Source organism: Carcharodon carcharias, chromosome 25 (assembly GCF_017639515.1).
Source record: "Carcharodon carcharias isolate sCarCar2 chromosome 25, sCarCar2.pri, whole genome shotgun sequence".
In the NCBI taxonomy this organism is placed as follows: Eukaryota; Metazoa; Chordata; class Chondrichthyes; order Lamniformes; family Lamnidae; genus Carcharodon; species Carcharodon carcharias.
In genome coordinates, this window is record NC_054491.1 from 43,180,399 (window position 1) to 43,252,487 (window position 72,089).

The following is a 72,089-nucleotide window of genomic DNA, read 5'->3' on the forward strand; positions in this document are numbered from 1 at the left end:
ATAGATTAATTTATGAAAACACTGCATCCATACTACTATTTTGGATTTACATTAAAACATGGATCAAGATGAAATACAATGAAGTTTTATGTTATTCCAGATCTATTTATTTTTAGGCAGCATAATGCAGGGCCATTGTTTGGTGAATAAAAGAAAAATACTGCAGATGCTGGAAATCTTAAAATAAAAACAAAAAATACTGGATATACTCAGAACTGTTTTGATGTGGGATCATTGACCTGAAATGATGGTCTGGTTTTAATGTGCAATGGAAATCATACCCATAGGTTGGAGAACCATTGGGAGACCCGTGTCGTTTCTGTGGGGAGGTCAGACCAAATGAAGTGCCGGTGAGGCCCTTACCTGGCCACATTGGGCCACCCCCAGGATTTAGGGCCCCAGAAGCAGAAATTCCGCCCCTTGATAACTGCTGACCGATCAGGAGCCAGCAGTTCTCCATTGCCGGCACAGTACCAGGAGCAGTGCTCCAGGGCTTCATCAGGAATCATTGCTGGATCCTTGGACTCAGGTGGATGCATGTCATGGAGGTTGGGCCATAGCAAGGGGATCAGAGGCAAGGGCAGTGGGAGGGTGGCTTTCAGCAGCTGCACTCCCCCCGCCACCCTGATGCCAGGTCCCTCAATCAGACCCACAGGGCCTGACAATGAGAAGCCACTGATAGGCTGCCAGCAAGCTCAACAAGGTTTGTTGGACGGCTTTCCGAATGTACGGGAAAGCTGTACAACTCTCATGTAACCCCTGAGCCACACTAAATTCCAGTGGGCTCAGCGATTATTGCTGTCACTTGGCTCATTAATAAGCCTTATTTCCATCCTGCCATGAGCAGATAAGTTTGTTGCATCGGCCTCCTTCCCACCTCCAACTTGAATGCGGGCGATTTTCCTGCTGCCAGCAGATTGACATGTGACCTCTCCCGTGATTAGGTGGGCCTGGCCGCCATGTTTCCCACCGTGACGGGCTGAATTAAATTCCGTCTGTTAGCTCGGTTTCTGTCCACTGACCTGCTGAGTATTTTTAGTATTTTCTGTTTTTATTTATTATTGTTTGATTGGCATCTTTTAATATCTAGCAACCTTGCTATGAGCAATGTACATAATTCTTTTTTCTTACGATCTGGATTTCATGGTCATCAGTGAAGCTATGTCCCTTACTGTTTACTCTGCTGGCTTTTCACAGGCTCGAGGACACAGACGTGCTGAGACTCTTCAACAAATTAAATTGAAGAAGCATCACTGAGGTTTGCAGGATTCAAACCAGGAAAAATGAATTATATTTAAATCATGTACAGAAAGAGAAATAAAGAATGGGAAAGAAAGGTGGGATTGAGAGAGCTAAAAGAGAAAGAAACGTGAAACAAATTACGTTTTTAAAATCACCAACATGAATTAAATTATGAAGGAATGAGACATCTAACTTGTAGAATTATTTTTCTTAGGAATCTGCCAACCCTAACTTTTCCTGCTGTGTTTGGGTAACTATGGGTCACAATAACTTTGCACCCCTTCCTTGATTTCAATGTCAAGTCTATACATTCTGTTATAGCACAGCCTGTGGAGGAGCAGGAGAATGGAGATTGCAACTTCTGGGTTTCCATGTTTAATTTTATACATGTTTAATACACTGAGGTTTTTGACATTTGGTGGTTTGTCCGCATCCCACATTTAAAACTTCAGTCATTGACAGGATGACAGCATGGATTGTGAATCAGCAAATATGAAACAAGGGAGTCAATAATGGAACCAATTAAGGCATTATAAATGTTGCACACAGAACAATACATTTTATATTACTCTGGCAAAGATTCTTTGCTTGAGCTCAGCTTTTCATTCTTTACTTCCTTGGGTGAACCTCCAGAGTAAAGACTTAGTGGGAATGTAGCACAAAATAGATCACTATAAAGAAAGTGAATGTAACATATATGCACTTCATTCTTACAATAGAATTAATCTACAATGGTAACCATTTAAGGCTATCAACATAATACACCCTTCAAAAGTAAAATGGAAATTATAAATGGTAGGTTTACATTACATGCTGCTGCTGGTAACTGCACATATGCAGGGTCTGCAAGTTGCTGCTCAATTTACTACATAATAACTATGAGCAGAGTTCTTGTGGCAGAGTGGGTAGTGACCTGCCTCCGAGCCAGAAGCTCTGGGTTCAAGTTCCACTCTGGAACTTGATGGCCAAGGAAGGCATATTCGTAACCCAGCCAAACAGGTTGACTATCAACTTGTAAATCCTTTCAATACACACCAATGGCAGGTGGTAAGAGCAGGAGAGACTCCTGGTCAGAAAGAAAATTGAAGCCTCTACGATCACTATTCATAGCTCAGGACTACAACATACATAGAAAGGTGCATGTTGCCACAGCAACTCAGACTTTTTATGGGGGGCAGTGGTTGTAGTTGGTTGGACAGCTGGTGAGATGGTGTGGATCAAACTGGTGCCCATAGCATGGGGTTCAATACTTGTTCTGGGATTTGGGACCTGCCTCATTGCCCTACCTGAGGTGGAAGTTGTGGTGCTGTGGGTCAGACTTGCCTTTAGGCAGAGAACTGAAGAAAAACTGTGAGGATTGATAGCCTCACCATTATTCTCAATGCAAGATCCAGGACTCTGTTTTTACTATCTTGGAATGTTAGGAATTTGGTGGGGGGGATGGAGAGGGTAAGAGGATGTGGAGGGGGGAGGGGGGGTGGAAGAGGATGTTGGGGGGGGAAGAAGATGTTGGGGTGCAGTGGGCAGGTTGTCTATAGGGATGGGGGCCAGAGTATCCTTGTCCAGGGCTTCAAGGGCCCTGAAAGGGACTCTGTGCCAACCTCCATTATAAGATATGAAAGAGCGCTCCATATGAAGAAAAGCATGGAATAAAGATTGAGCTAATTTTATGAAGCTTCACTTCCAGTTGCAGTCTTATTAGTAGAGAGAGAGAGAGAGAGCGAGAGAGAGTTGAGGGAGGTTTCTACCTCTTTTCAGCTCTGAAGAAGAGTCATACAGACTCAAAACATTAACACTGTTTCTCTCTCCACAGGTACTGCCAGACCTGCTGAGCTTTTCCAGCATTTTCTATTATTATTTCTGCAGAAGATGAACACATATAGGGATAGATTTGAAGCTGTCCAACTTTACAGGGTGTAGGTTAGGTAGGTAAGTAGATAGATAGCTGGATATGTAGGTAGATGGATAGGTGGGTAGGTAGATAGATAAAAGCAAAATACTGCAGATGCTGGAAATCTGAAATAAAAACAAAAATTGCTGGAAAAACTCAGCAGGTCTGGCATCATCTGTGGAGAGAAAGACAGAATTAACGTTTCGAGTCTGTATGACTCTTCTTCAGAACTAAAGAGCAGTAAAAATGTGGTGAAATATATACTCTTTAAGGGGGGTGGGACAGATGAAGCTGGATAGAAGGCCAGTGATAGGTGGACGCAAAGGAGAGATTGCAAAAGATGTCATAAACAAAAGATGGAAGGGGTGTTGATGGTGGTGATACTGGAGGTGCTAATGGTGACATTAAGAAGCAGGATGAGCAAGTGACAGATGGCCCTAGAGAAGGTGGGGTGGGGGAAGGGGACTGTGTGAGAGAAAAGATCGAAATAGGCTAAAAGATGGGGATAAAACACTTAATGGAAATAAATTTTTAAAATAATAATAGAAATAGGTGGGGAACTATATATATAAACATTTAAAAATAAATATTTGAAAAAAGGGGATCAAAAAGGTGTGAGGATGGAGGAGAGAGTTCATGATCTGAAGTTATTGAACTCAATGTTAAGTCCGGAAGACTGTAAAGTGCCTAGTTGGAAGATGAGGTGCTGTTCCTTCAGTTTGTGTTGAGCTTCACTGGAAAATTGTAACAGGCCAAGGATTAACATGTGGGCATGAGAGCAGGGTGGAGTGTTGAACTGGCAAGCGACAGGGAGGTCTGGGTCATGCTTGCGGACAGACCGAAGGTGTTCCATAAAGTGGTCACCCAGTCTGCATTTGGTCTCTCCAATGTAGAGGAAACTGCATTGGGAGCAGCGAATGCAGTAGACTAAATTGAGGGGAGGAGTGTTTGGGTCCTTGGACATTGAGGAGGGGTGGAGTAAAGGGGCAGGTGTTGCACCTTCTGCGGTTGCATGGGAAGGTGTCGTGGGAGGGGGTTGAGGTGTTGGGGGTGATGGAGGAGTGGACCAGATTGTCCCGGAGGGAACGAACCCTGCGGAATACCAACGGGGGGCTGAAAGGAAGATGTGTTTGGTGGTGGCATCATGCTGGAGTTGGTGGAAATTGTGGAGGATGATCCTTTGAATGTGGAGGCTGATGGGGTGAAAAGTGAGGACAAGGGGGACTGTAGTCGAGTCCGTGGGCTTGTAATGAATATTGGTGGACAGTCTATCACCAGAAATTGAGACAGAGAGGTCAAGGAAGGGAAAGGAAGTGTCAGTGATGGACTATTTGAAAGTGATGGAGGGGTGGAAATTGGAAGCAAAATTAATAAATTTTTCCAGGTCCAGATGAAGCAGCACCGAAACAGTCATCGCTATAGGTAGATAGATAGTTGGAAAGGTAGATAGATGGATAGGTAGGTAGATAGATAACTGGATATGTAGGTAGATGGATAGATAGTTGGATAGGTAGATAGATGGATAGGTAGGTAGATAGATAACTGGATATGTAGGTAGATAGACAGGTAGCTGGATAGATAGGTAGATGGATAGGTAGGTAGATAGATAACTGGATACATAGGTAGATGGATATATGGGTAGATAGATAACTGGATTTGTAGGTAGCTGGATATGTAGATAGATGGATATATGGGTAGATAGATAACTGGATATGTAGGTAGATGGATAGGTAGGTAGATAGATATATGGGTAGGTAGATAACTGGATATGTAGGTAGATGGATAGATAATTGGATATGTAGGTAGGTAGGATTTGAACAGGAATAAAGGACAAACACTGAAAACCCCTGTTACAACTCATCATTGTTAATTGCTGAAGGGTGACGGTGGCTGATGCTGTGATCACATGGCTCTCTCTCGCTTTCTCATTTATAACTCGCTCGGTACTGAGCAGAACCTGAAGCTGCTGCGACAGACGGAGTGGAGTGAGCGGCTCAGATGGAGCGGGTACCGAGACGTTAAGCCGGCGCTGCGCTGTAAGTCCACACTGATGGATTCCCCGCAGTTTTACAGATAATTAACCGGGGAGCGGGATTGCAGCTAGGGGTTTGGGGTGAAGTTTAGGAGCGAAAAAGCTCCAGGAGGGAGGGAGGGAGGGGGGTTGGTGTGGTGAGAGGGGAAGCAGGTGGGGAGGGTTAGACGGGGGCAGAGTGAATGGGTATCAGGGAGCCTGTGCTCCCTCCCACCAGAGCCTGAGATGGACAGGGACGGCTGGAGCTTTCAATAAACAACCTTTAAAGTTGGCTGAGATGGTGTCGGGTTAACTCTCTTGAGTTAAGAGTAGAGGTTGTGCTTTGATCGGGCAGTGAGCTCTGGACTGCGCCAGGAGCAGCTCCGCTCGCCCTGGGCTGCTGGATAAAACTCACAGGCAAGCGCTTCCTCCGCTAAACACTGCAATATGCTGGCTTCAACAAAGAGACGGTGTGTGTAGGGGGCGGGGGGGGGACACCGAGTTTGCAAAGTGCTGCGGTTTGGGGAACATTTCCTGACTGTGATACTGACCTGACCAGGCTGAAACTGAGCAGTGAAAATGACCCTGAATCCGGATTTATTTATTTATTTATTTTAAAAAAGACACATCCAATCCTCTGGCTTCAGAGCAGCCGGACTCCAGTTATACTGCACCTTGGTGCAAAGTGGAATCGGTGTTCCCCCTGGATCGGAAGCCAATCCGCCGAGCGACACACCTTTCCCTGAGTGTTACACACTGCAGGGACTCCCGGATCAGATCCAGACCACTGCTGCTGCCCAAGGTGGGAGAGACAGGGGTAACATTGATAATCTTTAGTTAGTGGTTTTCGATTTGAGAGTAGGGTCTCCTGCTGCACAGATGAGGATGGGCATTTCGGGTGCCTTTGTTACAGGTTTTCAGATGGTGGGTCAGTGTTGGACAGTGGGACTGAGTTGCCACAGAGGTCGCTGTCTGTCCACGAGCTGAACTGGTGCAGTGTGTCCATAGATAGAGTAACCCAGAGAGTGAGCTCACTCAGCAACGCGCAATTAACACGCAAACATCCATCCGGTTTTTTTCACATTTGTTCCTTTTTTTTGTCAGTTACTCGTTTATTTTACCTCAGTCAATGAATGGGAGCTCACTTTTCAATTGTGATTGAGAATGGATGGGGAGAAACTGCCGTGTGAGGAAGGATGGTAACCGGAGGATAGAGATTTAAGATCATTGGTTCAAGAAAAGCGCACACTGAAAGGCTGCACGAGGTTTCCACTGTAATTTTGACAAGAAAACTGGGTGAATATTTGAAAAGGAAGTTTGCAGAAGTGAGATTAATCTCTTTCAAAGGGATATCACAGGCATAATGAGCTGAAGAGCCTCTTTCTAGGCTGTATAGTCCTATTAATACGAAAGTATGTATTCATGATCTGGAATAACATTGTTTAATATTATGCTGCATGTTTTAATAATTTAATTGTCACTCCTAGTATAACTCAGTTCAGATCATAATTTGTGGTTGATTTGATGATTACAGTTCTGTTCTGAAGGTACTGATTCTCACTGGGGTATGGGTTCCACACACACACACACTGACTCTCACTGGGGTACGGGTTCCACACACACACACTGACTCTCACTGGGGTAAGGGTTCCACACACACTGACACTCACTGGGGTACAGGTCCTACACACACTGACTCTCACTGGGGTAAGGGTTCCACACACACTGACTCTCACTGGGGTACGGGTCTCACACACACACACACTGACTTTCACTGGGGTAAGGGTTACACACACACACACACACACACACACAGACTCTCACTGGGGTAAGGGTTCCTCATACACACACACACACACACAGACTCTCACTGGGGTACGGGTCTCACACACACACACACACACACTGACTCTCACTGGGGTACGGGTTACACACACACACCCACACTGACTCTCACTGGGATACGGGTTACACACACACACACACACACTGACTCTCACTGGAGTATGGGTTCCACACACACACACACACACACTGACTCTCACTGGGGTACGGGTTCCACACACACACACACACATACTGACTCTCACTGGGGTATGGGTTCCGCACACACACACACATACACACACACTGACTCTCACTGGTGTACGGGTTACACACACACACACACACACACACACTCTGACTCTCACTGGAGTATGGGTTCCACACACACACACACTGACTCTCACTGGGGTACGGGTCTCACACACACACACGCACTGACTCTCACTGGTGTACGGGTTACACACACACTGACTCTCACTGGGGTAAGGGTTCCATACACACTGACCCTCACTGGTGTATGGGTCTCTCACACACACACACACACTGACGCTCACTGGGGTACAGGTCCCACACACACTGACACTCACTGGGGTACGGGTCCCACACACACTGACTCTCACTGGGGTAAGGGTTCCACACACACTGACTCTCACTGGGGTACGGGTCTCACACACACACACACACTGACGCTCACTGTGGTACGGGTCCCACACACACTGATGCTCACTGGGATACGGGTCCCACACACACTGACGCTCACTGGGGTACGGGTCCCACACACACTGACACTCACTGGGGTACGGGTCCCACACACACTGACGCTCACTGGGGTACGGGTCCCACACACACTGACACTCACTGGGGTACGGGTCCCACACACACTGACGCTCACTGGGGTACGGGTCCCACACACACTGACGCTCACTGGGGTACGGGTCCCACACACACTGACTGTCACTGGGATACGGTTCCCACACACACTGACTGTCACTGGGGTACGGGTCCCACACACACTGACTCTCACTGGGGTACGGGTCTCACACACACACACTGACGCTCACTGGGGTATGGGTCCCACACACACTGACGCTCACTGGGGTATGGGTCCCACACACACTGACGCTCACTGGGGTACGGGTCCCACACACACTGACGCTCACTGGGGTACGGGTCCCACACACACTGACTGTCACTGGGGTACGGGTCCCACACACACTGACTCTCACTGGGGTAAGGGTTCCACACACACTGACTCTCATGGGGTATGGGTCTCACACACACACACACTGACGCTCACTGGGGTAAGGGTTCCACACACACTGACTCTCACTGGGGTATGGGTCTCACACACACACACACACACTGACGCTCACTGGGGTATGGGTTCTACACACACACGACTGTCACTGGGGTACGGGTTCCACACACACACACACTGACACTCACGGGGCTACGGGTTCCACACACACACACTGACACTCACTGGGGTACGGGTTCCACACACACACTGACTCTCACTGGGGTACTGGTTCCACAGACACACACACACACACACACACACACACACACTGACTCTCACTAGGGTACGGGTTACACACACACATACACACACACACACACTGACTCTCACTGGGATACGGGTTACACACACACACAGACACACACACACACACACACACACACACACACACAGACACACACACACACACGCACACTGACTCTCACTGGGGTACGGGTTCCACACACACACACGACTCTCACTGGGGTACGGGTTCCACAGACACACACACACACTCACTGACTCTCACTGGGGTAAGGGTTCCTCACACACACACACACACACACACACACACACACACACACACACTGACTCTCACTGGGGTACGGGTTCCATAGACACACACACACACTCACTGACTCTCACTGGGGTAAGGGTTCCTCACACACACACTGACTCTCACTGGGGTACGGGTTCCACACGCACACACGCTGACTCTCACTGGGGTATGGGTTCCACACACACACACACACACACTGACTCTCACTGGGGTACGGGTTCCACACACACACACACACACACACACACCCACTGACTCTCACTGGGGTACGGGTTCCACACACACACTGACTCTCACTGGGGTACGGGTTCCACACACACACACACTCACACACACACTGACTTTCACTGGGGTATGGGTTCCACCCACACATGCTGACTGTAACTGGTGTAGGGGTCCCACACGCACATTGACTATTACTAGGGTGCAGGTTTCACACACGCACTGCTTCTCACTGGGGTACGTGTGCCACACACACTAACTCTTGCTGGGGTACAGGTGGTGCTGCCGCTAAGCTGCTGGCCCTCTGATTGGCCTGGTGGGTTTTGGACATTGGTTGCCTCCTAAATTTTTTGGCATCCCGGCGGCTACCTGTTAATGGACCACTGCTGGTAAAATTCTGCCTCAGGATCCCACCATCTGCCAAAATGGTGTCTGTTCCTACTTTTGGCATCAGACTTCAGGCTTCACTGTAAGATTCAGTCCTGTCTGTTAAAACACTCACTGTCTATAGTTGCACATAAAGAATGAGGCCCAGATGTTTATTTATGTTGAGGCCAGAAGTGGCTGACAGGAGTCAGTGTGAACAGGGCTGTGAAGGCCCAGCCGTTTTTACCGGCTTGACCTCTTTACCATTTCTCCCTGGTTTTCTGCCTGGTAGTGGGATTGCCAGGGTGATAGCCAGAAGGGAACATCAGTGCCAATCGACTGGTAAGTGAGGAGTTCAGTGTGTGGGATCAGTCATGATCAGAAGTGACTAGAAAGAGACTGTGATTTTGGCTGGAGGAGAATACCATGGTCAGCAGGGACACTACAGTAGCCCTTGTCGTGTGACACTCCCCAACTGATTTTTGAGGCTAAATTTGATGTATAATGAGGTTGTGAAGCTGAATCATGCAAAGATCGACTGCCCTTTACAAATATCATTGAAGTCGGTGGGATGGAAAATTAGAGACTGATTCAACAACTCCAGTAACACATGGGCAAAATCCTGCAGATGGTGGAGATCTGAAATGAAAACAAGTTGCTGGAAATGCTCAGCAGGTCTGTCAGCATCTGTGGAGAGAGAAGCAGGGTTAATTTTTCAGATTGATGATGACAATCAATCACAACTCTTAAATGTTTCTCTCCACAGATGCTGCCAAACCTGCTGAGTATTCCAGCATTTTCTGTTTTTATTTATGGCTAATTCACCTCTGTTTGATTTATATCCAATGATGCTGAATTTCATCCATTTCATCTTTTGAGGAAGGGGCCTGTAAAGTTTCTTTCTGCACATTTTACTTCCAACCCCCCACAAATTCACCCATCACAACATTGAAACCACAGACTCAAGGATTCTGTGATATCTTAGATTATTCACCCCCTTTGTGGTAGGGCAGAAAGGAATTGCTAAACAGAAATAGACCAAGGTCAGTCTAGTTTGCCTTCTACCAACCTGGTAGCTCCATTATACAATATTAGGTTGTTGACTAATCATAGCAATCAATATCAATTAGTCTACAATAGACCCAGGCATGAGGCACGAGGCAAAGTAAAACCCCTGGGCTTGGAGAGCTTTAGAAAACTGCTTCTCTGCAACGTGCTACACTTCTCACACATCCCATCAAATCTCATCTATCCCTGTCCTGGTAAAATGCCCATGGCTGAAACTAGCTGATGAATTACCTTCTGCCCTAACCCCATCACTCCCAGGGTACCTGTAAACTGCTGCAACCCCTGGATTCTGTAACTCACTCCTGCATATTAATTATTGAAAATATTATAGGTGATTTCTCTCAGCTTGAGTTTCCAATCACACTGTCTCTCACACTCTCACTGTGTTGAAATTGAGCTCCCTGTCTCCATCTCATTGCCAGTTATTGAAAATCGTTCCCTCTCTCACTCTTGGTGGTCTCCTGGACTGTGGTCTTAGTTGTCACTGCTGGGTCTTAATTTGTTCACCGATGGAATTTGTTGAGTTTTGACAGGCAGCAGGAGGCATCACTGTCCTAAAAGTCAGGAAGTGTTGTTTTTAATTCTTTCATGGAATGTGGGCATCACTACATTTGTTGCCCATCCATAATTGCCCTTGAACGGAGTGGCTTGCGAGGCCATTTCAGAGGACAGTTAAGAGTCAACCACATTGCTGTGGGTCTGGAGTCACATGTAGGCTAGGCCAGACCAGGTTAGGATGGCAGATTTCCTTCCCTAAAGGACATTAGTGAACCAGATGGGATTTTTACAACAATCAGTGATTATCGTTACAGGGACTAGCTTTAAAATTCTAGATTTATTAATTGAATTTAAATTCCACTAGCTGCTGTGGTGGGATTTGTATCCATGTCCCCCGCACATTAGCCTGCGGATTACTAGTGCAGTGACATTATCACTAGGCCCCTCTCTCACCTATGACTGATGAATGCTCTTGTGATCTTCCCTTTGTACTGCCAGTGGGTATGTGTCCCATGGACTGGAAAACTCATCCCAGATCTGAAATGAACCGAATTTCACACCACCTCCCCATCCACCACACCCCAACAAGCTAAATAACAGCCTGTAGTCAGGACGGCCATTAAACCCTATGATCATCTTGTTATTTATGGTGTTTAGATAAAACAGGGCTAATTCAAAATGATTAGTATCATTAAATTGAATTTTTGTGTATTCTTTCGCGTGAAATAGGCGGCACTTCACTCCTCTCATATATGAGGAGCTCTGTTGATCTTCAATGATAGAAACAGAAAATGCTAGAAATGCTCTGGCAGAGCATCTGTGAAGAGAGAAACCGAGTTAACGTCTCAGGTTGATTAACTCTACACAGATGCTGCCAGACCTGCTGAGCATTTCCAGCATTTTCTGTTTTTATTTCAGTTGGTTTTTTACTGTGTGGAAGCATCAAAGATATATTTTTGAGTGTGATTAAAGTTGCTATAAGAGCTGGACTGCTGCAGATTTTGTTTAAAGCCCCAGAATCCTGGAACGTCTAAAATTAGATCCGTTTGCTTTGTCAAAAGGCAGTAATGTTCATTATTAATGAGTGGCTTCTCCAGGACACCGATGTGGAACTGCTGTGTTGCTCAGGGAATTTACACTGCATTGTTGCACACTCTGATATTCTGCAGGATCAATGACTGAATAATCAGCTATTGAATCACACTGTGTGCCTTATTGGAAACTGACCTGCTGAGCCATGCTAGAATGAATATCGTACAGAGAAGGTGAGCTTGCAGGTGAACTTTTGAATTTTTGTGTGCAAGCGTCAATGATGGGGACAAGCTGAGACAATCCTGAACACTGACAGCTCAAAGGTCAGTCAGACTCGCAGTGAAGTGAATCAGAACATAACCACACTCTCATTGCAGGAAGAAAAACCTGTCTACATCAGTGATGAATATAGAAATTATTGAAGGTAGATGATGAGTGCTGGAAGCATGGGAATTAATTTCTAATGAAGCCATGGAATATCAGAACATCCCATAATAGGAACAAGGAGACCATTCAACACCTTGAACTCTACTATTCAATTAAACCATGGCTGATCTGTACCTTAAACTCATTTACCTGTTTTAGCTCCATATCCCTTAATACTCTTACCCAACAAAAACCTAGTGATTTTAGTCTTAGGGGCTCCAACTGTCTCCCAATATCCACAGCATATTGTGGAAGTCAATTCCATGGGCAGGATTTTGCCCTTGGTGTGGGGAGTTGTGGGGGGGGTGGTGGGGGGGGTGGGGGTGGTGTGCAATTAAGGCCCACCCAGTGTGGAATGTGAGCAGCAGCGCTCAGCACTGCCTGTGCGGGTGGGGGGAGGAAGGGGAGCGGCACTAGTGCAACATTCACGCACGCACACAAAAGAGCGCTTCAGTTTCTCTGCGGCAGCTCCGTGCCTCAGGAAGATGAAGCACTATTTAAAAAAAAATAAAGGAAAGAAAATTGTCATAAAATATGCCCTGTCATGTTGCGCTGTCACATGAGCTGGGACACGTTTTTAACTCAAAAATAACATTTTTATTTGATGTTCATTTGCTTTAAGAAACCTCATCCTGCCCTTGGATGAGGTCTCCTAAAAAATGTAAAGGCCGCTTGACCTTTTCGCTTGCCAGCCAGCCGTTAGGTAGGACGGGCAGCGTAAATTTGAATTTAATTAGATGTTTATGGCCTTAACGGGCCTTCTAATTATCAGCGAGCACGCAGCTGATTCCACCTCGCAGATACCAAACAAAATATCACAACCCTGCGCGATGATGTTGGGATGCTCGCCCCATGTCATCGCGCATCATTTAACGCTTGGGCATGTCTGGCACATGCTCTGCCAAGCATAATATTCTGCCCCAAATTGCTACAACACCTTATGTGAGAAATTGGTTCTTAATTTCACTCCAGAGCCACCCTGTTCAAATTTTAAGATTATGTCCCTCGTCCTTCATCCCCTGACCAGAGGTAATCGTTTCCCTACATCTACTCTGAATTTACCCTACCAAATTTTTTACTTTTAAAATTTTAAACAATTGAATTAACTCCCCTCTTAAATCATCTATAATTCAGGAAATGCAAACTAGAACTGAATGGAGTTTTTGCAAAGGTTTTTAACCAGAGCTCTGTACAGCTGTAGCATAACTTCCATCCCTTTGTATTCCAGCCCTTGTCATAATGGCCAACATTCCATTAGCCTTTTAACTATTTTTTGCACCCATTAACTTTAAGTGATTTCTATACTTGGACTTCTAAATATTTCTATTCCTTCTCAGTTGCCAGTTGTCACCATTTGGAAAATGCTCTCATTTATCTTTCTTCGGTCCAAATTGGATGAGGCCACACTTTCCTAAAATTGTGTTTCGATGGCTGTAGTTTGTCCCACTTAAACTCTCATCCTCCCTTTGTAAATGCCTGCCCACATCTATACTGCGGACTCCCACTCCTAATCTACTGTCATTCACAAGCTTGGTTATAGGACACTCGACGTGCTGTTAATTTTGCTAATAATGATTTGCGTAGAACTTTATTGAAAGCCTTTTTGAAGTCCATGTAGATAATATCCATAAGCACCTGTTCACCTTGTTAGACCTTCTGAAGAAAATAATTCATCTGCATTATTTATACCTGACTCACCTACCATATAAAACCATTCTGACTATCTCTAAACAAATATCATTACAAATTCTGATTATTTTTCATGCATTTACTAAGGAGCCTGTTGGAACCAAAAAATGATGAGGGTACAATGCAGCCTCATTGCAACATCTGTGTGTTTGTCTCTCTCACACTCAATCACAATGGGCAGAATCATCTCAGATTAGCATCAGTCTGGTAGTGGGCAGAAAGAAAGTCGTTCTAGTGGCCAGCCGCAATGGTGGATTTTCATGCCAGATTGTCCCATTCCTGCTTCATTAGTTATGCAGTTGCAGGAAACACTCCATCTCGCTGGTGGGCGGCCTCCGATTTGCCACCACACCATTACCTCGCTGCTTCCTCACGCAGGGCACCACATTTAAACTGCAGCCGCGTGCACACTTCTCAATGCTTGCAGTCCCGGGCTGCTCCAGTGAAGACATGGCCCCAAAGCCAAGAAGAGTGCAGCACCCTGAATCCTTCTGGATGCCACTGAGGCCCATCGCGGTGTCCTCTACCCCCCACCTCAGGCCACAGGAGGCCCATCAGTCTCACCTGGCTTGGGAGGCGGTAGCAGAGGTGGTCAGTGCCAACGGTGCACAAGAGGCCGGCCCATCCAGTGCAGAAAACAGGTGAATGATCTCATCCTTGCTGCCACCCCATCACTCTCTAAACTCACACACTCAAGTCCATCACACGTTCACTGGCACCTCACTCACTGCCAGCTCAAGAAAAGTGTTTCAAGGCTCTGCCCCTTTATTTTTGAAAATGTAATTTTTCAACTTTCAACTGACTGGAAATTTCGCAATTTGAACTGAGACAGCAAACTGATTAAAAATTCAAGGCCATGTTCCAAGATGAAGGCGAGAAAACAATAAATCACCCTCGGGGAATGTGAACACAGAGACATTTGTTATAATCCAAACATCCATTTTAACTTGTAATTGTTTAAGGAAGAAAAATGCAAACAATTGATATTAAAACAATGGCTGCCACAGACAGACCCACCCAAAACCTCTTGGAAATACACAATGGGTGATGTATTTCAAGGCAAGGCTGCCAGCCTCTAGAGAGGGATTGCAAGTGACAAAGTCAGTGTCCAGAAGGACTTCAGCAGACAAAACGAGCTGATGGCTGCGCTCTCTCTCTTTCTCTTTCTTTTAGAATAAGTTTGAGAAGCCAAGTCTACCAGAAACCTACCAGTGAATCGCGATCTCGTAATAATTGCAATATCTTACATCTGACTGCATCCAAGAAACCAGCTAACCTAAATCAACCACAACATTTAAAATCTACACCTCAAGGACAATCAAAGGACACTTTACCGTATATCTTTTTTAAAAATCAGGCTCCTGTGCTTGTGCGTGCGTGTGCGTGCGTGCGTGTGTGTGTGTGTGTGTGTGTGTGTGTGTGTGCGCGTGCGTGCGTGTGTGTGTGTGTGTGTGCGCGTGTGTGTGCGCGTGCGTGTGTGTGTGTGTGCGCGCGCATGTGCGTGTGCGTGTGCATGTGCGTGTGTGTGTGTCTGCTGGAATGGCTGCATGAGGGCCGAATGCTTGATTTTGCATTATTTTTATTTTTTCTCGTGTTTAGTGGTTAATAAATTTGCTCTTTCTTTGACTCAAGAAAAGCTTGTTTATTTGGTTCCTTATTGCTCACAGCTTAAATAATTAAATAAATTCTGATTTGGCTTCTCAAAGCATATCCTCCTGAAAAAGAAACTTAAACCTTTGTTGTGACCACCCAAGGAGGTTGAATAGAGGGGAGCCAGATCACCCCTTCTCACCTGGTCACAACAGAAGGTTCTATTGAATCATTGCAATTCATTCACTCTCTCCACCACCGACGCACAGTAGCAGCAGTGTGTACTATCTACAAGATGCGTTACAGCAACTCATTAAGGCTCCTTCAGCAGCACCTTCTAAACCTGTGACCTCTACAACCTAGAAGGACAAGGGCAGCAGATGGATGGGAACACCACCGCCTGCAAGTTTCCCTCCAAGTCACACACCATTCCATCTTGGAACTATATCCCCATTCCTTCACTCCCTTCCTAGCAACACTGTGAGTGTCCCTACAACATATGGACTGCAGCAGTTCAAGAAGGCAGTATACCACCATCAAGAGCAATTAGGGGTGGGCAATAAATGCTGACCTAGCCAGGGATGCCCACATCTCATGAACAATTTTTTTAAAAAGGAGTCGACAGAGGTATATAGAAAGATTAAATGAGCAAGCAAAAACTTGGAAAGATGGAATATAATGCGGGAAAATGTGAGGTTATACACTTTAGCAGGAAGAATAGAGCAGCTGAATATTACTTAAATGGAGAAAGACTGCAGAAAGCTGCAGCACAGAGGCATTTGGGGGTCCTTGTGCATGAATCACAAAAAGCTACCATACAAGTTCAACAGTTAATAGGGAAGGCAAATGGAACGTTGGCTTTTATTTCAAACGGCATGGAGTAGAAAAATAGGGAAGTTTTGCTAAAACTATACAAGGCACTAGTTAGACCATTCCTAGAATACTGTGAACAGTTTTGGTCCCCTTATCTAAAGAAAGATGTACTGGCATTGGAGGCAGTTCAGAGAAGGTTCACTAGGTTGATCCTGGGTATGGAGGGATTTTCTTATGAGGAGAGGTTGAGTAGATTGGGCCTGTACTCGGAGTTTAGAAGAATGAGAGTTGACCTTATTGAAACATGTAAGATTCTTCGCAGGCTAGACAGGGTAGATGCTGAGAGGTTGTTTCCCCTTGTGGGAGAGTCTAGGACCAGAGGGCATAAATAAGGGGGGCTCCCATTTAAAACAGATGAGGAGGAATTTCTTTTCTGAGGCTAGTGAATCTGTGGAATTCTTTACCACAGAGGGCTGTAGAGGCTGGGTCATTAAGTATATTCAAGGTTGAGATAGACATTTTTAATCAGGAAAGGAATCAAGGGTGAATGGTCACTCAACGCGGTCCCTCCCCCGGTCACTCAGCGCGGTCCCTCTCCCGGTCACTCGGCGCGGTCCCTCCCCCGGTCACTCGGCGCGGTCCCTCCCCCAGTCACTCAGTGCGGTCCCTCCCCCGGTCACTCGGCGCGGTCCCTCCCCCGGTCACTCGGCACGGTCCCTCCCCCGGTCACTCGGCGCGGTCCCTCCCCCGGTCACTCGGCGCGGTCCCTCCCCCAGTCACTCAGTGCGGTCCCTCCCCCGGTCACTCGGCGTGGTCCCTCCCCCGGTCACTCGGCACGGTCCCTCCCCCGGTCACTCGGCGCGGTCCCTCCCCCGGTCACTCGGCGCGGTCCCTCCCCCAGTCACTCGGTGCGGTCCCTCCCCCGGTCACTCGGCGCGGTCCCTCCCCCGGTCACTCGGCGCGGTCCCTCCCCCGGTCACTCGGCGCGGTCCCTCCCCCGGTCACTCGGCGCGGTCCCTCCCCCGGTCACTCAGCGCGGTCCCTCCCCCGGTCACTCGGCGCGGTCCCTCCCCCGGTCACTCGGCGCGGTCCCTCCCCCGGTCACTCGGCACGGTCCCTCCCCCGGTCACTCGGCGCGGTCCCTCCCCCGGTCACTCGGCGCGGTCCCTCCCCGGGTCACTCGGCGCGATCCCTCCCCCGGTCACTCAGCGCAGTCCCTCCCCCGGTCACTCGGTGTGGGTCTTCCTCCGGTCACTCAGCCCGGTCCCTCCCCCGGTCACTCAGCGCGGTCCCTCCCCCGGTCACTCGGTGTGGATCTTCCCCCAGTCACTCGGCGCGGTCCCTCCCCTGGTCACTCGGCGCGGTCCCTCCACCGGTCACAATCATTCCTTTTATATCGGGTTGCAATACTTTGTAAGTTTGTGTGTAGTGTCTGAGGGAGGGGGTGGGGAGGGGGAGGGGGAGAGAAATGTGGGGGGGGAGGGGAGAGAGGGGAGGTGGGGTGGGGGAAGGGGGGCGCGAGGGGGAGGTGGGGTGGAGGAGAAGGTGGGATGGAGGGGAGGGGGAGTTGGGGCGTAGGGTTTGGGTGGTGGGGGAGCGGGCTGTGTGGGGGGAGGGTTTGTGTGGGGGGGAGGGGAAGGTGGGTGGGGAGGGGGGAGTGGGAGAGGTAAGGTAAAATAAGACATGAATGTGTTAAATGTGGATAAACTCACTGGAACTGACAATTTTGTCAAGGCATTTAAATCCCCAAAACTCTTTAAATTAAAAAAAAAACAGCTGTTGCAACTTTTTGCAATTTCACTGGACTGATATAAGCCTAAGGGTTATCATTATAGGATTACTGCTGCATGACTGATTCTACAATGTATCATAGTTGGAGGATGTAAGTTCACCGTTTGATAGCTCAAAGTGGTTATAAAGTCTTGTTTTCATAAGGGATTAAGTACTTGAAGGAATTTAAATGTATTGATGGGATGTAATGAATGGGTTTTTATCAATAAGAGATTTTTGTAAGTAGTGAAGTCATCAATAGAACTTTTTTCATTTCACCTCAGCATGGCTCCTAAGGCCTGCCCATGGTGGATAGTGGGTGAGTTGGTAAGGAAGGTAAGGGAAAAGGGTGGGGGCATGTTTTGGCATAGGGCCTCTAAAGGGCCATGGTGTGGGTAGAGGAGCATAGGTTGGCATTGAGGCAATGAAGGGCTATGGGGTGGGGGGGGATGGTGGGTGGAAGGCATGAGGTGGCTTGAGCAGGCATGGATAAGGCATGAGAAATGTGCAAGGGGTAAGGGACTGTGAAGGGTGAGGGCTAGACAGATGTCTGTTGATTTATTGTTCTTTTTTACAGCTGGGATGAAGTCCCAGATCACCAAGGTAGGATTCTCACACAGCCCAACTCAGCACAGGGAAGCCCCTGTACCTGCCTCCAAACTCTTACCAGAGGTGATGGGCCTGTCTGACTCCAGTTCTTACCACCTATACCGCCCAACACCCCTCACCCACTTGACCCCCCCAACATCCCCACACCCCGGAATGAAAATTAAAGCATAAGGGGCAATTTCTGCCTCGTTCAGTTTAAGAAGCGAGAATTTAGCCTATAGTTTTTGCCTCAAACACTAAACCTGAAATTAAAAGTCCCACAACTCTCCATGTGAAACAGTTTCTGCTGCACACTGTTTAAAATCCCTTACATTTACTCTTGTATTTATATATCCTCATTCCAGACCACTCAATATTGAGATTCTGCTTCCAACTAGCCTGATCAAGCGTTTCATAATTTTAAAGGGTTATTATATGCCCACCAGACAGTACTTAGGTTGCATGGATTACTGAGACACTCCACCCTGCTCAAATACTTTCCTCTAGCCTCTCCAACCTGTGCCTCTGATGTCCCTTGTACTGTTCCTCTTTAACTGCATCTATTACTCCCCCACTAAGTGCAGCTACTGACAGCAAGAAAGTGTTTGTTACTGAATATAGCCCACTCCACTGTGCAGCCAGACAACACAAGGATCTCTGCTGCTGTCAAACCTGCTTTAGGCTTGGCAGACACAAATTTTGCATTGCTCAACTGGGGAATTTGACTAATGCCTTAATTGATGTTGAACAAGGAAGGAGCATGTTACAAAACACTCTCGCCCACTTTAATATCAAAGGCAGCGAGCGCCTGTATCAGAGATAGACTTTGGGTGAAGTGAAGTGAAGAGAAATGCTTTCCATCTGTCCATCTGTTTTCAAAGCGTGACCATCTGAGGAACTTTCTAGGCCATAATAATCAGCTTAATTAACCAACGCTCCAGTAAACTGACTGACATGGTTATGACATGGGATGTGTAGTTGAGGCGAAGAATTGAAGATTATCTGACTGTAGATTGTTCTGAATATCTAATTTCATGATTCATATGCATTAGAAATATAACCTTTAATTTGGGGGAAAATTAAGATAATTGAAAATACCTGCTGGTAAACAGACCTTAAATAATTGCAAATCAAATAATGTTCTGTGTTTGTTTAATAAGATAACAATGGAAAGTATTGTACACTAAATAATAGGCTACCTCTTTGAGCTTCATGGTGGAGGCAGGATGTCTACAGCCCTCTCAATAAGTAGTTTAAATTATTCTTGGGGTTTGCAGGACAAAGGGAAGGCTTGAGAATTGGAGTTGATTGGTTCAAGTCTCTATCTGGGGCATTCTAGGTGTGCCATATCACCATGGAGGTAGATTGCATGGAGGTTTTTCTTTGGTTTTGGGTTTGTATGGCTTGGTTTCTCACAGAAACAGTCACCCAGGAGCAGCTTTGAGACAGGAAGAGAAAGAGAGAATTTCGTGGAGTTGTAAAGCAGTTGGAACAAATAGCAGAGGGATATTAGAATCCAAGGGTGCTCTCTGATTTGGAGTCACTGAGCAAGAATGCAGTGATGCCCATGCTTGAGCTGGACAGTCCACAGTCATGAGGTATTGAACAGGAGTTGGAGGGTTCAGCTAGCTGGATGCCAGTGCAATGGCCCCAGGAAATCTCATTCCTCTGAGAATAGCTGGATCTCTGAGGAGAATCAAAGTGAATTCCTGAGGGCGATGGCACATGTTGGTTAGGTCCCAGGAGATGTGAAGGAACCTTCAATATCCTGTAAAGTATAGGGGAACACTTGGGTGCAAATAAAAGTAGGATAGAAAATGGTCTATAGAGATTTTTGGATTTACAAAATATAATGTTAAGTTAGTACTTGCTTTGTTTAACTCTTGTGCAGTTAAAGTTTTTGTTTAAAACTTGAAATTTTGTGATGTAATTCTTTCAGCTAAAAACCACATGTTCAAATTTCTTTTAAAAATTACTGGCCACTACTGAGATCATAACAAGATTTGGACACAAATCAGAAGTGCACAGGTGATGGGAGTGGACAATTGTCATTTTTCTTTTCCATACCAAGTGGTACACAAGCCAGCTGCTTCATCTGCTTTTACATCCAGCAGCCATGCTCTAGATTGTCTCTGTAACAGCCCCTTTTTATATAGAGTCAGGTGTCAACCTGACTCCCAGCTCCTTAACGTGGACCACTATCTAGATGCTGTGGGGTTCACACCAACTGGATGTCAACTCTACACTCAGATACCAGAACTTGCTCTGCACTCATTGTCACAGAGGCATGAATGCTACCATTCGCCCAAGGCTCATTCTCAAATGCAACACAGTGCTCAGGTGACATTTAAAGGCATGCAGGCTATTGAAGGGATATGCCAGAGCTAATGGACAAGAATTCCTACCTCCTTAGCCTCTCCCAAAGCTGTATTTGTTGATGACCTTTACTAAAGGTCAAAGTGGAGGTGTTTACGTACAATAGTGTGACAGAAGAGTCTGCGCGAGGAGATGGTACAGCTTCGCACTCGCCCTGTGTGTGGAAAGTTGCCCCCTGAGCCAGTGGACAATGCCAGCCTCCTATTGCAGCACCCAGGGGAGGAAGCTGCTCAGGGGCCATAACCAGCTGGTACTGATGGTAACCATGCCAACCCTTTGCCTGGTGACAGAGTCCCACCTGAAGATAGATTTGTTATCTGGTGAGGCATGAGGGAAACAGGTAGAAATAAAGAAAACTACATTGTACGCTGAAAGAGGCAAGAAAGGAGAGAGGAGCTGCAATCATTACTCCACAATCCCAAAAGGTTCACAGACAATGAATTGCAGTCACTGCTATGTGAACAATGCGTGCGATGGGGCAGCTGAATTGTTTTAATTCTTATGTTTTGTTATACAGCATTGTTTTAATGATTAAGTTTCCATGTGGTAGCCTGGCAGTGGAGTCCTCATTGTAAGAGGACAGAATATATTTCAAAGCGTGTATCCTGTACATGTTTTCCTCAACTTTTCATTTAATTCTGTTTAAAAAAGGAGCTGTTCTATAAAGCCACATTTATACTCTTGTGTCCCTCCACATCAGTTTGGAGTAATTTGGCTGGTTAGTTGGGAATTATGCAGCCTGCAGTCGTGGGAAAACAAAGCTGGGGAACAGCACGTTATTGCAGTATGTTGCCTTGACAGAATAATGTTGTGACTGAGGCGAAATGTGTGCTTTCTTCTTGCAGCCATTTGCTGCGATACTTGACCTTGCTTAAATCTGTGCAATTAAGCCATTCAGCAGCTAGCTGGAATTGAAAAAAGATCTTCACCCTGAAAGACAGGGAAATAAAACGGACATCCCATCCGGGGAATCCAACCGGACACTCCATCCGGGATGGAAACGTGTCAGTGCCAGTATCCGGGATGAAGAGAACAGGGCTGTGCCCACCACAGTTGAATAGTTTGCCGCATTCATCAACTCAGGTCAAAAATGAATAATGGCCAATTGGACCTTGTACCATATTAAATCCTTAGGGACTTGACAGACTAGACCTTGAAAAAATGTTTCCACTGTCTGGGAAGTCTAGAACATGGGGGTCACTATACCAAAATACAGGGTCAGTCATCTAGGACGGGGATGAGGAGAAATTTCTTCAGTTGAATGTTGGCAAATCTTTGTATTATTTATACCGGAGAGCTACAGATACTCAGTCATTGAGTGTATTTAAGACAGAGTTTGATTGATATTTAGGTGGGGTTCACAGAATCACAGATTTGTTACAGAGCACAAGGAGGCCATTTGGCCCATCGATTCTGCACTGGCTCTCCAATGAGCAATTCACCTAGTGCCATTACCCTGCCTTCTGCCTGTAATTCAAGGGTTAAGATTTACAAGAGCAATTAGGGATGGATAATGAATGCTGGCCCAGCCAGCGACGTCCACACTCTACGAAAGAGTAAATAAAACCCTGCACATTCCTCTTTTTCAGATAACAGTCTAATTCCATCTTGAAAGCCTTGATTGAACCTGCCTCAACCACACTTTCAGGAAGTGCATCCCAGACCTTAACCACTCACTGTGTGAAAAAGTATTTTCTGATATCGCTTTTGCCAATTACTTGAAATCTGTGTCCTCTTGTTCTCAATCCTTTCATGAGCAGGAACAGTTTCTCCTTATCTATTCTGTCCAGCCCACTCATGATTTTGAATACCTTTATCAAATCTCCTCTCCGCCTTCTCCAAGGAAAACAGCCCCAGCTTCTCCAATCTACCTTCATAATTGAAGTTCCTCATCCTTGGAGTCATTCTCATGAATTTTTTCTACACTCTCTCCAATGCCTTCACACCCTTCCTAAACTGCACACCCAGAACTAAAGGCAATACTCCAGCTGAGGCTGAACTAGCTTCTTATACAAATTCAACATAACCTCCTTGCTCTTGTACTCTATGGCCCTATTAATAAAGGTAAGGAAACTATATGTTTTGTTAACCACACTCTCAACCTATCCTGCCATCTTCAATGACTTATACACATATACATCCAGGTGCCTCTGCTCCTGCATCCCCTTTTGAATTGTACCCTTTATTTTTTATTGCCTCTCCATATTCTTCCTACCAAAATGAATTACTTCACACTCCTCCACATTGAACTTCATCTGCCACTTGCCTGCCCGTTCCACCAACATGTCTATGTCCTTTTGAAGTTCTACACTATTCTCCTCACAGTTCACAAAGCTTCCAAGTTGCGTATCATTCGCTAATTTTTAAATTGTGCCCTGTACACCAAGGTCTAGGTTGTTAACATAAACCAGGAAAAGCAAGGGTCCCAACACTGACCCAGGGGGAGCTCCACTACAAACCTTCCTCCAGTCGAGAAACATCCATTAACCACTACTCTCTCTTTCCTGTTGCTCAGCATTACGACCAGGATGGGAGGCGTGTGCGTATTTTCTAGCCCCACTACTCCGCAGGCCATACTATTAACTTACCATTAACTTTTCACCAAAATAGCCAATTGTCTATATCCCCTACTAGCACCTAGAATAAAAGAGTCTTCAACCAGGCTTCTCTCAAAAAACTCATAGCGATTGTTTATTATAAAACAAAACTTATTTTTAACAAGTTGCAAATACTGGTCAACACACCATTGTAATTAGGAAAAATAACTATCTATCTGTTCCTAAAGAATTCCCCCAGCACGAACACAGACAAACAAAGGACAAACAGATATAGTCTCTTTTCAGAGATGGCTTTAGAGATTGAGGATTAAAAAATAAAGGATAATGTTCACAGGGTCTTGACACTGTTGACCTGGGTTTCCCTCATGTAAAGACGGGCAACTGGTCCCAGTGGGAGTTCCCAGTGGAACTGTAAGTTCTCACCAACTGGGCCAAGTTTTGCAGACCAGTTACACTCGGATACGGGTTCTCTGGCTACAGGCTGATAGCCGCACACAATTTTAGGCAAGGTAGAGAGAGATAGCCAGTCAAGGTAGCTTTCCTTCTTCAGCTTGTTCTCCGACAAGACTGCCTTCAAAACAAGCAGGTTCACAACTCTTTCCCATGTGCCTTCCAGCAAGTTACCAACCGTTGCCTTTTCAGTTTTTCCCACATCAATTAAAGTGATTGCAGTTCAAAACAAACAACCAGATCTTCCTCAGGTGCCTTAAAGGTCAGATTATTTCTTGGAAGAGGCCTGCTTGCTGGCCTGTTATGACATTAACTTATGACGGTTTTTTTTTTAAATCCCAGGTTAGCATCCAAATGTCCACATAACGCCACCTCCTTCCGTTTTGAAAAAGAAAAATCCAGTCTTGAGAAATATGATTCTAACATCACTCAATTTTGTATCCATGGGCAGAATTTTTGCCTTGGCGAGCAGGGGCAGGCAGGGGCGGTCAGGAAACCAGCCACAGACCGTCGCCTGCGATCGGGCCTGTAAGGCAATTCCACGCTGGCGGGCCAATTAAAGCCCGCCCAACATGAAACCCGAGGCAGCATCAGCGCTGCCTGTGCGGGTGGGAGAGGAGATTGAGCCGGGCAAGCGCACACTACATAATCTCCCTGAGGCACAGAGCTGGGAGATGAAGATATATGATAAAAAATGTTTTAGATAAAAATGTAATGAAACATGTTTCCCTCATGTGAATCTCTCACACGAGCAGGGACAATGTTATTAACGAAAAACTAAAGTTTTCATTTTTTTTATTTGCTTTTGGAAACCTCGTCCCACCCGCGGATGAGGTTTCCAAAAAAGTGCAAAGGCCACTTGGCGCCCACCAACCAAAGTATCACGCGAGTGCGCGATGACATCCAGACGCTCACCCAACATCATCGCACGTCATTTTATGCTCGGTCTGCAGAGCGAAAAATTTTACCCCATGACGCTACTGTCCCTTTTATTCCATATTTGTTGAATTGAGGTTCAAGGTCAGTCAAAGGCCGAGCAGGCATGAAAGGACAAATGGTCCACTCCAGCTCCTATTTCTGATGTATAAAGGTAAACAGGTGCCTATGATGCGATACCCTAAGAAGGAATAAGCACCTCCAGGAGAAAGATTGAGAGGGGGTTATGAGTAAATATAAGGGTTATCACTGTTATTGGCAAAGGGATCCTGGTCAAAACCCCTCATCCCTTTTCCACCTGGATTAACCAGTGTTGGATTTATGTCACGGCGAGTCTTGTCGAGATTCCATACAGGCTGCAGAAAGATTGGGCCTTATACATAAGCTCTAAACCATATCCCTAGGAAGCAGTAAAGGACTAACAGAATAGAGAAGATGGGAACACATCAATACTTGCTGTAGACATCTCAACAATAGTGATCCGACTCCATAGTACCCCAAAACCAACCCATTTCCCGTAACCCTAATTCTGACGTGATTATATTGTCAGATTTATTGTGGCAATTTAAGCTATTGCATGTTCTATACAACAAAGTGTGCAACTGTATGATTTTACAGTTGAAATAATCTCTATTTCAGGTGGTAATATTGGAGTGACACCCATAATTGATCTGAAGGAACTGCAGAATGGCAGGAGATTCCAGAGTCCTCCCGAACACAGACATGGACATCAGAGCAACGACAAGAGAATCTAAGAAGTTATCTAAACAAGCACGGAACAACATCTTAACAACAGACAGGACACGACTACTTGCGGAACCAAAGAAAGTCAAGCAAAGGTATGTTGACAAGGATGGGAAGTGTAATGTCCACCATGGAAATGTCCAGGAGACCTACAGATACTTTAGTGACCTGTTTACCACCTTGGTGGACCTCAAATGGCGTTTTAACCTTTTAATCTTCACATTGGTCTTTACTGTTACTTGGCTGTTCTTTGGATTAATCTGGTGGCTTATAGCCTACATTAGAGGAGACCTGGACCATTTAGGAGATCCAACGTGGACCCCTTGTGTGGATAATTTGAATGGGTTCGTGTCTGCATTTTTATTTTCTATTGAAACTGAAACAACTATTGGTTATGGACACAGAGTTATAACAGAGAAATGCCCAGAGGGGATTATCCTGCTCTTGGTCCAGGCTATACTGGGATCCATTGTTAATGCTTTAATGGTTGGCTGTATGTTTGTGAAGATCTCCCAGCCAAAGAATCGAGCCGAGACACTCATGTTTTCAAACCGCGCGGTCATATCTCTCCGGGATGAGAAGATGTGTCTCATGTTCCGGGTTGGGGATCTTCGTAACTCACATATTGTGGAGGCTTCCATCCGAGCCAAGCTCATCAAATCCAGGCAGACCAAAGAAGGAGAATTCATACCTCTCAACCAGACTGACATCAACGTGGGCTTTGACACTGGGGATGACCGCCTCTTTCTGGTGTCACCGCTGATAATTTCACACGAAATTAATGAGAAGAGCCCTTTTTGGGAAATGAACCGAAGTCAATTGGAGAAGGAGGATTTTGAGATCGTTGTGATCCTCGAAGGCATGGTGGAAGCAACAGGTAGAGTCTGAATAATGCAAACATTTTCTCTGTAGTGTGTGGCTCACTGTGTGGGCAGTTAGCTGGGATGAAGGCCCCCATTTTAAAGAGTCGGGTTGGGCACAATGCTGCACCCCAAAGCACAAAGTGAACCCGAGGAGTCTAATGAGATGGAGGCTTAGCTGATTGTTAATGGCTAGAATCCACGTGCAGACCTTTCATCCTGATCCCCGGGTTCTCCACTTGCTGATCAGTTGGCAGGAAGTAATGAGAGGCAGGAGGGTGCAGCTAAAGTCTCCAAGGATTTGTCCCCAGCTTTCACATAAGAGGGGCAGAATCCATAGGGTGGGGAGTGGGAAGATAGCCCATTGCTTCCTTGTGAAGTCCAGAGGAGCAGTCAAGTCAACTTAAAATAATAATACAAAACTCCTTGGCCTCCTCTAGTCCATGAATCCCCTCTCCACATGTGTGGCCTGACAATGAAGCCATCACTGCTTCCCCCCACCACTCAAGCCTCAGAATGAAATATTGGACCTGGCCCTGATCTGCACAATTAAAGGCAAACCCCTCCAGTTTAGAATGGCTGTCCTGTTCACTTGCTCAATAGAACAGGCAAATATTCAGGCCAGACAGAAAGCAGCGCAATTGGAGAAGATAAATCACTTGTCTCATTTAATTACCACACTCACCCCTCCTGTTTTCCCAAAGGAAACATTAAATCAAAGCCCTGTCTACCCTTTCAGGTATGTAAAAGATCGCACTGCACCACTGAAGGAAGAGCCAGTGAGTTCTCCTTTGTCCTGGCCAATATTTATCCCTTGACCAATGTGTTTTTATAACATTGCTATTTATGGGAGCTTGCTGTGCACAAATTAGCTGCTGTGTTTCCTACATTACAACAGTAACTACAGTATTTTTTATTCTTTTAAACTAAAATTTAGCAGTTATAATAAGTAACCGCACAAAAAAAAGCTGACAGTATGACAATAACTCAATACACTTACATTTTGAAGAGAAAGGGATAAAAAGGAAAAGAGTAGGAGGAAGAAGAAAAAAGGAAAGAGAAACGAACCCCTCCCCAACCACCCCCCCAAAAAAAAATAAATAATAAGAAAATCAACAACAATCATAGGTCAGATAAAAGCAAAATACTGCGGATGTTGGAAATCTAGAACAAAAACAAAAATAGCTGGAAAAACTCAGCAGGTCTGACAGCATCTGTGGAGAGGAACACAGTTAACGTTTCGAGTCCGTATGACCCTTCATCAGATGTAAATCATAGACATTTGAGGCCGCAGCACAGACCCCTGTAGGACTCCACTTGTCACATCCTGCCAATCCGAAAAAGACCCATTCATGCATACTCTCTGCTTTCTGCCAGCCAGCCAATCTTCTATCCATGCTAATATGTCACCCCATCCACCCCATGCATGTTTATTTTCCATAATAACCTTTGATGTGGCACCTTATCAAATGCCTTCTGGAAATCCAAGAACAGTATGTCTATAGGCTCCCCTTTATCCACAGCACATGTTACTCTTCAAAAAACTCCAATAAATTGGTTAAACATGATTTTTCTTTCACAAAACCATGTTGACTCTTCCCACGTGCCTTGAGCTCTTCTAAGTGCCCAGCTATAACCTCTTTAATGATTGATTCTAACAACTTCCCCATGACAGACATCAAACTAACTGGCCTGTAGTTTCCTGTTTTCTGCCTCCCTCCCTTCTTGAATAGAGGGGTTATATTTTCTATTTTCCAGTCTGATGGAACCGTTCCAGAATCTAGCAAACTGTAGAAAATTAACACCAATGCACCAACTAACTCACTAGCCACCTCTTTTTTAAGACCCGAGGATGTAGTCCATCAGAGACTTGCCAGCCCACAGCTCCATCAGTTTGCTCAGTACCATCAGTTTCCCTAGTGATTTCAATTTCACCAAGTTCCTCTCTCCATTTCACCTCCTGATTTGCAGCAATTACTGGAATGTTTTTTGTATCCTCTATAGTGAACACAGAAGAAAAATATTTGTTCATTTCTTCTGCCATTTCCTTACGACTACTTTTAACTTAACGTTGTCACTCTCTGGAGGACCAACACTCACTACTTTTTTTTCCTTTTTAGAACCTCTTGCTATCCATTTTCACATTTCTAGCTAGCTTCCTCTCATACACTAATTTCTTTCTCCTGATTAACCTTTTGGTCATTCTCTGCCGTTCTTTATTTTCTGTCCTGCCACTCATCTTTCTGGAGTTGTATGCTTTTTCCTTAAGTTTAATGCCTTCATTAACTTCTTTAGTTAACCACGGATGATGGCTCCTCCCCTTCGAAATTTTTCTTTATAATAGGAATGTACTTATATTGAATATTCTGAATATCCCCTGAAATGTTTGCCACTGATTCTCTATCGATCTATCCTCTAGACTAGTTTCCCAGTTCACTTCCGCTAGCTCAGCTTTCATCCCCACATAGTTGCCCTTATTTATGTTTAACATACTAGTCTTAGACCCGCTCTTCACCCTTTCAAACTGGATGTAAAATTCAATCATATTGTGGTCGCTGCTACCTAGGGGTGCCTTTACTCTGAGGTCGTTAATTAATCCTGTCACATTACACAATACCAAGTCTAATATAACCTGCTCTCTGGTTGGTTCCAGAATGTGCTGATCTAAGAATCTATCTCAAAAGCATTCTAAGAACTCCTCATCCAGGCTACTACTGGCAATGTGATTTTTCCAGTTTGTGTAGTTTAAAATCACCCTTGATTATTGCTGTCCCTTTATCACAAGCACACAATATTTTCTCTTGAATGCTTTGTCCTACACTGTGGCTACTGTTAGGGAGCCTGTAGACCATTCCCACTAATGACCTTTTTCCCCTACTATTCCTCATCTCCTTGCAAACCAATTCTACATCCTGATCTCCTGAACAAGGTCATCTCTAACTATTGCACCAATGCCCTCTTTGATGAACAGTGCTACCCCTCCACCTTTACTTAGCTTCCTATTCTTATTGAATGCTATGTACCCCTCAATATTAAGGACACAGTCCTACAGCCACGCCTCCATAATTGCTGTCAGATCATATTTATTTACTTCAATGTGGGCCATGAATTCATTTACTTTGTTGTGAATGTTACGCACATATAAAAAGAGAATTTGCAGCCCAAAGTCTGTTCTGAACTGGGTCCAAATCTTAAGTGACTGTCTAACAGTAGGGTTTGAAGGAAACTGACTGGTTGAGAAAGGAATGGTGGAGCACAACAGGGCAGGCAATTGGATTGACAGCAGGCTGCCTCCAATTGTACCCACAATAAACTGAGTCTGACTGAAGCCATAAAGAAATCTTACAGATATTAGCAGACCAATAATAAAGCTGAAAATTGGGCAGTGCCAAACCACCTAAACACTTTGGAGAAAAACTTTACGAATTCTGGGTGTTTTCTTATTCCAAATAGAGGAAGAAATTAATTGGTCTATTGCATCAAAAAAACGCTTGGGAATGAACAATGGAATGCACTGAAATAAGTATAGAAATCTTGGCAAAATATTCATCTTTACAGAATTAATACCAACTAAAGAAAGGGGTAATCCAGTCCAATGTACTAAGTCCTACTTCGTACATTCTAACAAAGGGTCAAGGTTGAGCTTAAAATGGTCTCCAAAGGATCAAGTAATTAAAATTCCTAAATATTTAAAAATGTTCACTGAGATCTTGAAAGGGAGGGAAGATAAGGGAGAGTAACTTTTTGCCATAGTGTTAATAGAAAAAATTCCACTCTTTTGCAAATCAATTTTAAAACCCAAAACATGACCAAATCGCTCAAGAATAGAGAAAATATGTGGGAGAGATGAGGCCGGATTAGTGATGTAAAGAAGCAGGTCATCAGCATATAGGGAGAGTTTCTGTTCGACTCCACCCCATAAAGCACCCTGTATATCACCGCAGGTCCACAGTGAAATTGCCAGGGGCTCAATAGCAATAGTGAAAAGTAGGGGGGAAAGGGGACAACCCTGTCTGGTACCTCGATGAAGATGAAAGAGTTTAGCGTGGATATTATTTGTAAGTACTGAAGTAGTCGGTGTGAATACAACAGTTTTATCCATTTTATAAAAATGGGTCCAAATCCAGATTTTTGAAGAGTGAAGAAAAGTCCCATTCCACTCTATCAAAAGCTGTCTCTGCATCTGTCTCTGCATCCATAGTTATAAGAACCTCAGGGAGAGGAGTAGTTGAATGTGTATCAATAATATTGAAAAGAAGCCTCAAATTACAGAAGCATTGCCTGCCCTGTGTAAAACTTGTCTGGTCAGGAGAAATAATAGATGGAAGGATAGGTTCACGACGGTGGGCTTAGGCTTTATCTAGTATCTTGACATCTGCATTTAAAAGGGATATGGGTTGGATGAACTGCAATGCACAGAATCCTTATCCCGCTTTAAAAGAATAGACAAAGATGCCTTGTAGGAGGGAGTGTTTTAGAGAGAAAGCATTCCCAAAACAGAAACAATAATAATGGAGAAAGTTGTGATAAGAATGTTTTATAAAATTTTATTGGAAATCCATCAGGTCCTGGTGCCTTATTACTTTGCATGGATTTAATTGCCTTGACTATTTCATCTTGAGAAAAAGAACTTCTAACATATTCATAGAGTCAGACGTTAGAGATGGGATGTCCATATTATCAAAAAAATTGTGAAATAAACCAGGATCTGAAAAGGAGTCTGAGGTTTAAAGATTAGAATAAAAAAGTTTGAATTGATCATTGACCTCCTGATGATCGGTGGTGGTTGACCCTGTTGGAGTGGTAATTTCAGTAATTGTGAGGCAGCAGACTGGCGAAGCTGGTGAGCTCATAAAATGTACCATGTGATCTGAGTATAAGCTTTTCTGTTTGTTTAGTGGAAAGAAGATCAACTTCAGTCTGTAGAGCCAGACGCTGTTTGTGTAATACTGGGGTAGGTGCAATAGCATTCTGCTGTCCACTAAGAGAATTTGGACAATCAATTGGGACAATTTTGAGGTATTGTGTTTGTTAGGTTGGGCAGTATTTGAAATTATTTGTGCCTTCATACTCTCCCAGACAGTAACAAAGGAAATATCTGAAGTAGTATTAAATCCTATAGAAGTCTACATTTGTGAAGAAATGAATTTAGTAAAATCCAGGTCCACCAGAAGAAGTGGTGGATAAGAACCAGGTTGGTCATGTAATTGTATTGCTGAAACTAAGGGCGGGGGCATGGTCACAGATCACAAAACTATTGTATGGACAGGATTGAATTAACATGGAGCAGCCTCATGTCAAGGAAAAAATAGCCAATATTTGAATAGGTGTGGTGAACAGGAGAGGAAAAAGGAGTATTGTCTTGCTGATGGGTATAGAAAATGCCATGAGTCTACCAATCCGTGTATATATCGAGAAAAGAACTGATGGTTGAGGCTGATTTTGATATTGGAACAGATTTTATGGATGAGTGACCTAAATTTGGGTTGAGAACACAGTTAAAGTCTCCTCCAAGAAGTAGCTGAGTTGAGTCTAAATCAGGTATGGAAAGCAAGGAATTTGGAATGAAATGATGATCATCCCAGTTGGGTGTATATGCATTAGCTGGGATCAATGAAAAGTTAAAACATCTGCCTTGTACTATAACATAGTGGCCATTAGAGTCAGCTATAACCTGACAGTGAACAATGGGAATGCCTTTTTGGATTAGAGTTGTCACACCTCTCGCTTTACCATGAAAATTAGAATGAAACATCTGCCTAACCCAGCCCTGCCACATTGGAAAGTGGTCAGATGTATGTAAGTGAGTTTCCTGCAGGGAGGCATTACCCACCTTCAAATGATGTCAGTGAGAGAGAACTTCATTTCTTTTAACTGGGTGATTTAGACCTTTCACATTCCAGGTGATAAAATGGATTGAACAACCAATCTGTGAGGCCTTAATGTTAGTGGACATTATGATAATGAAAGAGTATCAAAGCATGTGGACCCATAGGTTAACCATTGCAAATAAAGGATTAAATATTTTTGATCCAGAGCTCATCCACCTGAAGAATGTTAAAAACTGTCCAAAAGGAAAGTATATTTGTATATTTGGAAAAGAACAAGAGGAGAAAAATGAGAGAAGAAAAGGAAGAAAAAAATAGCAGAAGGGGAAGAAGGAAAGAAAAGCTTACATCACCTCCCCAATCAAGGTGAATTCTCCCCCTCACAGCAAGGGTACTTTCCATATCTATCTTACCAGCATGTCTTATAAAGAGCCCACATTAAAGCAATATACAATCAAATATCCCAAACAAAAATATTGTAAAGCTCAGCATTGCTGATCAAGGTGCAGAATCTATCTGAAGCAACAATTTGTAATACAGTACTCAACAAGGGAAGGAGGATATAAAGAGAGACTCAGCTCTCAAAGAATTCAATTGTTCATGTTGTAAAAGGTAAAAAAATAAACACCCATAGGGTTTATGTAAAACCTCCCCGATTAATGCAGTTTGGACATAAAATTCAGAGATTGGTATAACCAACAAAACTCATCGTGTAACAGAACCATCATACATGGTTACCTAATTAAGCATTGAGTACCGTTTTGTCCTGGGTGAAGTCATGATATGATTTATTAAGAGGAGGTACAATTGTGTCCTTGAGAAAGGCTGAAGTTTATCGCAGTGTGTTGAAAATCTTACTCGCTCCCGTTGAAAATTACATGCAGGCTCGCAGGGTGGAGAAAGCCATATTTATGTCCAGCTTCACTTAAGTTGGGCTTTAACAGATTCATATTCTCCATGAAGCTGGGCTAAATCCACGCTGAGGTTCTGGTAGATGAATATCTTGTTTCCACGAAAGTATAATTGACCCTTTTTCTAGACAAATGCATAATTTGCTCCTTCACTCTACAGCGATGCAGTTTTAGTGTTATCAACCTTGAGGTCTCGCCATCCTGTGAATGTGATTACAAAAAGCAATGGGCTTGATCCACTACCGGCGGTGAATCCAAACTCTTCTTGCCGAAAACCTCCAAAAGAAGTGCCTCAGTAAAGCTTGTAGGGTTTCCCTATTCCGAATCCTCGGGTACCGAGGGAATCCTTAAATCTTGTCTTCAGCTGCGATTCTGCAGGTCAACCGCTTACGTCAACAATTTAGTATTTTGGGCTTCCAGCTGAGTGCTGGATGGGTCTGAGCCGCAATTCTGTCGCTCGAGTCCATAACTGATTGTTCAACATCCCGCAGCCTTTGATTGAGGGAGGTGACAGAGACTTGTAGAGTAGAATCAGAGGAACGCAGTTCCAAACTGAGTCCAGCAAATTCAGCCAGTATAGTGCACCGTAAGCCAGTAAGTGTGCTGACAGAATTAAATTCACCGCGGGAAACCGCCACGTTGTTACCAACTATAATATTGGACACCGCAGTCGATAAAGCACCAGGTCCGTGTTCACTCTGACTGCATTGGCCAGTGGGTTTAGACATTTCGAATGTATGTCGAGCATCAGAGCAAATCCCAAAACATTGACAGTCAAAAAACTGAACCTTTCAACCCAACATCAGCAATTTCCACAGGGATAGACCACAGAAATCATGGAAGCTGTCTTCAGCCACCTCTTACTCCAGTCCCATCACATGACCCAACACTCCCTCTGCTGCTCTCTACCGCCCCCTCCAAGGTCAGGTATTTCAGCTGTGTATCTTTAGCAGTGGTTTGTAGTCAGCTCCTTCACAATGCCTTCATGGTTCTTCACTGTTGCTGGATCAAAATCTTGAAACACTCTCCCTGAAAGCACTGTGAGTGTGTCTCAGGCAAAATATGTTACTCCTGGGGAAAAGTAGCCAAGGTGGGAAACCTACAAGCAGCAGTAAATGTTGGAACAGACAGCCGAGTGAATCAGACCACATGGGGACATGTAAGGTAGAACGGAATTGATATTCGAGGGAATGTGTGAATATGGGGTTTTCATTACTAAACTGTACAGTGCCACGTTCCTGAACAAGAGCTCAGACACATTGTCAATCCCTAGATCATATCCAATCCATAATGTGATTAATATATTTAGGGTGTCAGTGTATCTGATGAAGTAGCAGGTTCAGGGGTCAAAAGCTTACTGATATGTCAGCAGCCGTCTCATATTCCTCAGAAAGAAGACAAATAAATGACCTCAGGCCTTAGTCTACAAATTGAAATATCGGGGTTATTACATGTGAGGGAACAATGTGGAAATTGAATACAGCTGGCACACTGGGTCCTTAATTAAAAAGGCTCACCAGAGATTTTTTCATCTGTTCATAAAATCTGGGCATTGCTGGCAAAGCCTACATTTATTGCCATCCTATTTGCCCTTGTAGGTGCTGGTGAGCTTTCTTCTGGAGCTACTGTTGTCCATGTGGTGTAGGTACTTCCTCAGTGCTGTTCCACAATTTTGACCCAGCGACAGTAAGGGAACGGCGATATATGTCCAAGTCAGGATGATGTGAGGCTTGGAGAGGAACTTGCAGATGGTGGTGTTTCCATGCATCTGCTGCCCTTGTCCTTCTAGGTGGTAGTGGTCAGGGGTTTGGAAGGTGCTGTTGAAGGAGCCTTGGTGAGTTGCTGCAGTGCATCTTGTAGATGGTACATACTGCTGCCACTGTGGAGGTGGTGGAGGGGGTTTCATCTTCAGTTGATTCTTTCAGGAAAAACCAATCATTTGTGTTTGTGGTTTATGATTTTTTGGAAATTAGTATATGCATACGTTCCAAGTGAGCTAAAATACTTATTTGATATCTTGTGTCTAAACCACGTCCATCAGGCCTTTGAAGTTGTGTTTTACATAAGGAACTACAGCAGAGAAACAAGTCAGCTGAAAAGCACGCGGCAGGAACATCTGCTGCAGTGGTTCTTATATAATGGGCTGCAGAACACTGGTCATCCATGAGGGTCCTCTGGATGGTCCCTGGGCTGGTCTAGAATGTAAATCACTGACATGCAAGGCCATAAAGAGAACAGGCTACACTCACATGGTATCACACAACCAGACCCGCTCCTGCGTGTGCAGCACCAGCTGACATAAGCCCAAGTAACGACAATGTAGTTTTAGGAGCAAGATTTACAAAATTGAGATGTACAAAATTGTGAGGGGCCTGGATAGAGTGGGTGGTAAGGGCTTTTTTTACCTTAGCAGAGAGGCCAGTGACTAGGGAGCATAGATTCAAAGCTAGTGGTAGAAAGATTAAAGGGGAAATGAGGATAACCTTTTCATCCAGAGGGTTGTAGGGATCTGGAACTCACTGCCTGAAAGGGTGGTAAAGGGAGAAACTCTCAACTAATACAAAAGGTGTCTGGAAATGCACCTTAAGTGCTGTAACCAGCAGGGGCATGGACCGAATGCTAGAAAGTGAGATTAGGCTGGGTGGCTCGTTTTTCAGTCAGCACAGACATGATGGACCGAGTGGCCTCTTTCTGTGTCAGAAACTTTCTATGATTTATGTTCCTGTTGATTTTATTTGATTCATATAGATGTTAAATAAATATTACTTTCACAGAAGAAGGTTATTGCAATGATTTTATTGCACACATTAGAATTTTTCAAATAAATGTGTTCTCTTTTAGTATTAATGTTTAAAATATGAAAATGTCCACACTTTTGTTTCTGGCATGAATTAATAATTTATTTCTATAATAAAAATTGTGCATACATTTATGGCAGTTAGTAGTCAAAAAGCAGCAAAATAATTATAGTCTCTTTTTTGTGATGGTTAGTGAAAGTGGGTGGGGTAGGGGTGGTTGGTGGTCCACAGAGTCTTTTGCCCCACCCCCTCCGTGGGTGTCCAGAGTGAGCTCAGCATCGAAACACAGCAACCTGGAGTCCTGCTCAATGGTTATCTTCTAAACTGCATATTCCTGTCAAAGTCCATTTACATTTTTTAGGCCTGCAGAAGTTTACTCCAACCTCTTCCCAATCAGAGGGGCCACCTACTGTGGCTACTGCTATGGTTGGCTTTCTGATCAGAGCTGGCCCACAATGAGATGAGGGTTGTGCTCATTCCTGCCTTGCATTATAGAACCATAAAGCATTGGAGGATGGCATTCAGTCCATCATGCTTATGTCTGCTTTAAGAAATAGTGATCTAAATAGTTCCAGCGTCCTTCTGTCTCCCCATAGCCCCACTTCTTTTTTTTTAAGTATTCTTATCTCTTTTGATTTTGCTTCCACCACCCTTTCAACAGTGAATTCCAGATCATAACATGAAAACAAATTCTCTTCATCTCCCCTCTGGCTCTTTTGCCAATTATATTAAATTTGTGTCCTCTGTTAGAAACAGGAGGAGGTCATTCAGCCCCTTGGACATGTTCCGCTATTGAATTAAATCATGGCTGGTCTGTATTTTAACCCTATCCACCCACTCTATTTCCATATCCTTTAATACCCTTAAATCTAACTATCTTAGTTTTTAAATTATCGATAGTCCCCCAGTCTCAACAGCTTTTTGGAGGAGAGAGTTCCAATTTCCTCCTATCCTTTGCGTGCAAAAGTGCTTCTTGCCATCACCCCTGAATGACCTAACTCCAATTTTCATGCTCTGTCACCCTTATCCTGGACTCTCACCGCCCCGCACCAAAGGAGATAGTTTCTCTCTGTCGCTCCGATTATTCCTTTCATCATTCTCAATACATCAGGGATAAGTTTCTGCCAGGTTCAAACACAATGACCAAACCAGGGAGGAAAAAAAAGAGAATTTTAAATGAGATGTGGAAAACCTTTCGAGCTCATGTTTCCACAATATTTTACACTGGCCCAGGATTTAGTTCACTCTGATCAGGACCTGCCAACAAAATCTCATGCCTTCAGGTAGAAATTGTGAAATACTGCCAATTGCGCTGGTTTGAGAAGGTCCTTAATTTGCACTCATATTTTTAAGCATAACAGGCATTGTTCAATTTGGTTACATCAAGAAAAGAAATGTGCTAAGAAACTGACTAGTGAACAATAATGAAACTATTAAATGGTTCATATAGTTAGTCATTTTCAGTGAATTTAAATCAGGTTACTCACAGATGGAGGACTGGACAATCTCATTTAAAAATCCTAGTTTTATGATTAATCAAATTTCAGCTATGTTAATAAAACTGCCAAAAAATGGTCTTTATATAGTTTTAAATGGAAAGCAATAAAAAGAATTGATTACTTTATGTTGCGATGCCTGATTGCGCTGGTTTAGGGAAGATTTTCCCTCTGTGATTATGCAAATTGAATTTGCATAAATAAGATTTGGAGTAGGGTAAAGAGGATGTCTGGAATCCCATTGGCTTTGATGATTCTGCATAGCTGTTAGTTAGACCCAGTCTCGGGCCGGATATTTTAGATTAAATGTTGTGATTGCATGAGCCAAGTAACGCCTGTCACCCAGGAGCACAGGTCAAAAAAAATCAAGCAGTCGGTGACATTTCACGACACTAACTTCAGTTAAAATGACACTGTGACAATAGAGAACTGCCCACCGTTCACTGATGTCAGTGATATCAAGGGGAGGATGTGCAGCAACTGTACACACAATGGCTGTTCCATGGCTGTCATTGGTCTGCAGTTGTACAGTGTTAAACTGAACAAGATGATCAGGACAAGCCTGTAAATTTTCAGATGCCTCACACTGGTAAGAAAGAATTGGGAATACCTTCAGGATGTCCCAAAGTGTTTTACAGCTAATTAAGTACTTCTCATGTGCAGTGACTGTTGTAGTGTAGGAAACATGGCAGCCAATTTACACACAGTCAACTCCCACCAACAGCAATGTGATAAAGACCAGCTAATGTGTTTTAGTTGATTGAGGGATGAATGTTGGACATGATACTGAGGAAAGCTCTCCAGCTATTCTTCAAATAGTATTAAGCAAGCTCTTTACCTGTGAGGGCAGACAGGGGTCTCAGTTTAACATCTCATTTGGAAGATGACACCTCAGACAGTACAGCACGCCCTCAGGGTCAGTTTTGATTTTGTGCTCAAGCCCTGGTGTGGGACTCAAATACAAAATCTTTTGACTCTAAGCTGAGATAGCTCAGTGGTAACAATTTCTGTGTAAGGAGTCTACGGGGCAATATAATCCACTCTCCTGTATTTCACAGACAGATGCCCCTTATGTTGTTGGAACATTTTGTATTCACCCTGTCCAATATACTCTCCCAACAGGAATGACCTGTCAGGCCAGAAGCTCATACTCAGACTCGGAGGTTCTTTGGGGACATCGATTCAACCCAGTGTTGACTCTGGAGAAAGATTTCTATGAAGTGGATTATAACAGTTTCCATGAAACCTACGAAACAAACACCCCAGACTGCAGCGCCAAGCAAGTGGCAGAGATGAAGGCAGCAGGCCGGATCCTGTCTGAGCTGTCGTACCCACACCTTCCCAGTGAGGAAGTTGAGGCAGAGGAAGAGGAAAATGCAGGCAAAGAAGGATATCTCAGCACAAACAGCCCCGCTGCCAAAATGAAGGAATTAAAGCCTTCCTCCACAACTGAAGACTCGGAATACTGTACAGGGTTTTCAGCCAGGTTTATACAGGGATTGGAAGAAGCACAGAAACTCTAGGCTCTAGTGAGCTGTGGGATTCCCCTAGACACTGGTGTACTGTTACTGGTTGACCAAACTAGTGATTTATACACACACACATATATATTTTTATATATATATATATATATATATATATATATACATATATATATATATAGACCCATCATGTACAGTGTGGATCAATCAGAATTAGGGAATGGGCTAGCATCATTTGTACATAAAGAATAAATGTCACCATTCACTGTTCCTGCCTATTTATTACTGGGCACCTATTGTGCATTCAGTATATCTTTTCTTTTGGCTGTTAGATGGTTAGTTCTAGAAGGAAAGTGCAGGGCTGGAGGTAGTGGGAGCTCCTCCTCACTCAGTTTCATTAGTAATATCCCTAACCATTGATGTCTGTGTCTGCTCTTTAAACTGATTCTATTTCAAGTCTGGTGGTGGTGCACTCTAGTTTTCATTGAATGGGAATATATTAGAAACATTTCTTTCTTGGGGAGGGTGGGTGAGCTGTGATCAAACATTTGGGCCACTACCTTTCCCCTGCCTTGGTTCTCCAATCCCATCAGCTGTCAATGTTCTGAATTGTTTTGGGGTACCGCTGACCTCTGCTCATGATATCAGACACACAACCAGCCCAACCCTATGTGGAACAGCACCCCTAGAACCTGAACTCGTACAAAATGCATACAGCGCATTTCAAAGTGAGGGAGTCGACAGGGAGCTCAGTGGGCATTTGATTCATCCACTGAATTACTTGCGTAGCCCTAGGTCCCCTTCACTTTTTGCCCAACTTGTTAACTTGTTTTCGGAGTTCCAAACTCAGATTGGTCTTTGATTCTTCTGTACAGCAAATGGTGGCTGGGTTTGACTTTTGGAAACTGGGACACTGTAACTCCAGCAGGAAAGGAATCACTACAGCAAGATTCCTGGGCTGATTTTCTGGAATACCCAGAATAATTGCGCCAACAAAGTAGATTTTGAAGTCAGAGGTTGGACCTGTTATCCCTTTGCTACAATCTCAGGGGTTGGTGGTTGAGTGACTCAGCCAGACTGACACCACAATCCTGGATATTCAGACAGTGAAGGTGGTGAGTTACAGGCTGGCATCTTCTTGTGATTACTGCCTGTTGTGAAATGCCAGGTGAAAGGCAGATGGTACTCATGCACCCCAGCAATTAATTTCTACTTCCTTCTCGTATCCTGTGGCCTTGACCTTATTGCTTGCATTCAGCACTTCAATCCTGTGATATTTTCTGCACTGTTCCTGTTGCTCCTGTTTCTCAGCCAGAGGAAATGAGAATATAGTTGAGAGGTGTCACTTCCAGCAGTCATTTCTCTGTCAAAGACCACAGTTAGGACAAATCTTTCTCTGTTCCAATCTCTCTTTCTACCTGTCCCTTTCTCTCCATCACTTTCTTTCTTTTGCTCTGTTTCTTTTCTCAGACTTTCACCTGCAGGGAAATTGAAAATACTGGTCAATGGTCCTCAGCCCTTGCGCCACCTCTAACACTCCACCACATTCTCTGCCTGTCCCTGCTCCATACTCCGCAAACACTTTCCTTCCAATTTCTAATTTAATCTGTCACTTTAACTTAGTTGCTCGTATTGTCAACTCCCAGGCAGGGCTCACCTCTGGCCTTTAACTATGAGGAGAGGTTGGAGAAACTCGGATTGTTCTCACTAGAGCGACGGAGATTGAGGGGCGACTTGATAGAAGTTTACAAAATTATGAGTGGCATGGACAGAGTAGATAGAAGCTTTTTCCCAGGGTGGAAGAGTCAATTACTAGGGGACATAGATTTAAGGTGAGAGGAGAAAACTTTAGAGGAGATGTGCGGGGCAAGTTTTTTACACAGAGGGTAGTGAGTGGAATTCGCTGCCAGAGGAGGTAGTGGAAGCAGATACGAAAGTGGTGTTTAAGAGGCAGCTTGACAAATACATGAATAGGATGGGAATAAAGGGATACGGACCCCGGAAGTGCAAAATATTTTAGTTTGACGGGCAATATGATCGGCGCAGGCTTGGAGGGCCGAAGGGCCTGTTCCTATGCTGTACTTTTCTTCGTTCTTTCTTAACGATTTGAGCATATAATCCATGCTGTCACCCAGTCCAATACTGAAAAAGTGCCGCACTGGTAGAGCTCCCAGCTTTCAAAGGAGGCATTTAACCGAGGCCTGTTCAAGTGGACGTGAAGGATCTCGTGACAACTTTTCAAAGAAGAACAGGGAAGTTTCCATGATGCCCTGGTCAACAATTTTCCTTAAGTCAGATCAGCAGGCTATTTATCTCATGTTTGAGGGGCTTACCGGTATGCTATAATTACTGTTAGAATAACTGTCCGCACCTCAAAATCAATTCATCTCAAATGCTTTGACACGTCATATAAATGTAAGTCTTTCTTCCTTAGTGTACTAAGTGTTTCCATTTCTCATTCCAGTCTGTCTCCTCATTCTCCTCCCATATTAGTCGAAGGAGCTCCCAACAGTATTCTCTAGCATTGGCCAGGAGCATCTATGGACCTTTCGTCCAGCCCTGAGGAAGTGCCTTGCTGTCACTGAGCCTGATTGGGAGTCCTCAGGATGAGGCAGAGAGGCAGCCACATCCAGAGGCCTGCTTCCCCCCTCTAGGGGACAAAGCATTGGAGCATTCCTGAGCATAGACATCAAGTCACTGTTTGGGACTGTCTATGGACAAAAGGTGAGTGGGTAGCAGTGGTGTTTAGCGGGGAGGAGTGGCAAGAAGGCACCAGGTTCTATTCAGATACCACCAGCCTGCTTCCAGTTGTCTTATTGGATTGTGGAACACATGGCAACTCACTACTTTAATTCAATTCAGAAGAGAGAGTGTGAGATGGGATTTTGTGTAAAGAATGACCTCAGGACATCCCAAAGTGCTTTATAGCCAACAAAATACTTTGAAGGTAAGGCCAATGGTAGACAACATCCTAAGGCCAATGGTAGAACAACATCCTACCTCCCCAGTGTGGAACAGCAGACACAGTGCAGACCTAAAGTCAAAGCAAGGATGTTCCTCCTCAGTACATCTCCATCTCTGCCTTGACTGCTGCATTTCCCAGATGAGCTATCAATTATGGGAATATATTGGAGAGACTGGGTGACAGTTGAATCTAACTGAGTAGAGTCATTTGTTAGAATGTCTCAGTGCTTCCTAACAATGGCATTGAGTTATCAGAACATTAAAAAAAACCTGTTGAGAATGTGAACTTTGTCTTTTGTTACAGTCAATTTGTGAGGAAACAGATGATTTTTGTAAAAATGCCCTACTTTTTATGGAAGTAATATATTTTCAAAATGCTTTGAGTAACGTCCTCGATCCTTAACCATTCCCGGGGCTGTCCTGCAGGAATTGGAGGAAGTGAACAATTATCAATGTGATGTCAGTGGATGACAGATAAGACCTCCTCTCTCACTACTCGCCAACTGCAGCACTCAATTGGGGGCAAGGTTTGGTGCAGTGCCTATCTGCTGAAAAATATAAACCCACCACTAAAGTGTAAAAGGTGTGTAAAGTGTAAATCATTCTACTTGGCACTTTCCCGAGTAACCACATCCTCCCAGTGATTCCAATATGTTCATAGATGAAACCAATCTAGAAAAAAACTGCTAAACACCTGAGAAAATCCAACTCTTCAGATAACGACCAAAAGCTGTTGTTCAGGGAAAGTGTCAAATGGTGACTGAAGACATTAAGTTCCGCTTCATAACACTGTATCCAGGATTTTCACCCACGTTCTAGGATCACATTGCACAATCCAGACCTTTTAATTCTGTGAAAAATGAAATAGGATGCCTATGGCATGAAAGTAAGTAGTTACACTGAGAGTTCAGTAGGACAGGAGCTGTAGCTTAAGCTATACTCATTTTTCATGGCACTGTATTGCAGAGAAAAACTGAAATACACAAAAATGCATGTTTCACAATGTTGAATCTGGTATTTTCTAGAAGGTCATGAGGCACTTTTTGGTGTATTTTGGTCTGTATAGTCAACCTTTGAACAAAAGTATAATTTATTCTGGAAGGGTTTCACATATTTTAATTATTAAAATAAAGTAGTTCTTGCAAGTTACAATTGACTGATGATTTTTGTTCTGTCAGAAGGTAAACCACAGTGTGGCATCATTCCATCAACACAGAGTAGAATGAGACCTTAATGGTTGAAAATCTTATCCCAAATTGCAGAGACGGGTTAATTGGCATAATCAGGAGATGGTGGCATAGTGGTAATGTCTCTGAGCTAGTAATCCAGGGGGCCCAGGCTGAGGCCCTGGAGACATGGGTTCAAACTACAGCAGCTACAGTGAAATTTAAAGTTAATTAATAAATCTGCAATATAAAAAAGCTTGCCTCAGTAATGGTGACCGTGAAACTGTCATCGACTGTTGTAAAAACCCCATCTGGTTCACTGATGGCCTTTCGGGGAGGAAATCTGCCATCCTTACCTGGTCTGGCCTACATGTGACTCCAGACCCACAGCAATGTGAGTGACTCTTAACTGTCTGAAATGTTCTAGCAAGCCTCTCGTTTCAAGTGTAAATATTGTCAGCAATGCCCACATCGCAGGAAAGAATAAAACAAAACAAAAGAGTGGCATTGGAACTCGTACCGGGGTATCGGCACTGCCTGCCATTCCACTTCACAAACGATACCCAGGGTTCAGTCCAATGAATGGAGGCTAAAAAAAGATTTTTTAAAACTTCAGCTCCAAAGAGAGCCTGAAGTTAAGAGATTGAAAGGAATGGATTGTCTCCAACTAAATACTCATACCTTCTGCAGCTCCCAGTTGGCCAGCTGAGAACTCAAGGATCAGAATACGAGCCAACTCCCACTCTACTTCATCTAAACCTCAACAGGATTTCCATCTTTACTCCATCGTACTTATTTAAGTTCTATTTAAATACACTATGGGCAGAATTTTGCCCTCGGCGTGCAGTTGGGGCGGGCAGGAAGCTGGCCGCCGCCTGCAATTGGCAGCACGCTGCAATTTCACGCTGGGCGGGCCAGCTAAGGCCCTGCCCAGAGTGACATGTGAGTGGCAGCACTGAGTGCTGTTTGTGCAGGCAAGGGGGCGCGGTGTGGGGAGGGGGAGCTGGTCTAGCGCAAACTTCAGACATGCGCCTGAGAGGGACATGTTTTTAATTAAAAATTAAAGCTTTTATTTCATTTGCATTTGATTTTGGAAACCTCACCCTGCCCGTGCATGAGGTTTCCAAAAAAATGGAAGGGCCGCTTGGCCTTTAGGTTGAACGGACAGTGAAAAATTCAGCACAATTGATAACTTAATGGCCTTAATAGGCCTTTCCATCGTCGGCGTGCACCTGCTGACCGAACTATGGTGCGAGTGGGCTTTGACATTGGCACGCTCAGCCGATGTCATCGCGTGTCATTTCACACTCGGTTGGGTTAGGGGTGTGCCCACCCGCCAAGCTAAAAAATCCTGCCCCATGTTATACTGACCTCAACCATTCTCTGTGATAGTGAATTCCACATTCTCGCCATTCTCTGGGTGAAGACATTCCCGCCGAATTTTCTATCGAATTTACTGGAGAATACCTTATATTTATGGCCCCTAGTTTTGGACACTGGCACTAGTGGGAATATCTTTCCTACATCTACCTGATCAAACACTTCTGTAATCTTGAAGACCTCCATCAGGTCTCCCCTCAGTCATTTTTTCCCTCAGTCTTTTCTCTAGAGAAAAACAAAACCCCAGTCTATTCAGGTTGTGAGGGCAGTCTGAGAACACTCCCTTGAGGTGGAAGAGTGTCAGTGGAAGATTCACCCATCTCACCCTGCACTGAAAACTGCATTAAATATGGGGTGGAGCTAAATGGAGAAGTGGCAGGAGTGGACAGATCAAAGTTGCTGGAGCAATAGATATTTTAATTTTATTTGAAACCCCTTTTTGTTCAAGGCTCGATCATTTTCTCTCGAATTAAGAGTAGGTCAGAAATGGGAGGGTTCAGGCAATGGAGAATTTGGAATGAATGTGCATAAATACATGGAGTACAGTAAGTATGGTTGGTGAGCCACAGGCACAATTTGCCATATGGGACTGTGAGATAGTGACGATGCGGAAATCTGGCTCAAACGAGGGGAGGGCTGGGCATTTAATACTCTGGCTACAAACTATTTAGGAAAGATAGGGGAAGGATTAAAAAAGAGGAGCAGGGTGGCAGTATTGATTGAAAATGTTGTCGTAACAATAGAAAGGAAGTAATTGAGGATTCAAAAACAGAATCAATATTGTTAAAAAAAGGAACATTTGAGGAGCTATTACACTGCTGGGTATATAGTTTAGGCCACAAAATAGTGAATCATATAAAATTATAGAAACTGACAGTGTTATGATCCCAGCTGATGTTACTACTGGATAAGTCAGTACAGTGTGGAGTTCATCTTGATCCTAATTTTTATTTTTTGTTTAGAAACGTGGAGGGAGGTTACTGAACAGAGTCACAGGAGTTAGCTGATGAACATTTAACAAAAGAACAAAACATTTATTAAAAATGAACTATACTACTATACTCCTTCACCCACAACTATACCTTTACAGATTCATAAGGATAACACAAGTTACAAAAGCTATCTTATACTCTAATGTTCATAGTAAGTACACAGTCAATAGGTGACCTGTGGTCTGACACACCAACCTCTGAAACTAAGTGACAGATGCCACCCCAAAGAGATGCTATGGATCTCTCATCAACTCCTCCCCCCCCCCCACTCAGAGGCTTGTCACATCACGAGCCAACTGGTCTCACTGAACTCCGTCTTTCGCATAAGGGTTTCCAATCTCCACTCTCAAAGAACACGCTTTGGACTCTTCTCCCAAACAACACTTCCACTCAGGCATCTTCCGCAAGGGTCCACCTCCAGGGTTTCAAACTCTCCTTCCAAGCGCCACATGCAATCAGGCTTTGCCTTCCACACACTCTCACTGACTCAGCCATGCCAACAGAACACCACTGCTTCACATGCCCATAGTAAAGAGTTACAGACCTTCGGCTGTCTCTTTGGATCTTCTGGCTTTTCACAAGCCTATTTTGCTTTAGGTCTGTGTCCTGCAGCTTCTTCCCTTTAGGCTTGGAGCCTTTCTCTGCTCCTCACTCTTAACTTCACTTAACAGGACCTTTTTTCAGATTCTTGTTCTTTCCCTTTGGCTAGTCTTCTTGGGACTTTCTCTAATTCACCTTCCTGGTTTTGGGGACCTCCTCCTTTAGTTTTTGGAAGCTGTTTCCTGCAGTTCTCTCCCCTGTGTCCTGCTTCTCCTGGCAGCTGACTTCCAACTTTAGTTATCTGTCCCTCTCCTCTGCTGCTTCTGCTGGCAACACCTTTCAACCTTTGAGTTCCATTTACTCTGAGGCTGTGCCCTCAGGTCCTAGTCTCTCCTACTAATGGAAACATCTTCCCCCTGTCCACTCTATCCAGACCTTTCAGTATCCTGTAAGTTTCAATCAGATCCCCCCTCATCCTTCTAAACTCCAGCGAGTATAGACCCAGAGTCCTCAAACGTTCCTCATATGTTAAGCCTTTCATTCCTGAGATCGTTCTCGTGAACCTCCTCTGGACCCTCTCCAGGGCCAGCACATCCTTCCTGAGATACGGGGCCCAAAATTGCTCACAATATTCTAAATGTGGTCTGACCAGAGCCTTATAAAGCCTCAGCAGCACATCCCTACTTTTATATTCTAGTCCTCTCAAAATAAATGCCAACATTGCACTTGCCTTCCTAACTACTGACTCAACCTGCAAGTTAACCTTAAGAGAATCCTGGACTAGGACTCCCAAGTCTCTTTGTACTCTAGACTTCTGAATTCTCTCCCCATTTAGAAAATAGTCTATGCCTCTATTCTTCCTACCAAAGTGCATGACCTCACACTTCCCCACATTGTATTCCATCTGCCACTTCTTTACCCATTCTCCTAACCTGTCCAAATCCTTCTGTAGCCTCCCCGCCTCCTCAATTATATCTGTCCCTCCACCTATCTTTGTATCATCTGCAAACTTAGCCAGGATGCCCTCAGTTCCTTCATCTAGATCATTAATGTATAAAGTGAAAAGTTGTGGTTCCAACACTGACCCCTGCAGAACTCCACTAGTCACCGGCTGCCATCCTGAGAAGGACCCCCTTATCCCCACTCTCTGCCTCCTGCCAGACAGCCAATCTTCTATCCATGCTAGTACCTTGCCTCTAACACCATGGGCTCTTATCTTACTGAGCAGCCTCCTATGCAGCACCTTGTCAAAGGCCTTCTGGAAGTCCAAGTAGATAACATCCATTGGCTCTCCTTTGTCTAATCTGCTCGTTACCTCCTCAAAGAATTCTAACAGATTTGTCAGGCATGACCTCCCCTTGATGAAACCATGCTGACTTTGCCCGATTTTACTATGCACTTCCAAGTATTCTGAAATCTCATCCTTAATAATGGATTCGAAAATCTTACCCAACGACCGAGGTCAGGCTAATTGGCCTATAATTTCCTGTCTTTTGCCTCACTCCCTTCTTAAACAGGGGGGTTACATTAGCGATTTTCCAGTCCTCTGGGACCCTCCATGACTCCATTGAAAGATCACCACTAACGCCTCCACTATCTCTTCAGCTACCTCCTTCAGAACTCTGGGATGTAATCCATCTGGTCCAGGTGATTTATCCACCTTCAGACCTTTCAGTTTTTTTAGCACCTTCTCCTTGGTAATGGCCACCATACTCACCTCTGCCCCCGACTCTCTTGAACTTTGGGGATGTCACTCGTGTCTTCCACTGTGAAGACTGACACAAAGTACCTATTCAGTTCCTCCGCCATTTCTTTGTTCCCCATTACTACTTCTCCAGCGTCATTTTCCAGTGGCCCAATGTCCACTTTTGCCTCTCTCTTACCCTTTATATATCTAAAAAAACTTTTGCAATTTTTTTAATATTACTGGCTGGTTTACCCTCATATTTAATCTTCTCCCTCCTTATTTCTTTTTTTTGTTGTCCTCTGTTGGTCTTTGTAGGCTTCCCAATCCCCTGGTTTCTCACTGCTCTTCGCCGCATTGTATGCTTTCTCTTTAGCTTTTATGCTGTCCCTGACTTCCCTTGTCAGCCATGGTTGCCTGGTCCTCCCTTTAGTATGTTTCTTCTTCCTAGGGATGAATTTTTGCTGTGTCTTCCAAACTACTCCCAGAAACTCCTGCCATTGCTGTTCCACTGTCTTTCCTGCTAGACTCATCTCCCAGTCAATTCTGGCCAGCTCCTCCCTCATGCCTCTGTAGTTGCCTTTATTCAACTGTAATACCGTTACACCTGATTCCAGCTTTTTCCTCTCAAATGGCAGGGCAAATTCTATCATATTATGGTCACTTCCTACTAAGGGTTCCTTCACCTTAAGCTCCCTTATCAAATCTGCCTCATTTCACATCACTAAATCTAGAATTGCCTGTTCCCTAGTGGGCTCCACCACAAGCTGCTCCAAAAAGCCATCTCGTAGACATTCCACAAATAATGTCAGAGGAACTGTGTTGGAAATTGGCATAATCGGAACAGATGTGATGGAGGCGAAGGAACTGAGAGAATGGGATGGAGTCCTTACAGGAAGCGGGGTGTGAGGAGCTGTAGTCGAGGTAGCTGTGGGAGTCGGTAGGCTTGTAATCAATATTGCTGGACAGTCTATCACCAGAAATTGAGACAGAGAAGTTAAGGAAAGGAAGTGTCAGTGATGGACCATGTGGAAATGATGGGTGGAAATTAGAAGCAAAATTAATATTTTTTTTCAGGTCCAGACAAGAGCATGAAGCAGCACCAAAGCAGTCATCGATGTACTGAAGAAAGAGTTGTGGGAGGGGGCCTGAGTAGAACTGGAAAAAGGATGTTCCACATACCCCATAAAGAGACGGGCATAACTGGGGCCCATGTTGGTACCCATAGCCACACCTTTTATCTGGAGGAAATGAGAGGTGTTTAAGGAGAAATTGTTCAGTGTGAGAACAAGTTCAGCCAGACAGAAAGTGGTGGTGGATGGGGATTGTTCAAGCCTTTGTTCGAGGAAGAAGCAGAGAGCCCTCAGACCATCCTGCTGGGGGATGGATGTGTAGAGGGATTGGACGTCCATGGTGAAGAGGAGGTGGTTAAAGCCAGGGAATGGGAAATTGTTGAAATGATGTAGGGCATCAGAGGAATCGCGGATGTAGGTGGGAAGAGACTGGACAAGGGGAGAGAGAATGGAGTCAAGATAGCAAGAAATGAGTTCCGTGGGGCAAGAACAGGCTGATACGATTGGTCTGCCGGGACAGTCCTGTTTGTGGCTTTTGGGTAGGAGGTAGAAGCGGGCCGTCTGAGTTTGGGAGACCTTGAGGTTGGAAGCTGTGGAGGGAAGAACTCCAGAGGAGATAAGGTCAGTGACAAGGTCATTGTGGAAACAATGGCTTGATGTTCAGTGGTGGGGTCATGGTCCAGAGGGAGGTAGGGGGAAGTGTCTGCGAGTTGACGCTCAGCCTCTGCTAGGTAGAGGTCAATGCACCAGACAACAACAGCACCACCCTTGTCAGCAGATTTGATGACAAAGTCAGGGTTGGACCTGAGAGAATGGAGTGCGGCAAGTTCAGAGAGAGACAGGTTAGAGAGGGTGAGAGGAGCAGAGAAATTGAGACAGCTGATGTCACGCCGACAGTTCTCAATGAAAAGATCAAGAGCAGGTAAGAATCCAGAGGGAGGGGTCCAGGTGGAGGGAGAATATTGGAGGTGGGTAAAAGGATCCATTAAGCGGGGAGAGGACTCCTGCCCAAAGAAGTGAGCCCGGAGACGAAGATGGCGGAAGAAGAGTTCAGCATCGTGCTGAGCCCAAAATTCATTGAGATGAGGATGTAAGGGTATGAAACTGAGTCCTTTGCTGAGCACTGAATGTTCAGCATCGGAGAGGGGAAGGTCAGGGAGTAGAGTGAATACATAGCCGGGATTGGAAGACGGGATGGGGTCAGAGGGACAGGCAAGGGTGGAGGTTCCTGGATGGGCATTGGTATTGATGAGTTGTTGGAGCTTGCGTTCCTTTGCACCTGAAAGAGACATAGTTTCTTGCTGAGGCGTCGGATGAGATGAAGAATAAAATGAAACTGGGGGCAAGGACAGCTTAGAGATAGGGTGAGTCAGTGCTGCTAGAGGGAGAGGTCGAGTGTGTTCATATGGCGGCGCATGGCACTGAGTGTGGATCTCAGGATGCGACGAGAACAGCAGTCCGAGGAGTGTTGTATGTCCCGGAGATACCTGTAATCCTGGGTGGGTTTGAAACACGAGGGATGGAACTTCAGTTGAAATCCACGTGGGGTAAGTCGGAGATGGAGACAGTCACTGTGGAAGGAGATATGGCTGTGAAAGTGAGTTTTAGTAAACACCTTGTCAAACACCAGGAGAGAAATGGAAAGCAATGAAGGTGAACAGGGCAAAAGAGAGAGGCGGAAATCCTGTCGGAGAGAAGAACAGTACTTCTTCAAGGTAGGCATTCCTGGAAAAGAAGTGACAGTCAATTAAAAGCAAAGATAAAAGCAAAATACTGCGGATGCTGGAAATCTGAAACCAAAACAAAAATAGCTGGAAAAACTCAGCAGGACTGACAGCATCTGCGGAGAGGAATACAGTTAACGTTTCGAGTCCGCATGACTCTTCATCAGAACTAAGGACAAACAGAAATGAGGTGAAATATAAGCTGGTTGAGGGGGTTGGGACTGGTAGAGCTGGATAGAGGGCCAGTGATAGGTAGAGGCAAAGAAGAGATTGCCAAAGATGTCATAGACAAAAGGACAAAGGGCTGTTGACGATGGTGATATTAACTAAGGAACGTGCTAATGGTGACATTAAGGGTAGAAAGCAGGACGAGCAAGTGACAGATAGCCCTAGTGGGGATGGGGTAGGGGGAAGGGATCGAAATGGGGTAAAAGGTGGAGATAAAACAATGAATGGAAATACATTTAAAAATAATAGAAATAGTGGGAAAAGAAAAAATATATTTACATTTATTGAAAAAAGTATTATATATAGATAAATAGATATAAATTATGGAAAATTATTATTGGGTAGGCACCTAGCTGGGATATTGAGTGACTCATCCATCTCCCACACTGGCACTGACCACCTGAGGTCATTGCCTGCGTGAGGGCTTTGTAGGTCTGAGCGCTATCCCAGGAACCCCTGCTTCTGTCGCTGGAGCTGCCTCTCCATGAGAGTTGCCACTCTCTCAGTGGAGGAGGCAGTGCATTCGGCCATGAAGGCCAATGCAGTGCTCATGCTCCATATGGACTCCTCCACAACAGAGATCATGGTATGCATACCCTCATGGAACTTCGCCAGATCCTCCTGCACATCTTGCTGGACATCCAGCATCGGCCGCCTAATGGACAACTCCAGGGGCTTATCATCAGACTTCGACTGAGCATCGTCCTAGCCCCCAGCAGTCCTCCGACTGCCGGTGCCCTGGGCATTCTCTGTCTCCGCCTGCATCTCAAGCGAGTGTGAAGTGCCCTCACCAATGTGCACTGAGATACTAGCTGTCACTCTAATGCCCACCGGCGTGTTGGTATTTGCTCTGGTGCCTGCTTCAGAGAGCGGGTGTGATGCAGGTGCAAATGACTCCCGATGGTCCTCCAGTGTCAGGGTGGCCCTTCGGGATCTGGAGATCGAACACCTGCTAGTGAACCTAAAGGGGAGAAGAAGGACAAGTCATTGGTTAAAGACATCACATTGTCACTGTGCATGTCAGGCACCCTGGTGAGACAATGGAGATCTGCATCATGGTGCCCTCGTCTTCCAATGGTCAATGGGGACTCTAGGTTCGAGACTCAGATCAATGAAGGGACTACACTAGAATGGTTGCACAATCTGAAGCTCTCACTTCTGTGCACTGCACTCTTAATGGTCTGGCACCTTTGCCTCTCAATGCCCAGTTGCCTGAGGGGCGTGCCAGTTCTCGAGCTCTAGCATGTCTTGTTCATATCTCAAGGGGATTAGGAGGCTAGCAGGGCCTCCGCCGGTCTGTGACCTTTCTATATTGTTGTGGGCTGTCTTCTTCTGAAAGGACAGAGGAGCATTGATTAGTCCACTCTCTACCTGCAGCACCATTGCAGCCTGGCCAACCCCATCTGAGGAGCACCTCACAGGGCACATCCCTGTGGTCATGGAGACCAATGGATGGTTGGCAGACAAAGAGAATTTAGATCGTGTTTGCTAAATTCTGCTTGCGGCTGTCTGCTGACCAGAAAACTGTGAAGCCAACTCTGCTTAGTCATTGCCAGCTGCACATGGCTACTATGACATCGTTTTGTCATAGATATTCTCTTGGGCACGGTGATGCCAGTCACCCCTGTGACTTTGTGAATATCTTATTCTTAGGGGCATACCTGTACTAGCAAATACTTAACTATCTACTAATAACATTAAGGTGTAATAATAGGACCAGCTTGCGACTGGAATGGGATTTTCATGTCTTTTGCATATGCCTCCGTATGTATCACTCTAAAGTCAGCCTTGGAAGACATTTGATAAGACAAACTGTGAAGCTATTTTAGTTCAGAGAAAGTGAACACACAAAGCAATAGATTTGGCAAGATTCACTTGGTTCAATTGGTCTGACTTTGAATTTAGGCTTGCTTCAAACAAAATAACTTCTGGCAACTCTTGAGCATCCTAGCATTTTGTTCTTGGTGAAAATTTGCCCATTATAGCGTTCTCTGCTAGATGTTTTTCTCTGTGTTCACAGTTGAGTGGAGTATTTTTGAACAACTCCACCTGAGCACCTGGAGCAGGGATCTCACTCTACTATAGCTATATGGGTTGTTTATTGAAACAGGCTAACAAATTGCTTATCATTTTGCTTTAGCTGAAATGATTCCTATACCGAGTCCACTTATTATTTTAATCACTTTTCTCCTCTGTACATTTTATAAAATGAACATGTTTTTTAAAAACACAAAGCTGAATCCAGGGTGGGAGAGAAATCCCGCTCTGCTCCCCTTTGAGGCTAATTAAAGTATTTAAACTGATTAATAGCTTATTGGAAGGGTAAGGTGGAATTGGAAGGGGTGCCGGATCTTCGTTCATTTGCGCTGTTCTGCTGAAGGGAGATACAGCAAGTGCGATGCCAATCTTGGCTTCCCCAGAGCATCAGCTTCACCCCATGAGGGTCCGGGGGCCCAAGAGGAACATGATTCTCAGTAAGAAGATGCCCTTGGCACTGTGCAGATGGCCAAAAGGGTAGTCATGCAGCGCTCAGGTATTGAACAGGATCGGCACCCCCATGGCATTGTGGGGCGGCAGAAGAACAGCAGGAAAGGCTGCCAATCACTAATGGGCAGCCACCTGCTCAGGAGAAAAGCTTCAACTGGCGAGGGGAGAACGACTGTCAGGATTTGGGCCCTGTGGCGTTAAGGGGCAATATTCTGCGGGAAGGGTAGAATTCAGGGCATCAGGAAGCCATGGGAGAGATGAAAGGGTCAAAAAGCCAATGGAGGCCAAATGGTCATCATTGGATCTACCACTGGATATGAAGCTACCTGGAGATGATCAAGACCCAGTGTAACAGGAGACTGTATCACTTCAGGCAGACGGCTATGAACCCTGACATTATTCCGGCAATAGTACTGAAGACTTGTGCTCTAGAATATGCTGTGCCCCTAGCCAATCTGTTCCAGTGCAGCTAAAACGCTGGCATCTACCCAGCTATGTGGAAAATTGCCCAGGTATGTCCACTCCACAAAAAGCAGGACAAATCCAACCCGGCCAATTACCGCCCCATCAGTCTACTCTCGATCATCAGGAAAGTAATGGAAGGGGTCATCAACAGTACTATCAAGCGACACTTGCTTAGCAATAACCTGCTAACTGATGCCCAGTTTGGGTTCTGCCAGGGTCACTTAGTTCCTCACCTCATTACAGCCTTGGTTCAAACATGGACTAAAGAGCTGAACTTGCAAGGCGAGGTAAGAGTGACTGCTCTTGACATCAAGGCAGCATTTGACCGAGTGTGGCATCAAGGAGCTCCAGCAAAACTGGAGTCAATGGGAATCGAGGAAAAACACTCTCCACTGGTTAGAGTCATACCTAGCACAAAGGAAAATGGTTATGGTTGTTGGAGGTCAATCATCTCAGCTCCAGGACATCACTGCAGGAGTTCCTCAGGGTAGTGTCCTCAGCCCAACCATCTTCAGGTGCTTCATCAATGACCTCCCTTCCATCATAAGGTCAGAAGTGGGGATGTTCGCTGATGATTGCACGATGTTCAGCACCATACGTGACTCCTCAGATACTGAAGCAGTCCATGTCCAAATGCAGCAAGACCTGGACAATATCCAGACTTGGGCTGACAAGTAGCAAGTAATGATCATGCCACATAAGTGTCAGGCAATGACCATCTCCAACAAGAGAGAATCCAACCATCGCCCCTTGATGTTCAATGACATTACCATCACTGAATGCCTCACTATCAACATCCTGGGGGTTACCATTGACCAGAAACTGGACTAGTCATATAAACACTGTGGCTGTAAGAGCAGGCCAGAGGCTAGGAATAGTGCATTGAGTAACTCACCCTCTGACTCCCCAAAACCTGTCCACCGTCTACAAGGCACAACTCGGGAGTGTGATAGAATACTCCCACAACACTGAAGAAGCTGGACACCATCCAGGATAAAGCAGTTCACTTGATTGGCACCACAAGCACAAACATTCACTCCCTCCGCCACCGACACACAGTAGCAGCATGAGTACCATCTACAAGATGCACTGCAGGAATTCACCAAGGCCCCTTATACAGCACCCTCCAATCCCATGCCCACCACCACCTAGAAGGACAAGGGCAGCAGATAGATGGGAACACCAACAGCTGCAAGGTCCCCTCCAAGTCACTCACCATCCTGACTTGGAAATATATTGCTGTTCCTTCACTTGTCGCTGGGCCAAAATCCTGGAATGTCCTTCCTAACAGCACTGTGGGTGTACCTACACCACATGGACTGCAGTGGTGCAAGAAGGCAGCTCACCACCACCTTCTCAAGGGCAATTAGGGATAGGCAATAAATGCTGGCCCAGCCAGCGAAGCGCCACATCCCATGAATGAATAAAAAGATGACGACCTCACAGCACTGCTCACCTTGCTCTGTCAGTAATCAATGTTATTATGGCCTTGAACTTGTTCAATTCTGGCTTCTTTGCAGGGTTAGCTGCAGCCCTAAGTGACATCTCAGAAGTGGCTGCTCACCAGGTCACTGATGCGCTCTGCAGGAGCATCATACTGAGGCACAGAGATGATACAACCAATGCCACCTGTCCAGTAAGATAACCATTGAGCAGGCCATTGGGCTTCTGAAGATGTGATACCAGTCCTAGGTGGTGCCCTCCAAAACCTTCCTCCCAGAGTCTTGGTCATTGCGATGGTCTGTTGCGCTCTCCATAACATGGCCCTCCAGAGAGGTGTGGACCTTGAGAATGGTGGGGACTTGGAAGGAAACAGTTCACTGGGGAGGAGCAGCAGGTAAGTTAGGAGGAGGAAGAGAAGGCGGAGGGAGATAATGCTCAACAGAAAGATGCACCTGCTGCACAATGAGGTGGCCTCCTTACACCTCCCTCCTCTCCCTCACGGCTTCCAGCATTAGAACCAGGTTAGCATCAATGAAGAGAGGCGAACCCCAGACCAGGTTGCTAGGCCTGGATTTCCACCTACCCTTCCTCATTTCTATCCTCCTCTGCCACACATCTCTTCCCTCCAGTTTCCTTCCTCAATACATCTCCTCTTTCCCCACCTCTCCATCACCCCATGCCCCCTCCCCCTCACCCATTTCTGTGCTGTACATGTTGGGTGCAAGGACCTAGTCTCCAAACCAACATGGGGGAATAGCATTATGATCCTACTTTTTAATTTCTTGCAAATATACTTCTCTCATTTCCCTGTTCATTTTCTTGCTAAAGATAGACTAATTATTTCCTCTGTGATTCACTACATCTCCCAGGAGGAATTACACATTTTGCATTCATATTAAGAAATTGCTTTCATCTCTTGATAAGTCACCCAGAGAAATGATGACACAACAGGAGACTGCTCACGTGGATTCCTCCTCCTACAGCCCAGGGAAAGTACCAACAATATTCAGTTGAAGTTGTAATTAACATTGCTGTATTATTCTTCACCAATGCATTTACTCCCTACTGAGAGACCAGTCCCTGTCACTGAGTGAGGATTCCCATGTCACTGTGTGTGACTAAATCAGCGAACTCTGATACAGAAGGATCGGATTTGAATTTCAAAGCAGATGCTTTATATTAGATGTAACCAATGCAAATGAATGGTTTCTCTCCATGTATAAACGAACTTGCATTAATGTATTGCTCTTCACAGCTTCAGGATACCCCAAAGCAATGAAATATTTTTGAAGGACAGTCATTGTTGTAATGCAGCAGCCAATTTGTGCACAGTAAGCTCCCTCAAACAGTAACAGGGATGAGCAGATAATCTGCTTTAAGTGATGTTGGTTGATTTGGCCAGAATACGAGGAAGAACTTTTTACATCTGCTTGAGGGGGCTAATGGGGCCTCAGTTTAATATCTCTTTCTCCTTATGTCTCCATCAAAATGCTTCATAATTTTTAACATCTTTTTCAAATTTCCCCTTTATCTTCCTTGCTTTAAGGAAAACACCAGGTTCTGTACTCTCTACATAACTGCAGTATGTGGGGGCTCCTGGATGCTACTGTGATCCAGGTTTCAACACATCTGCAGTAAGTGTTTGCAGTTTGAGGAACTTCGGCTCAGTCATTGAGCTGGAGGCTGAGCTGCAGACACTGCGACACATCGCGGGGGGGGCGGGGGGGGGGAAATTATCTGTATACTTTATACCAGGAGGCAGTCGCACCACTTAGGATAGGGTCTTCTGATTTGGTCAGTGGCCAGAGACAGGAGTGTGTTACTATGAGTGAGGCAGGTATGGGGAACAGAGGGCAGGAGTGCAGGAGTGTCAGCCTCTGCAATTGTCCAACAGGTTTGAGTCTCTCTCAGCTTGTTTGGGTGAGAGTGGGGGCTGCAGGGTAGATGAGCAAACTGACCATGGCACTGTGGGACAGGAAGCCATTCAAGTGGGGGGAGCAAAAAGGAATGTAGTGGTAGTAGGGGACAGTATATTGAAGGGGATTGACACTGTTTTCTGCAGCAAAGAGTGAGAGTCCAAACAGCTGTGTCACCTGCCCAGTGCCAGGGTTTGGGACATCTGCTCAGGGCTGGAGAGGAACTTGCAGTGGGAGGGGGATAATACAGTGGCTGTAGTCCATGTAGGTACAAACGACAAACGTAGAACTAGAAAAGAGGTTCTGCATAGAGAGTATGAGTAGCTGGGCACTACATTGAAAAGCAGAACCTCAAAGGTTATAATCTTTGGATTATTACCTAAACCACATGCAAACTGCATAGGGTACATAAAATGAGAGAGATGAATATGTGGCTCAAGGGCCGATGTGGCAGAAGTGCGTTCCAGTCTGTGGGGCACTGGCACCAATACTGGGGAAAGTGGGGGCTACACCATTGGGACAGAGTACACCTAAACCATACTGGGACCAGTGTTCTTTCAAACTGCAAACTAGGGAAATAGAGAGGATTTTAAACTAAATAGTGGGGGCAAGGGATCAAATTTGGGAAGATGTGGTATATCAAAGGGTAGAGACAAGGAAAGAGAATAAACTATTAATAGGGGAAATAAGGGTCAGAATAGTAGGAAGGGACAGAGAGAATGCACAAAGAATTGAGACTACATATTACAAAGATAACAAGAAGACATAACTAAAGGCTCTATATCTGAATGAGTGTAGCATTGATAACAAAGTAAACAAACTGATAGCGTACACTGAAGTAAACAAATATGACCTGATAGCCATAATGGAGAACGTGGCTGCAGGAATACAAGGATTGGGTCCTGAATATCAAGGGGTATATGATATTCAAGAAGGATAGGAAGCTAGGTAAAGGTGGAGGGGTAGCACTGTTGACCAAGGATGGTATTGGTGCAATAGTTAGAGATGACCTTGGTTCTGGAGATCAGGATGTAGAATTGGTTTGGGTGGAGATAAGGGATAGTAGGGGAAATAAGTCACTAATGGGAGTGGTCTACAAACCCCTAACAGTAACTGCAATGTAGGACAAAGTATACAAGAAAAAATATTGGGTGGTTGTGATAAAGGGTCTGCAATAATCATGGGTGATTTTAATCTACATATAAACTGCAAAAATCCGATTGGCAGTAATAGCCTGGATAAGGAGTTCATGAATACTTTTGAGTTGGTTTCTTAGAGCAACACATTCTGAAATCAACCAGAGAGCAGGTTATATTAGACTTGGTACTGTATAATGTGACAGGATTAACTAATGACCTCAGAGTGAACCCCTAGGCAGCAGCAATCACAATTTTATATTCAATTTGAAAGGGAGAAGAGTGGATCTAAGGTTAGTATTTTAAATTTAAATGGGAACAACCGTATGGGCATGAAAGCTGAGCTAGCTGTGAACTGGGATACTAGGTAGAGGGTAGATCAATGGAGAAGCAGTGGCAGACATTTAAGGGGATATTTCAGAATAAATATATCCCTACTATAAAGAAAAATTCTAAAGCAAGGACCCACCATCCATGGTTAACTAAAGAAGTTAGGGAAAGCATCAAACTTAAGGAAAAAGAATTTAACTGTGCCAAGATGAGTGGCAGGCAAAATACACCAGGACCCACCTCAATAAGGGAAAGGACGCTGAGAGAAACAAATTAAATTTGAAATTAAAATTATCGCTGTTACAGGCAGAAGAGGGGAACAGTAATAATAATTCAATCCGCCTTGCCCCCATGTCAGCAACAACATCAAAACATTTAATTTTCTGAGCCTCCAGCTCCCACCTGGAAAGTAAATCTTGTGCTTTCAGCACTTCAGGCTCTCTCACAATAAGTGTGAAAGAATCTTGATTATATCCACAGCTTCAGTTAATTGCCTGCTTGCTAGTTTCACATGTCACAATTTTACATTCTGATTCCATTCACAAGGTCAGTGTTTCTCAGGCTGTTTCAGCAGTTGTAGTCTTTCCTGTTTTGGCAATTGTGTGTCACATCCACCTTAACTTTAGCACACTCACTACATTTCAGAAATTTGGTTCAGAATCTTGTGAATCTGCACGTTTCTGGATACTCCGAATAAGTATATTCCTACTATATTCCTACTGGCCAAGCATTAGGTCACCTGTCCTAATATCACAATATGTGGCTCCATGTCAACATTTGTCTGAAAATTGCTTCTATGAAGCACCTGGGGTGTTTTAGTCTGTAAAGGTGCTATATAAATGCAAGTTGCTGTTTTAATTCCTTCCTGTTGTCTTTTCTTCAAGAATATCCTGGTTTTGATCATGACTGGGTCTATCTGTACACCATACTGATTTTCAAATTAATGTAATATTTATAGGAAGTCCCCAGCATTTGCAGGAGGGCCTTTTCAAACTCAGTAATCCTGTCCCGCACTTTGGGTTCCAGCCAAAATCAGGAATCTGTCCTAGAATCATTGGAGGGGATGAAGGATGGAAAGAGGGAGGGGCTGGAAGGGTGTCAGGAGGCAAAGTTGATGGGGAGGTAGAGGGGGAGAGGATGGAGAGCGGTCAAGGGAAGAGCATTGTGGAGCAATGGTCGGGAGATTGGGAGAGGAAGAGAGAGGGAAAGGTGGAGGGGGAGAGGATATTGAGGGACTGGGTAATGGAGCAGAGAAGTGGGAGGTGAGGTTGGAAGGGGTTCAGAAGGTGAAGGACATGGATACACTGGGCCGTAGACAGTATTCCATTTGGATTGTTGTTCTTGCTGGCAGAGCCAGTGACTCTCATACACAGGCTGTCCTTTCTCTTTCTACATCCAGTTGCATATTTCAGCAGGATTGACAGGTGACAAATCAGATTCCAGCAAAACCATCAGGACACGTTTGATGAGCATTAATGATCCTTTGACCAAAACAGAATCTGGAATTGCAGGTGTTAAAGACTAAGACTTGGTTAGGGGGTGCATCAATGGTGACAGTTGCTACTTTCAGTTACTATGAGTACATAATGTGCAATGTCACTAGGCTGCAGATCCTGGCAGACCATAGCTGTGTCTCATTTGCTTGATGGTTAAAAATGTAGGAGTAAAAGTCGCGGGAGATGATAGTGTCACCTACTCAGAATGTAACAGCTCTCAAATCTATCAGCAGTGCTATTCAAATCATGACTGAAACATTAATTTTATTCACGTTTGTCAGATTGTTTGGACTTGTTTATGTCTCTGGATCCCAATGACATCAGCCACCCCATCCATTTCTTGCTACCGTGGTAATGCAGTCATTTTGTAGCAGAGAAATTTCAAGCAAATTGTGGGGAAAGTGCCCGTAAACCTCTGAGAATAACAAGAGAAGACTGAAGAAACATGATTAAAATCTCACCTCTGAAATGAGCTGGGTTCAAATCTTTTGGACCTTCAATGTCCCTGGTTACTGTTTTTAAAGCTTATTGAAAGACTGCTGCACACTGCATGGAGCTCTGACTGATAACTTATTTCAAACTCTATTACAAGCCCACTGCGAAATAGAAAAACATTTGAAAAGGATGTTTTTTTTTAGCAAAGCTTGCAGATTTCCCAATGTTTAATTATCACAAAATCAGGAAATGAGGGACATAATTGTAATAGCCAGTACTCAAATATAACCACCAGTCCATGATCAGAATTGTTATTCATAGTGCCAGTTACCAGTTCAAAGGGAGAAATGTTAGTTAATGATGATAATTACTAGTCAATAATGATTATGTCAATCATTGCAGCATGAAATGTTATTTTGTGCCTCACAGCAGGCAGTTGGGGATGGATAGATCAGGAAAAAGAGAGGGGCAGGGGGAGATCGAGGGCAAGAGAGAAGAGAATGTGGGATAGCGGAGCAGGGAAAAGAGAGGAAAACAAGAGAAATGATGGAAAACAAAATGCAAAACGGAGCCTGTGCCCAATTAAAATTTTCATACATTGTGCACATCGCATAAGAAATAACATCAGTAAAATCAGTGCAGTTTGCGAGGCAAATGGAACTCAGGAAACGGAATCGAGCATTTGTTTGTGAGGAAGGAGAGGTACTGTGGAGAAGACTGATTGAGACTATTCAGTTTTTAGGACATACAGAGAAATCACACCAAAGCCTAAACCAGTCAAAACAGGGAAAAGCATGCCAACCAGCATTTTGAAATGCCTTTGGTGTGGCAGAAACAAACTTTGTCTGGTTTGTCTGCAAGAAGAGTGTCCAGCGGGGGAGGGGGAGCAGAGTGCTACAACTGTGGAAAAATGGGCCACTTCAAAACTGTTTGTTGCTCAAAAACTCTTGACAACCTGTAAAAAGGGAGAAAATTCTAAACCAGCCATATACAAGAAGTGGAAGAACCACAAGCAAAGGAATTAGCCCTCCTGGGGAGGTAAATGATACTGAAAACAAGTATTGAAGTATTAAACTCAAAGTGGATGGACACCCCACAGAGCTTAATCTAGACGCAGGAGCAAGGGTTCCTGTTTTATTGGATGAAGTCAAATGGCTCAAACAGATTACATTGCAAACCTCATCTATCAAATTACAAGGTCATGATGGGGCAACTTTAAAAGTCAAAGGTCAACTCATAGCAAAACTGAAATATAAAGACTGAGAAATCCTCAAACCTCTTTCTCTCATTCAAAATTAAGAGTGCTCTCTAGTAAGCAGAAGTGTATGCCTAAAACTGAAATTAGTCTATAAAGTGGATGAAGTTGTTGATGAGAACTATAGCAGTATGTTTCAAAATGAATTTCCAAAATTGTTTAAGGATCTAGGGAAGTTAAAAACTGACTACCACATCATCCAATGAACTAATCCTAAATCAATTTGCCTCTTTACACTGTAAGACTCTCAGGACTGCCCTGACTCTGCAATCATGCTCTTCTGTCATGGAGCCATGTATAATTATGTCAGCCACATGGCACATTACCCCTTCTATGCCTTCTGGAGTGTGAGACATTGTTTTCTGGAAAATTTCTGGAGCAGATGCTATGCCAAAGGGCAATCTATTGAAACAAAAACGACCAAATGGCGTTATAAGTGTGGTCATAAATCTGGATTCTTTATCCAGAGGCAACTGCCCAAAACTCTGTTCTTCGTCATGCTGTTTACCCTTGTGTGGCTGTTCGTGGTGATATTGGGTTTGAGTTTTTGCTCCTGACTGCTTATGGTACAATGAATACAGTTAGAAATAATTTCTTCTATAGAGTGTGTAATGCCTGGCCACCAGACTGATTGCTGCACTCTCTCACGACATCTTACTATTCCGAGATGACCTTGGTGAAGTCCTTGAACAATATCAAGCCGAGGTGTTCTCAATATGACTATTCCCTCGTTGAAGACTAGTAAGTCGTCAATGACTGTGAGGTGCTTGCACTGTTCAAAGTACTGCCGTAGGATTGGATTAGTGGGGTTATAGCCTGGTCATCCTTCCAGCCAATATTCTTGTACTTCATCTCATTCCTGGACTTGTTTTATTTCCTGAAACTTTTTTGCAGTAGCTTGTCAGTGCTGGGTGATTAAGGATGTACATGCTTCAACCCCCTTGATGAAGTGTAAATCCTCTTGTTTGGTTCTTTCTGATGGTTTTCCTGACAATGTGTCTGCCAATGTTTGTTACTTCCCTTGTACATACTCTGTAATGGAGTCATATCTCATCGAACTTCTTCTGAACCATTGGATTCATGGCAGCATCTTCGCAATTTCTTTCATGCTCAGAAGGGTGACAAGTGGCTTGTGGTCAGTTTCGATTCTGAAATGCAAACCCGTGACAGTCTGAAAAATTTTCACGTACCCACGTTGCTGCCAATGTTTCTTCTCCTATTGTGGCATATCATTGTTCTGTTTCTGTTTGTGACCTAGAGGCATAGTAGACTGGTCTATGTTTGCCGTCTCTCAGCACTTGAAGTAAAGCTGCCGCCAGGCCTGTCGACTATCCATCTGCTGCTACCATGATTGGTAATTCTGGGTCGTAATGTGCCAAGATTTGAGAAGAGATTAAAAGTTTTTTAATCCTCTTGAAGACACTTTGTTGGTCCACATTCCAGCAGCACTGTTGATCCTGTCTCAACAGGTGTTTCAAGGGGTCTTTGTCCTCTGCTAAGTTTGGTAGGAACTTGCCCACGTGGTTGACCAAGGAATACCGAGGAATTTTTAAATCTCAGTTATGTTCCTGGTTGTGGAAATTCTCAGGTTACTTTGTGTTTTGTGGATCAGCTGTGATTCCAGTGGCTTGCATCATGTGACCTAGAAACTTGATCATAGGTTTGATGAACTCACATTTTTTGATTCAATGTTAGGCCTGCTACTGAACTTTAATCACAGGCATGGAACATGTGAGTTCCCAGTGCTGAAACCTGGGGAGAGAGTATGGGTCCGAGATCAACAAAGGGAAGGCATAATCATTGAAAAAAACCTCCACAACCAAGATTGTACAGGATTGAAACAGACCAGGGTGTCATAAGGAGAAACTGCAGCATCTTAATATCCTTGGAGAGAAAGTCAATAGAAAAGTGTGCTTATTGATCAGATCCTGAGGAAGAAGAAGAAAGACTTTACTACAAGCTGTACACCCATCCGGAAGAACACTGACACTGACAGAACAGAGAGGAAGGAATATCCTGGACCTTCAAAGGAGATCAGAACAAGATCAAGAAGATTGGTCAAGGCACCTCAGAGACTTTTGTTGGGGGGGGGGGGGGGGGTGGGGGGCGGTGCATATAATTGGGATTAAGACTTGGCGGGGGGTGGTGGGGAGGTAAAGGGTTAATATCAGAAGCATGCATGATGCTCATGTAATAATGATGTCAGATCACATGGCTGAGAAGTAAGCAGGATCTGGAAGGAGGAGAAGCTCCAACCTCGTGTAGAAGTCCAAATGTGTAAATACTTGCTGTAACTAAAGAGTGGCCCATGTCCAAATGCGGCAAGGCCTGGGCAATATCCAGGCTTGGGCTGAGAAGTGGCCAGGAACATTCGTGCCACACAAGTGCCAGGCAATGACCATCTCCAACAAGAGAGAATCTAACCATCGCCTCTTGACATTCAATGGCATTACCATCACTGAATCCCCCAATATCAACATCCTGAAGATTACCATTGACCAGGTGCTGAACTGGAGTTGTCATATAAATACTGTGTCTACAAGAGCAGGTCAGAGGCTGGGAATCCTGTGGTGAGTAACTCACCTCCTGACTCCCCAAAGCATGTCCATCATTTACAAGGCACATGTCAAGAGTGTGATGAAATACTCCCCACTTGCCTGGATGAGTGCAGCTCCAACAACACTCAAGAAGCTTGACACCATTCAGGACTAAGCAGCCACTTGATTGGCACCCCATCCACAAGCATTCACTCCCTCCACCACTGACGCACAGTAACAGCAGTAGGTACCGTCTGCAAGTGCACTGCAGGAACTCACCAAGGATCTTTAGACAGCACCTTCCAAACTCACTACCACAATTATCTAGAAGGACAAGGGAGCACCACCACCTGGAAGTTCTCCTCCAAGTCACTCACCATCCTGACTTGGAAATATAATCACCATTCCTTCACTGTCACTGGGTCAAAATCCTGGAACTCCCTCACCACATGGACTGCAGCGGTTCAAGAAGACAGCTCACCACCACCGTCTCAATGGCAATTAGGGATGGGCCATAAATACTGGCCACTAGTGACACCCACTTCCCATGAATAAATTTTAAAAAGTGATTTGAAGAAACTATAGACTCGAGAAGCACACTTTTGAAAATTGACAATTCCCAAAACCGCTACTTGGGCCCCAAACTCAAAGTGAAATCCTTGCCACACTACACACCAACCACCTCACCCATCTGCCACCCTATCCGCACTATCCCCTTACCCACAAACCTCACCTACCCTACTCCCCTCACCCAACCTACATTCTCACCCACCCTACTCCACTCACCCACCCTCACCCACCCTTCTCCCCTCACCCACCCTAGTCCCCTCACCCACCCTAATCCCCTCACCCACCCTACATTCTCACCCACCCTACTCCCCTCACCCACCCTACTCCCCTCACCCACCCTTCACTCCTCACCCACCCTACTCCCCTCACCCACCCTTCACTCCTCACCCACCCTACTCCCCTCACCCACCCTACTCCCCTCACCCACCCTTCACTCCTCACCCACCCTACTCCCCTCACCCACCCTTCACTCCTCACCCACCCTACTCCCCTCACCCACCCTACTTCCCTCACCACCCTCACCCACCCTACTCCCCTCGCCCACCCTAATCCCCTCACCCACCCTTCACTCCTCACCCACCTTTCAGTCCTCACCCACCCTACTCCCCTCACCCACCCTACATTCTCACCCACCCTACTCCCCTCACCCACCCTTCACTCCTCACCCACCCTACTCCCCTCACCCACCCTACTCCCCTCACCCACCCTTGACTCCTCACCCACCCTACTTCCCTCACCACCCTCACCCACCCTACTCCCCTCGCCCACCCTAATCCCCTCACCCACCCTTCACTCCTCACCCACCTTTCAGTCCTCACCCACCCTACTCCCCTCACCCACCCTACTCCCCTCGCCCACCCTACTCCCCTCTCCCACCCTATGCCCCTCACCTACCCTACTCCCCTCACCCATCCTACATTCTCACCCACCCTACACCCATCACCCACCCTACTCCCCTCACCCACCCTTCACTCCTCACCCACCCTACTCCCCTCACCCACCCTCACCCACCCTACTCCCCATACCCACCAACTTCCCCTCACCCACCCTACTCCCCTCTCCCACCCTATGCCCCTCACCCACCCTTCACTCCTCACCCACCCTATGCTCCTCACCCACCAACTTCCCCTCACCCACCCTACTCCCCTCACCCACCCTACTCCCCTCTCCCACCCTATGCCCCTCACCCACCCTATGCTCCTCACCCACCAACTTCCCCTCACCCACCCTACTCCCCTCACCCACCCTTCATTCCTCACCCACCCTATGCTCCTCACCCACCAACTTCCCCTCACCCACCCTACTCCCCTCACCCACCCTACTCCCCTCTCCCACCCTATGCCCCTCACCCACCCTATGCTCCTCACCCACCAACTTCCCCTCACCCACCCTACTCCCCTCACCCACCCTACACTCCTCACCCACCCTACTCCCCTCACCCACCCTACTCCCCTCACCCACCCTTGACTCCTCACCCACCCTCACCCACCCTACTCCCCTCACCCACCCTAATCCCCTCACCCACCCTTCACTCCTCACCCACCTTTCAGTCCTCACCCACCCTACTCCCCTCACCCACCCTCACGCACCCTCACCCACCCTTCACTCCTCACCCACCCTACTCCCCTTGCCCACCCTACTCCCCTCTCCCACCCTATGCCCCTCACCTACCCTACTCCCCTCACCCATCCTACATTCCCACCCACCCTACACCCATCACCCACCATACTCCCCTCACCCACCCTTCACTCCTCACCCACCCTACTCCCCTCACCCACCCTACTCCCCTCGCCCACCCTACTCCCCTCTCCCACCCGATGCCCCTCACCCACCCTATGCTTCTCACCCACCAACTTCCCCTCACCCACCCTACTCCCCTCACCCACCCTACACACTTCATCCACCCTCACCCACCCTACTCCCCTCACCCACACTACCCCCCTCGCACTCCCTACTCCCCTCGCAAACCCTACTCCACTCACCCACCCTACTCCCCTCGCACACCCCAATCCCCTCACCCACCCTACTCCCCTCAACCACCCTACTCCCATCACCCACCCTACTCCCCTCACCCACCCTACACCCCTCAACCACCCTACTCCCCTCACCCACCCTACTCCCCTCACCCACCCTACACACTTCATCCACCCTCACCCACCCTACTCCCCTCACCCACACTACCCCCCTCGCACTCCCTACTCCCCTCACAAACCCTACTCCCCTCACCCACCCTACTCCCCTCGCACACCCTACACCCCTCAACCACCCTACTCCCCTCACCCACCCTACTCCCCTCACCCACCCTACACACTTCATCCACCCTCACCCACCCTACTCCCCTCACCCACACTACCCCCCTCGCACTCCCTACTCCCCTCGCAAACCCTACTCCCCTCACCCACCCTACTCCCCTGGCACACCCCAATCCCCTCACCCACCCTACTCCCCTCAACCACCCTACTCCCATCACCCACCCTACTCCCCTCACCCACCCTACACCCCTCAACCACCCTACTCCCCTCACCCACCCTACTCCCCTCACCCATCCTACTCCCCTCAACCACCCTACACCCCTCAACCACCCTACTCCCCTCACCCACCCTACTCCCCTCACCCACCCTACTCCCCTCACCACCCTACACCCCTCAACCACCCTACACCCCTCAACCACCCTACACCCCTCAACCACCCTACACCCCTCAACCACCCTACTCCCCTCACCCAGCCTACTCCCCTCGCCCATCCTGCACCCTTCACTCACCCTCACCCACCTCCCTGCAACCATCCTACACCCCTCATCCACTCCCACCCAGCTCCTCTTACCCCTGCTACTCCCCTCACCCACCCTCAACCACCCTACAGCCCTCGCCTGCCCTACTCCCCTGACCCACCCTCAACAACCCTACACCCCTCACCACCCTACACCCCTCACCAACCCGACACCCCTCACCCACCCTCACCCACCCTACTCCCCTCACCCACCCTACTCCCCTCGCCCACCCTACTCCCCTCACCCACCCTCAACAACCCTACACCCCTCACCACCCTACACCCCTCACCAACCCGATATCCCTCACCAACCCGACACCCCTCACCCACCCTACACCCCTCAACCACCCTACTCCCCTCACCCAGCCTACTCCCCTCGCCCATCCTGCACCCTTCACTCACCCTCACCCACCTCCCTGCAACCATCCTACACCCCTCATCCACTCCCACCCAGCTCCTCTTACCCCTGCTACTCCCCTCACCCACCCTCAACCACCCTACAGCCCTCGCCCGTCCTACTCCCCTCACCCACCCTCAACAACCCTACACCCCTCACCACCCTACACCCCTCACCAACCCGACACCCCTCACCCACCCTCACCCACCCTACTCCCCTCACCCACCCTACTCCCCTCACCCACCCTACTCCCCTCGCCCACCCTACTCCCCTCACCCACCCTCAACAACCCTACACCCCTCACCACCCTACACCCCTCACCAACCCGACATCCCTCACCAACCCGACACCCCTCACCCACCCTCACCCACCCTACACCCCTCACCACCCTACACCCCTCACCAACCCGACATCCCTCACCCACCCTCACCCACCCTACTCCCCTCACCCACCATCTCCCACCCTACACACCTCACCCACCCTCACCCACCATACTCCCCTCACCCACCCTACTCCCCTCACCCACCCTACTCCCCTCACCCACCCTACACCCCTCACCCAACCTACTCCCCTCACCCACCCTACTCCCCTCACCCACCCTACACCCCTCACCCAACCTATTCCTCTCACCCAACCTACTCCCCTCACCCACCCTACACCCCTCACCCACCCTCACCCACTCCCCCTCACCCACCCTACTCACCTCGCACAGCCTACTCCCCTCGCCCGCCCTTCTCCTCAAACCCACCCTACTTTTTGCCAATGTAACTTCCTTGTGTAGCTTTCTAAAGAAGCTTTGGGGGCATTTTAACCGTTTACTTCCCGGAATACAGCATCTCGTGGCTTCTCTTCCCACCAACCCAGCTCTGATGAAGCAGATCTGCTCCCGGAGATGCCAGGACGGGGACCCCAGCCACAAATGCGGACTCCGGCCTGGCGCCTGGGAGCGGGGGGGTGGGGAGGGGGGGCGGGGGGGGGGGAGGGCGGGAGGTGGGGTCGGGGGGGTGGGGGGGGGGGGGGGGAGGGGGGCAGGGGCGGGCCTGGAGGGAGGGGCGGGTCTGGGGATGTGGGACAGGGGCGGGGCTTGGGGGGAGGGCTGGGGCTATGGACCGCGGCTAGGGGCTGGGAGGGGGAAGGGGCAGGGCTTGGGGCTGGGGAGAGGCGGGGCTGGGGTAATGGGTGGGGTGGGCCTGGGGGGCAGGGCTATAGGTAGGAGTGGGCTTGGGGGTGGGGCTGTGGGTAGGGGCGGGCCTTGCGGCTGGGGGAGGGGCTGCCGGAGGGGCGGGGCCAGGGCTGGGGCGGGTTGGGAGAGGGGGGTGTGGTTAGTGTCGGATTGAGGGCCCTTGGAAGATGCTGCTATTGTGTATTTGGAGATATTCAACAAGGTGTTTTCACAAGGGGCTTGTTTGAGAGGAAATGGATAGGAATGGTCATGGGACAGGGAATGGTCATGGGACAGGGAATGGTCATGGGACAGGGAATGGTCAAGTGGCAGGGAATGGCCATGGGACAGGGAATGGCCAGGGGACAGAGAATGGCCATGGGACAGGGAATGGCCAAGTGGCAGGGAATGGCCAGGGGACAGGGAATGGCCAAGTGGCAGGGAATGGCCAGGGGACAGAGAATGGCCATGGGACAGGGAATGGCCAGGGGACAGGGAATGGCCAAGTGGCAGGGAATGGCCAGGGGACAGAGAATGGCCATGGGACAGGGAATGGCCAGGGGACAGAGAATGGCCAAGTGGCAGGGAATGGCCATGGGACAGAGAATGGCCATGGGACAGGGAATGACCAGGGGACAGAGAATGGCCAAGGGACAGGGAATGACCAGGGGACAGAGAATGGCCAAGGGACAGGGAATGGCCAAGGGACAGGGAATGGTCATGGGACAGGGAATGGCCAAGGGACAGGGAATGGCCAAGTGGCAGGGAATGGCCATGGGACAGGGAATGGCCAGGGGACAGAGAATGACCAAGGGACAGGAAATGGCCAAGGGACAGGGAATGGCCAGGGGACAGGGAATGGCCATGGGACAGGGAATGGCCAGGGGACAGAGAATGACCAAGGGACAGGGAATGGCCAAGGGACAGGGAATGGTCATGGGACAGGGAATGGCCAAGGGACAGGGAATGGCCAAGGGACAGGGAATGCCCAAGTGGCAGGGAATGGCCATGGGACAGGGAATGGCCAGGGGACAGAGAATGGCCAAGGGACAGGGAACTGAAAGTTTGGATAAATATTTTACTGTTCGGTTTGGTGAAGGGTTGGAAGTGATGACCTGAGGGCCCAGTGCTGTGCCCACTTTTGCCCAATACATAGGATTGATTTGGACTGTTGGATTTGGGGCCATAATTAGCTGATGCAAAACTTGGAGGTTTGGCAAACAGTAAGAGGAATAATGCTTCAGGAAGACTTGGTGGAATGGCCAGGCAAGTGATCAGATGTGAGATCAGACAGATAAAGTAGCAAAACCAGGAGTGGGAGGTAATACTGAAAAGTGTTGGTGAACAGGGAGAGTCAGGTTCTCAAAGAGAAAGGCAACATTCCCCCGCCAAGCTGCCATTCCTCGCCCGAAAATTGGTTGTCCAGCAATTACAAACTGGTGGAGTTCACTACATCTTAACTATCTCTGAAGCTCAAGGTCTGTCTGATGCAATTTTCATATGAGCCTGTAAATCGACACAAGGCCAATTCTTCCACATGGCACACCGGTCAAATCTGCAAATTGGGATCCTGTAAAGAAATCATCCATAATTTAAACATTTAAACTACATGCCATCTTTATAAATACTAAACCTTGTTTATAAATACTACTCTATAATTAAAATAATTAGATCATACTCACACTAAAATAATACCACAATCAGGGAAAGAAGATTCTAGTGTTTCAGGATTGAATCTGTGCTGAGAGCTATGGTTATTGTGAAGAGAATTAGTCGTGAAAGGACCGCTGGACTGAGAGTAATTTGAGGTCACACACGGGAAGGCATGTGTTTTATCTTTTCCTGATCACTGTTAAGCGACACCATCACTTGCAGGCCAGAGTCAGGTGATTCTCATTACAACATCAATCAGGAGTAAGACTGAAAGTCCTAGCACTCCACTAACGGCTGCAAGATCCTGCCGTTTCCATCTGTGCCAGATTTGTATTAATGCCATCAACTCTCTCAGACTGTTGCTGCCTGTGGGAATCTTTCTTGATAAGGACTTGGCCAGGAAATCAGTTGCCATTAATTGGCTTAGCTGATAGGATGGTGAGTCATAGTGCAATCAGCAGAGATGAAGAGCTGAGCTATATTGCTGGTGTGAGAACATCTTGTCCAGGGCTGTGTTCACAGGAGCTGTCACAGGCAACACAGCTCTTTGTGACTCCTCCACTTGTCTGCAGATGGTGGCTGTAATCCTCTCAACATCTTAATGATTAAAAACGTGCTTGTTATTAGTATTGAATGGCTAATGCATTCAGGTGAAAATTGTATTATTTTGAGCGTCACTGGCTAGGCAAGCATTTGTTGCCCATCCCTAATTGCCCTTGAGAAGTTGGTGATGAACCACCTTCTTGAACTGCTGCAGTCCATAAGGTATAGGCACATCCACAGTGCTGTTAGGGAGGGAGTTCCAGGATTTTGACGCAGCGACAGTGAAGGAATGGCAATTATATTTCCAAGTCAGGATGGTGTGTGCTTGGAGGGGGAACTTCCAGGTGATGGTGTTCCCATGTGTCTGCTGCCCCTTGTCCTTCTGGTAGAGGTCACAGGTTTCAATGGTGCTGGCGAAGGAGCCGTGGTGAGTTC

The 72,089-nt window shown here is 46.0% G+C and overlaps 1 protein-coding gene across 2 annotated transcripts; it reads left to right on the top strand.

The window, feature by feature from the left end:
• The first annotated feature begins 5,082 nt into the window (after positions 1-5,082).
• Positions 5,083-41,053, top strand: LOC121269696 (G protein-activated inward rectifier potassium channel 4-like). 2 transcript variants are annotated; one of them, XM_041174504.1, is made up of 4 exons: positions 5,083-5,169; positions 6,249-6,556; positions 25,831-26,812; positions 38,951-41,053. In XM_041174504.1, exons 3-4 carry the CDS (start codon positions 25,879-25,881, stop codon positions 39,349-39,351), a joined length of 1,335 nt encoding a protein of 444 aa, XP_041030438.1. In that variant the 5' UTR covers positions 5,083-5,169; positions 6,249-6,556; positions 25,831-25,878; the 3' UTR covers positions 39,352-41,053. The 2 variants fall into 2 exon arrangements, with proteins under 2 accessions (XP_041030438.1, XP_041030437.1); XM_041174503.1 differs by lacking the exon at positions 6,249-6,556 and having other exon boundaries at positions 5,090-5,169.
• The last annotated feature ends 31,036 nt before the right edge of the window (positions 41,054-72,089 follow it).

Coding starts and splice junctions, on each gene's coding strand:
- LOC121269696 (XM_041174504.1), top strand. CDS start 25,879: ATGGCAGGAGATTCCAGAGTCCTCCCGAACACAGACATGGACATCAGA. Junction 26,813..38,950: donor AGGCATGGTGGAAGCAACAG/GTAGAGTCTGAA, acceptor CTCTCCCAACAG/GAATGACCTGTCAGGCCAGA.